A 72,089-nucleotide genomic window follows, 5' to 3' on the forward strand; every position below is an offset into this window, starting at 1 on the left:
TCACCTTCTGGAAATGATACTCTTTTTACCTTGTTCTACTTGTCACGACTCATGCACTTGTGGTAGAGTCTAGGGACTATCAAAATGCTAGTTTACTTGAACTCGATAGGAACAGAAAATAGGAATGCTAGGAATTCTTGTTCTAGCAACATCGCCATGTCAAATTTTATAATATCATTTATTGCAACAGTATATGTATGCTATACAAGTGCACACATGCATGTGTAAGAGGCACCTTGTGTCTGGCTTATAAACACCAAACATATGTTTGTCTACATGTGTGTGCATGCCTGTTTTTCAGATCTCCTACTGGTATCTGGGACGTGTTGTAGGCATGAAGATAATTTCTGAAATCAACTTTTCATAAAAAAGTGACACATTCAAGGTCAGAATAAGGTGAGAGGCAAATATTTCTGAGTTAAACACTACTTAACAAAATAAAAGACTTAGTTCTGAAGAAATACTACATGAAGATGTGCATAGTCTTATATCTTTGTTACATATTCCATGATTTATTATTGTAGAGGGACTCACTGAAGGTGATTTAGTAGTAAGAAAAGAGAGGTGGAGGTAGACTGAAATTCACATAGGAAAAGACCTAATACGCCGTACGTGCCGCCCTAAACTACCCAATTCAGAGCATACTAAACCATGTCAAGGGGGAACTGGGATGGTTCCCCCTTTTGGTTCGAAACAAGGCTCAAACAGCTCCGAACCGGGTAGTTCCAAGCACTACTAAGGCAAACAAGACAGTACGTCTTAGTTCGGCCTGGTTTTGCCCAAAAATGCCACTTGCCTCCTGGGTTTAATAATAGAGTAGGAGGCTAAGAAGGCCTCCCATGTCTTCTCACAGACTCACCCTTACCTTTCTTTCATAAATATAGTAAAAACTTCTGATGCTTCTAGGATTGTGAATACGAGGTCGTTAGACTCCATGGCCTCCCAAAATATATTGTGTCCGATAGGGATGTTAAATTCATGAATTACTTTTGGAAGACCCTTTGGCACATGATGGGCACCAAATTGAAATTTTCTTCTGCCTATCATCCGCAAACTGACAGCCCGACAGAAGTTAACCATAGTCTAGAAAATCTTTTAAAATGTCTGGTAGGTGAACATGCTAGGACTTGGAATTTAGTGTTACCGTCAGTTGAGTTTGCATATAATAGTTCGGTCAATAGGTCCTTAAGCATGAGTCCCTTCGAAGTGGTGAATGGTTATAAACCTAGGCAGTCCATAAACCTGATTCCCATGTCTCATCAATATAAAGTCTCTGAGTCTGCACAATCATTCGCATCACACCTGCATTCATTACATCAGAAAATCAGCAAACGCATTCACTCAAATAACTTAAAATATAAGTCTCTTGCTGATTTGCACAGATGTTATAAAGAGTTGAATGCAGGAGATTATGTCATAGTGAGGATTAGACCTAAGCGACTTCCTTCGAGAACATTCAAAAAGTTGCAAACTCGTAGTGCGGAACCGTTCAAAGTCCTAAAGAAAATCAGTTCGAATGCTTATGTTGGGGATCTTCCTGTGAACTATGAGATTAGTGCAACATTTAATATTGAAAAATTAATCCCATACAAAAAAACAGCAATTATTCCTTCTGACCCTTTTGTTGACGCACCTGTCCTTGTTGATCACTCTGACCCATTACCTGCTGTTGAGCCACCACCTTCCAAATTTCATGCACGTAGAGAACAAAGAGAACATATATTAGATGAGCAGGTTATGTCAACCAGGAATGGCAGTTACCAACACCTTGTTCGGTGGAAAGGATGACCAGAGTCTGACGTGACGTGGATATCTAGAGCCGAGTTACAGCGCCTTGACTCTGATCTCTTGGAGCAATATGATACCCGGCCAGACCTACACTCGACAGGATCGAGTTTTTTCCATCTGGAAGGAGTTGATGGAAACATCAGAGCCACTTATACGCGTTCGCACCAGAGATTGACATCGTTATGGCTCAGAGATGATCTTGAGCCGCCAATTTGAGTCAGGCCCAGATTGGGTCCATTTGAGTCTGCTTAATTTTTTTTATTTTCTGCATTTTGCTTTTGCTTAAATCAAGTCAATTTGGTCAATTATTTTGATTAGACAAGTCAATTGGGTTAGCTGTTGAGTAATGTAATTGGGTCAAGTGATTGGATCGATTTTGGTATGTAATCAATTAATTGACTTAGTCATTTAATTGAAAGGTCTAAGTTTGGTTAGTTGTTAATTGATTGATTTGGTCAACTCATGATGTAAGGCCTATATAAGACCACCGCGCTCATGAATTAGAGCATTGAATGATTGAATAAAAAAACTCTAGCCTCCTTTCTTCTTCTTCCCCCTCTCTTCTTCCTGCTCTCTTTCCCCTGCAGTGGTCCATCAGAAAATCAGCAAGAAAATGAAAAAAAAAATCATGTCAAAGTTTTGACATGATTTTATGATATATTGTAGATCCATAAATGATCTATTCAATGCCACCAAAATGATAACTTTTCATTAACTCTAAATTTTTAAATTAAATATATTTTTAATTAAAAATTAATTAAAAGATAATGATCATTAGATTACTACAAAATTAATAGCATATTTAGAGGTGCGCATGCTACTCTCTGTCAAAATTTGATACCAATTTATTTAAGTTTGGGTGTGATCATGTAGAGGCATTGGACCAAATCTAAAAAATTTTAAAAAATAAGTGGTCTTTGTACATACCCACATGCTGAGAAAAATATATATAGCATCTCTTGTAGAGTTCTATACCAATCTGAAGTTAAATAAATTTATGAATGTTTAATATTTATAAATTATTTTAAAATATTAAAAATATTTAAATAATATGAAAATATAAAAAATTAGTATTACGTATAGATAATTCAGACATATTTTGTGAAGTAGAAAACTAATTTTTGTATTATGGTGAAATTTCACTATTTTTAAATAATTAATTAAATGACGATAACCTAAGATAAAAATATATCTAGCATCCTTGGCAAGGTTCTACATTATTCTGAATTAAAATAAAATTTGTAGATATTTTCTAATGAAATACTAATTTAAGTCTAAAATTATGAAAAAGCTAGTTAGTAATCCATGCATAGCATGGGGGATTTAATTAAATAATAGAAAAAGTTATTAGAGACGTAGGGATAAGCAAAATTTATAGTTGTGTTGAACATTACATGATGCACAAAATCATGGTATGCCGAACCGGGCCGAACCGCTCGGTTCACCCAATGCCGAAGTAAACCAACGCAGAACTAGGATGGTTCGGCCCTATTTTTCGAGAAATCCCCCCAAACCTTTCCGAACCGCTTCAAATCGTGACAATTCAAAGCGAACCGATGCAAACTGCTCGGTTCGCACCAGTTTGAACTAGTTCATACCCCCCTATTTCAATGATAGAAAGACCTGAAAAGGCTTACTAAGCCTTCTCAAACCATTCTTCTATTTTTTTTTCAAATCGACCCATTTTGCCAAAAACTTCGTGAGTTCGACGATTAAAGGAGAATCCAACCGAAAACAAAATAAGATAGCTCTCCCTTGCCTAATTTCTTCCCTCTTTTTTTCAACATCAAAAAATGCCCAAAAAAATCCAAAATAAGGGGGTCATGCCAAAATTTTCGATTTTGGTATGATTTCATGAAATATTGTGGATCGATAGATGATCTACACAATGAGAAAATTCTTATTTTTCGTTAAATCTATAATTTTTAAATTAAAAAAATATATTTTTGAATTAAAAAATAAAAAAAATAAAATAAAATTTAAAAATAATTAAAATTAGAAGCTTGTTTAGGAGCATGCATGCTACTCTCAACCTAAATTTAGTATCCATTTATTCAAGTTTGGATGCAATAATGCGCATAGTGGCCTAGGTCTAAATTTGAATAAAATTGAAAAACAAGTATCCTTTGATGCGTGCACATGGGATTAAAAAATATATGTAGCATCCACGGTAGGATTCTACATGAACTTGAGCTCAAATTAATTTTCTAAAATATTTATGTTTAAAAATTATTTTTTATGTTTAAAAATTATAAAAAATAATACTATGTATTACATAATATAGAAGTATTTTCTGAAGTAGAAAATATATTTTTTCAAATTTATGATATTTAAAATTATTTTTAAATTTAAAAATTATTTAAAATAAATAAATAACATAAAAAATATAAAATATTAGAACTGTATATTAGATAAGTCAAAAGTATTTTCTAGAGTAGAAATATTTTTATTGCAACAAAATTTTAGTATTTTTAAATAATTAATAAACCGACGTACTTGATAAATTTGCAGAAATAGATCCATCGAAGAAAAAGAACCCAGCGCATCATTGCTTGGGATCATAGACAAATGCTCTCAGGTCAACAACACTGGTGGTGCAACTAGTGCAACACAAAGTTCAAGAGAGGGTAAGCAGGTTAAAGTAGCACCCGACTGTTGGTTATCCCGATGTATCCATATACCAAAAAATGCCAATAGGAGACCCAACAATTGATGAAGCACTTTGCTGATTACAGAGCAGCGAACGATAGAGCCACCTACTTATCTCTAGGGAGTCGGAGGAGACGTCCACTTCAAATGATGAAAAGGCACAGATTCAAGCTGCCACTCAAACAAGCCTGGATGATCAGTAACAACAAGATAAGATGGCCAGGCATAGAACTCGATTTGGGCCCTCACACTACAAATTAGGCTCTGATTTTGTGACCAGCGTGGCAAATCTAGAGTTTAGAAAGATATCCTTAATTACAGAGGTCGTCAGTAGAAGTCGTGGCCATATTACATCTATGCTGGAAACTTTTGGCAGCATAGAGAAATCCACCAGAGAGATTCCACCAGGAGCCACCATTTATGATTTAGATCCACGTCTTCCTCTGCAGAGTTCTGGAGCAATAGAGAATTGATACTATGCTAAAGAAAGATAAGAAGAAAAATGTGGTGAATGATTAGATCCTAGTTCCACTTCAACCACATCCCAGCAAATGCAGGAGACAACACATACTATTAGTCTATCATTTCCTCCCTAAAGGCTGTCGATCTAAATATAAATTCTCCAAGACTGACAGACATCTACGGTGAGCTTCTTACAATAACAAGGAGCTACAAAAGTGGATTGCCTCATACCAAAACAAGTGGTCCACATACAGATTGATGGTGATGTGTGATGGTTAGACCGGTCTAATTAGGCAGAGCATTATCAACTTTTTAACATATTATGATACAACTTTCCAGAAGTTTAACTGATGCTTCCGATCAAATGCATGATGCCATAGGGAGAGATTGATCAGGTAGGAAAGGAGAATGCCGTGCAGATCATCACTGATAAAGGACTACAATATAAGGCCATTAGGGAGATCTTGGAGTGGTAACCATATTTTTTGGGCCCTATGTGCTACATATTGTATCGACCTCATGCTTATAAAGATTGGAAAGATTTGTAGGATGCAGTAGACAATAGAGGCAACCCAGTCCATCATCAGATTTATTTATAACCACACATAGAGCCTATCACTGATGAGCAGGTTTATAGGAAGAGATTTTGAGGCTAGGTGTGACACGATTTGCTACTAACTACATTGCACTTGATAGCCTCCTTGAAAGGAAAGGAGGCCAGCATCAAATGTTTGTTAGTGTCGAGTGACAGGAGAGCATGTTTGTAAGGGCCAGTATTAAGGAGAGAAATGTGGAGAATTTGGTGATGAGATAGATGTTTTGGCAGTGGACGAAAACATAGTGAAGACTATCAAGCTATTATATGAAGTGCTTCAGGCTGGGGACAGTGAGAGATACCCCCAAATGGGCTTTCTGTATCATATGACGGGTAAGACAAAATCAGATCAAAAAGGCAGATTCGAAGAATGCCTAGGAGTATATCAACATCATCTAGTAGCGGTGGGACTACTAGATGAGTAAAAACTTGCATCTAGCAGATAAGCAACATTGAAAATTTGACTACTTCTATGCTTGTAAAATTTTACTAAAATAATTACAAACTCTATCTACAGCTTACTACCTGAACGTAAAGTTCTAGTACACCGTACCTGGAATCGATATGGACAATTCTATGTAATGTGATCTACAAGATGGGAGCTTGATTCAAAAGTTGTGGCCCTGTCTACAAGAGATAAATTAACATAAGTAGCATGTGTAAGTTAACACGCATCTTGAAATTTTAACAAATTACATGTACTTTTTTCATAAACATATTTAGAGAAGGCACTGACAGTTTTGAAGTCCCGACAGTTGTCATAAGAAGGTATGAATCCAGATATATTAGATATCAACAATAACTATTACTTGACGTTAGATAGTTACTAATATGATACTATATTATATATAATTTTCTTCAATATTTTTGCAGCGGAATAGTGGATTTATTTTTGGTTTGTCAGCAAAAAATCTTAAGCGGCTAGTCATCCGGATCTTCTCTTAGACGGTCTCCTTGAGCAGAGGAACCGTCTAACACAAAGGTGCCTCAATGACCTCGTATATGTTCGCTAGAATATAAGGTTAAGGATGAAGTGCATTTAGGAGAAAGTGGAGCTGAAATACACATATATGATCCACAATGGTTTTTTCAGAATGAGGATCCCATGATTGGATAGCTTGGGGGCCAACAACAAGAGCCGAAATTTGATGAACCAGGATCGCTTCCACGACCGATTAGTTTCATAGCTAGCAAGGCTAGGATAGACGCATAGCAATGGGCAAATCGAAATATTTAACGCATGTTTTTAGCTAATCACCCACAACCACAAAGATCATTAAGGAGCCGATCATCACATGACTCCTTATCTGGAACATTCTCCCAAAAATATGACTAGGAGTTGCTTAGACGAGGCCACTATGCTATCCGGTCAACTCAATCAGAAGGGCAACATCCATCCTTCTAGCATAGCCAAGCAAAAAAAAGCATGAAGAGAAAATAGGCAGCTACTTGGCGCAGCATGAAAGGAAAAGAAATAGCAGTTGCAAACCTAATGAAGACAGTGGAAGAATCAATTCACTCGAATTCAGAGACCAAGTATAGAAGTGATGACAATTCTGATTATCACAGATTTGGCAGCTAGGAATGGTGGACATGAGACAACCATTATGAGTTAGCCATATGATGATCTTTGATCACTAGTGAGTCCTAATTTACACATGCCACACAGGATAGGGGTCTAAGTGTAAAAACTGGTAGAGCCCGCGAGGATATGAATGCATATAGGAGATAAGAACCTCGAGATCATTTAAGACATGATGCAGCTGTAGATGACCTCGCACGTAGAGTAGGATCCATAGACATCAGATTTCGAGTCGTATGTTAGATTCTATTATCCGCAGCCATAGATAGTTTATGACTTATAAAGATATGGATATGGTGCGTTTGAGGCATCATCTTTCAGTGGCTGCTATTTACGCAATCTGAAGCATCTTATAGGTCGGATATTGCTGCCAACATATTCAAATGGACCCTTTCACAACCATATTATCAGCCAGAGAATACATCTCAGAGCCAAAGAATCAATGAGAGATTCAAGACAAGTTATAACCAGAGCGATTTTTCTATGGGATGAGCATACAGGACTGCAACATCGCTTGGTCAGAGGGGTGGGTTGATGTATCTTCCAATTATGCTGATGATCTAGATATCTACGAGAGATATCGCTACTCGACGAGATTTTAGATATCGGTAAGTATTTGTACTTTAAATATATGTAATTGATTGCATCATTTTATGTTTTGTATATCATTAATTGATTTTACGCTATTTTATGTTACTTCTCCTAATGTGCAAAGCCAGAACAACTAGCTTTTTCTTTTACATTTTGAATTTGGCCTAATGCTAATGCAAAAGCCTAAGGATAGCAAATCCAATGATAGATTTGCTAGATTTTTACCTCCCCAAGGTGGCATTATTTTAAAGCAATGCTACAATAGCGTAGAAAAATTACTCTAAAACATCAAAAAGCATTATTTAGGATGTACTAGATGATAGAAACATAAAAAAACATTGAGAAATATTAATTACACTTAAAAATATTTATAATACCAAAAAAATTAATTACTATTCATTGAAGCTTACAAAATAAATTAAATATACTGTCGATTCTAAACTGGCACACCACACTGTAACGTGTCAGTACGGTACTGGTTTGGTACAATCAATACAAGTTCGATATCGGTTCAATGAACCTTGCACAAAAAGATGATAAGTTTATTTGAAATGATCATTTCATGAAATACCTGCTATTATATCTGGGTAAAGATGATATTTAAATACAGAAGCTGGTCTTTTCAGAAAAATAGAACAACAATTGAAGCATTTTTTGGCACACCAAAATAAATTATTTGATTTGTCTTGCTTTGCTTGAGGAGAGTGCAAAGAATTTAATTCAAATAGTAAAAAAATAAATAATTAACGAATGAAACAAGTCATGCAATATCAAAGGTTCACAACACATGCTCAAAGAATTTAATATTAACAGGGCTATATTCGGTAAATTTTCAATATACTATACTTGATTAGCAAATTTAAGTAGTATTAGTTAAAATGAAGGTCAAAGAAAGTCATAAGTGATGATGTGACAACAAAACTTTAATAATACCAATTATTTTTATTCTTTGATGTAAATATAAGCGGATGTTAAAGTAAGAAAATATTAATAACTGAAATACTATTACTTGCTTGAAGATTTCTTTGCAAAACTTTGGTGAGAGCGACCATAAAATGCGTCTAGGATGATTATTTCACAGAAAACAGCTATTATATCAAGATTTAGCTGGTATTTAGATAGTTTTTTCTCACAGAAATACAAATACAATTGAAATTTTTTTATACCAAAAACTCTTTTTTCTACCTTAGTTGAGGGGAGTGGTCGAATATTCAATTCTATTTTCCAATTTGAGGCCATAGGGGAGATCTTGCCTAGCAACAAGAAAGGAAAAAAATCCAGAGAGATACTGGCAGAGGCTACCATTCATGATGTAGATCCAATTGCCTTTTCTAGCAAAAGTTTAAAGTAGCAGAGGATTTGACGTGCATTGAAAAGGAAATGGAGTTGAAATACAGTGATCCACTTCACAATGACTTTGTACATGACAAGGATTCGATGATTGGTTGGCTTGAAGGCTAGCAATCATTGTCTGTTGTGCCGGTACTGGGCACCGGGCTAGTTGCCAGGTGGGACAGGTCGGTACAGGCCCGTGTCGTGCCGTGTTGAGCCTGTACCGGCACAGTAAAGGCGGAGGAGAGAGAAAAAGAGAGAGGAAGGCGGAGAGTGGCAGAGGCCGGCAGAGGGCCGATAGAGAGCCGTCGATGGCCGACGACCCGGGCAGGAGGTGGAGAAAAGCTCCACGGCCGAAAAACAAGCTGGATTTCCAATTTTGTTTGAAACAGAGGTCTAGCCCCATTTTTTATTTTGCAATTTTTATGTGAAGTCGGCAAATGAAACGAGGTACCCAACATATTTTCCAGCCGCAGAGCCCAGAGCGGCCTCCGTGCGGCTCGTCAGCCTCCACCTTCCTCTCTCTTCCTTCCTCTCCCTCTCCCTTCCTCTCCGCTCACTCTCTTTTCCTTACTTTCCTTCTCCCCCTCCAGCAACGGATTTCGTTTTCATTGCCGAAACTGTCCCGATCCGCCGCTGGAGCAACTTGGTACGACCAAAACCGCCTGGTTCGGAACGGTTCCGCCTGTTAGATTTATGCCCTAGAAGCCAATCTGACTGACACATTATTAATTCTGGAACATAGTTTTGTACTTGACTTTATCATTATTGAATAATAAATGGGCATCTTTTTCATTCATATTGTTTATATGTCTATGAATCGTCCAAGAAATTAATAAGATGATGCATATTCTCAAAAGTTGAGAATTTGAGCCATGTATCATTGGAGATTAATTTATAAATGCTCTTGATCAATGGATCATCACGAGGACGGTGATCGATCCGATGAGATTAGTGCACATATCGCTTTCCTTATGGATGGACGAGTCTCGAGTACACAATATAGGGACACTGAAGTGCTAGTGCAGGTACTTGTTAGAAAACAAGGATACTGAGTGTGACCAATACAAGAAGTCACTTGGATGTCTATCCACTCGTCAGTGACTTGCTTTATGTTGCAGTAGTGTAACTACTAACTAGTCCTTTGACCTGCGGTGCTTCGGCTATTCACAGTGAGTTACTGTAGTTTGACTGCGCGTATACATGGTCTCTAGCCATATGAGTCCTTGTGGTGTAGACTGACTGCAGTAGACTCACTGTAGTAAGATATGCACCTACATGAAATCTATCGACCTTGGTAGATGAAGAGTGATCCTATGTAATTTATAAGACTAAGTTCGTAAGACCTCAGCCGGGGCAGTACATACAGTGGAGAAAGTTTTCCACTCACAAATTTAAGTCGAATAAATTTAGTCATATGACAGACGATGGAGTTTGACGAGTTATCCATGACCTCCATTCTGTAGAGATCCATGATAGAAGGACTGTATCACACGATAACTGCACCTAAAGGTTCATCATTCCATTCTGCTGGGTTGCCACTACATGCTGCTAGGTATCACTGGGAGATGGTGAGACTCACAGGGACTATCTGGATGGTCGATAATCCCTGATGAGTTGAGTTGAAATTGTTCCAACCCATTGAAAAAAAAATTTCAAAGATATTGTGATAGAGATCGCAATATATCTCACTACCAGACAGAATAGAACCTATGGGATCACGCACATTAGAGGTATTGACCAATCTGATAGTTGAATCGTAATTATGAATCACAAATAATTTGTAATTATCAATTTGATTGATAATTGGTGAAACCCACTAAGAGTTAGTGAGTTGAAGAAGGAATAATTGCAATTGAATTGTAATTTAATTGAATTAATTGGATTTAATGAATTGGGCTTGATTATAATACGAGTCCTACTTGGAGTAGGATTCCTAGAGTGCTAATTGGATTAGGACTTCAAATTGAATTAGAGCCCTACTTGGAGTAGAATTTCTAAAGTCCTAATTTGATTAGGACTGAAATTAAATAAATCCTAATTGGATTAGGATTTCTAAAAGTCCTAATTAATTTTGACCTAATAAATTAAGATGACTCCTAATTGAATTAGGATTGAACAGTTCAATTGAGTCATGATTTAATTGGGTCCTAATTAGATTAGGATTTATAGGGATAAGTCTTGTAGGCCACCTAATCCTCTTTAGAAGAGGATAAACCACCCAAGATAAAAGTGGACCCCACACCCCTCATGAGATGAGGACTTGTGCATGGGCATGAGAGGAAAAGAGGGTACGCCCCTCCCTTGGCCCATTACGTGAGAAAAAGGAGGGGCGTACGCCCCTCCTTTTGCCTTATAGATAAGTATGGAGCTCCTAATTTTTAGGAGCTCCACACGTCAAGATAGAGGAAAAACAGAGGCAGCTGAAAATAGGCCCTAATGACCCTCTTTTATGTGAGAAAGAGGGGCCTCCTCCTCTCTTAGAGAGCCGTACAAAACAAGAGAAAAAGTCTCTCTTACCGCCGACCTTACCAGCAATAGTAGCTATAGCTAGATGAACCAAGATCGCCTCCTCGACCAGCCAATTTTTAGCTAGGAAAGCTAGGATAGATGGAGAAGAATGGGCAAAATGACATATGCCATGCTCATCCAATCCACCAGCCACAAAGGTCAAGAGGGAGCCGATTGTCACAAGGTTCCATATCCAAGACATGTTCCCAGTTTTTTGATTTAGAGCTACTGAGAACAAGCCACCACAGTATCCAGTCTAGTCAGGGTGAAGGGCACAGTCGATCCACCCAACAAAGCCTGATAGAGAAGGGCATCCAAAAAAAGAAGGCAGTTGCTCAGGTCAGCAAGAAAGAAAAAGAAAAGGCAGTTGCACATCTATTAGAGAGTCGAGAAGTAACCTGTTCACTCGGATTTTGAGCCTAGATCATCCCATGATAGCAGCAATGTCAATAGCTCGAGCGTTGATGCGTCTAGAGGCCAAGAATGGCACGACAGTTTGACTCAGTCCTAGGATAGTTTATGATTCATTTGTAAGTCCCAATTCATTCATGCCATATAGGATAAGGATCATGGTGCATTACCTACTAGAGCCAGCGAGTATACTATTGCATACAGGAGATAGGCCCATCATGGTCATTCAAGACATGACAATGTTGCTGCAAATGACCTGGTACATTGAGTAGGATCCCTAAACGTATCTAGATTCGAGTCATACACTGGATTCTATTCCACGCTGGTAAGCTATGATCCATATAGATAGTGTCTGAGAAATCGTATTCAAGTATGTACCATCCTTTACAGCCTCAAGCATCTTATGGGTAGGATTTCACTGATGGGGTCTCTGGATAACCAATCCAGTATCGAACAAATGACTCCTCTCGATGTACCAATCCAGGGTGCATAGATTACTCCTCTTAGGATAACTATCCAACGGGCACAGATTATGGGAGGATACAAATGCCAGACTATGCCGCAATGTTGGAGTCCGTATGCCTACCCCAAACTACGAATGCGATTCCAACATCTATAAGGAACATCGACATTCCATGAGATTTTAGATGTAGGTAAATATTTTGTAGTTTAAATACAATAAAGTACTCCATTTGCTGTATTGTACACATTTATTTATAAATACATTAACGGCTCTACTTCATTTCCATTTCATGATAAAAAAAATCAAAACAATGATAAAATTACAAATTAGACAACAATAACTTTCAAAATTAAGTGAAAATAAAAAAATGGAAAACAAAAATTTGAAAAAACAAAAGAAAATAAGAAAATGGCATACTGGTCAGCAGATCAGCACACAGGATGTACGATGTGTCACTACGGTACTAAACAGACACAATACCGCATTGGTGGCCAATTGGTATGGGCTCCGTTACTAGTTCGGCAATCATTACCTGATATTGCTACATCTTTTAGAAAATGTGGTCCTAAATAGAGTAGAATGGAGGAAAAGTATTCATGTAGCCAACCCCAACTAGTTTAGGATTAAGCCTTAGTTGAGTTGAGTTGACTTATCACAGGTGATTTAAAGGATTATGTAACAATTGCTGTAAAGACCAAGCAATAGTTAGAAAAGCAAAAAGAATTTTGTTTCACATAATTATTAAATTGGGCAGAGCATACTATTTTATTCTTTAAAAGCACTATATACTTTTAAGAATGAGTGGAATCAGTTTGCTCACATCAATCTACAGCACTTTGAATGTTAAAGTTCAATTCTAACAAAATTTTGCAATTGCCCCATCCATTTGGGGTTAGCTTTATGGAACAAGGTTTGGCCAATGATGCTCCGGCAAGTTTGGTTTCCAGTTCTCAACTTCATATCAGCCAACTAAATTGGGGCCTAGTTCCTACAGCAACTCTAAGTGAGAGACTGGTTTGCCATGAAACCTGATAAACCAGTTGGCTGGTAGGAAGAATTGGCAATGATGTTTTTGTGACCCAAGCAGGGGCATCAAGGTGGCCTAAAAGCTAAGTCGCACTTTTGGCACTAGTCGCCACCAATAGCATAGGTCGATCTACTTTGGTAATGGAATACTGAGATGGAATTGAGCCATGTTTCTCTCATACCGGCAAGGAACAATACATGGAAAAAGTAATCAGACATGATAAATATAATTCGTATCCCAATTTTTTGACTAGTATTACCTGTCGACCAACATGAGCATCAAGTGCACTCAAAGGATCATCAAATATATATACATCTGAGTCGGAATATACTGCCCTTGCCATGGAAACTCTTTGCTTTTGCCCACCACTAATATTCACTCCCCTTTCTCCAATCTCTGTGAGATCACCTCCCTGATAACACAAGAGAAAGATGTGAAATTCAACAGTGAAAGATGTGAAATTCAACAGTCAACAAAAAACAGACATGGATTACCACTGAAGCATACATAGTAAGAGGATCACACTAGATAAATTTAAGAAGCAGATAGGTTGTTCAGGTTTTTGTATACATGGATTGCAACTTGTATACTCACTGGAAGCAAGTCAATGTCATGCTGTAATGCAGTCACTTCAATTGCCCTCTCATAGCGTAATGCTTGAAAAGGAGATCCAAACAATATGTTGTCACGTACCTATGTTGCACAGAAAAAAGTGTCAACAATAATTTTTTATCATTACTTCAATGAAGAAGACACTTAAAGACACCCGAACTCACAGTAGCATTGAAAATCCATGAAACTTGAGGTACATAGGCAATAGTTCCCCTAACATCAACAGATGTGTTTGTTTCTGGCAGTGGTGGTAATTCGCCAAGCATCGCCGATATTAGAGATGTTTTTCCTTCTCCAGTACTTCCAACAATTGCTACCAACCTACCAACAGGTATATCCAAATTGATATTTGATAATGTGGGCCTCTCTGCCTGCAATGGCTTGCTACATCACATATCGAGTAGTTTCTTGTAAAAGAAAAGATGTACATCTTAAAAGGCAGGTATTCAAGCACAGGAATGATGGATGAAAACCTGCTCATATAAAACTAGCAAGGAATTATTCTAACACACAGAATATGTATTTTTAACAACATAAAATGTTGAATCCAATCATTTTATTTTCATTTGGAATGCTTGTGAAGGATAGACTTTGCATACAAGCAGAAGAGACATACCTACAACAAATACAGAAGACTTGTATGGAGTTGAATCAATCTCATGTGTCAGCATCACAAAAGGTTCAACACTAATGCATATTAGGTGGGGAGGGAGAGGAATATTCTTTTATTATTTTATGTTTCTTCGTTTTCCTAGAAGAAATTTGTAGGAAAAAAAGGCATTGTAAGTGTTATGTGAGAAAGCTTTATCAGCCTGATAGAAATACTGAGGATTGAACCCACACCGACTAAGGGTGGGTTAGGTTCGTGCCGAAGCAAGGATCACACCGATAAAGGCTAGTCACGGATATGCATAAATACGCCCCAGATATCCTCGGAACAGCCTTTTTGTGGCCTCCCAAACTTATGTCTTTGTATTTCTTATCATATTTTCTCATCCAAATTCTATGTTTTTGCAAGGTGTTTGTATCACCTTAACCCTAGTAATGATTTTCTCTATGCTAAGGTTCGCCATTTCAATACCAGACCCCATACTAGTACCATCCTATTACAGTATCTGTGAGACCCTGGAACTGGGCCCGGTCCATTTGACCGGCCCAGTCCCAGAGTTCAGCCTCACGTGCGGCGCACGTGAGGCAGCGGGATGGAGAGATCCATCCCGAAGAAGGAGGAGCCCCTGTTTTAGGGCTTCTCCTCTTTCTCCTCTTGTGAGGCCAACCAAGAAGAGCCGCCAGACGCCCCCCTCCCGGTTTGGGTTCTTCTTCCTTGGGCTACCGGCTGAAAGAGAAGGAGAGAGCCGCTGAAGCCCCCTCCTCTTCGATTCGAGGGGTCTTCCTTTTACTCCATTGCCGCCGAAAAGAAGCCGCCGGATCTTCGCCGGGGCTGAGGTAAGGGTTTCTACCCTTCATTTCTTTGCTACACCATTTGAAAAAAAAAAAAGAAAAAGAAAGAAAGAAGAAGAGAGGGAAGAGGGGACTTACCCGTGTGCGGCCGCGAGCGTCGCCGACATCGCTGGTCCCCCGCCGCGGGCTCTTCCTCTCTTGAGCAGAGGGTCGGTTGCTGTCCTCCCGAGCCCTCTCTTCTCCACGGGACGGAGAGAGGGTCAGCCACCGCGAGTCGCAGGCACCGCCTACCGGCCTCAGGCCGCCGCCCCTTCCGAGCCTCGGCATGGGGTCACGCCTTCCCCTCCATGGTCACGAGAGAAGAGGGGAAGAGAAGAAGAAGAAAACGAAAAAAAAGGAAGGAGAGGAAGCTTCGGGAGAAAGAAAAAGGAAAGGAAAGAAAAGAGAAGAGAAGAAAAAAAAAGAAAAGAAAAAGAAAAGAAAAGAAAAGAAAGAAAGAAAAAAATAATAATAATAATAATAAAAGGAGGAGGGTGGTTTACGGGTATGAACCCGAATCCAAACCCGAACCCGGGGTGCTAGACACTTCGGCAGGGTCGGCCCTGGGAGAATGTTAAAATTTAAGTTTTATATATATTGTGATGAATTTTAAAAGAAAATATGATTTTTGGATATTAGGTTCTGCGAGGAATTTGTGAGATTAATTGGCTTTGTTGTGGATCGCGTTCAATGTAAGTAATGAACTGCCTTTTCTAGACTCTTCATTTATATAATATTATTTTTGCATCGAATAAATTGTTAATGAATTTATATGTGATTTATGAATTTTACGAGATGATGATTTGAATGAAAGATAGATGAATTGGAACAATATTTTTCGAATATATTTACTGTTCTTGCATCGTATATGCATATTTAGATCGGATTATGATATATTTATTATGTTACAAAAGAATTTTGATGTGCATCAGATTTGGAACTCTCAGCCTAACTATGTTCTGGACCCTGCCAATTGGGGGTTATGCATTGGCAATTCTGGCCACTCCGCAGGATATAAGTGCGGTATTCTGGCCCACTCCGCAGGGTATAAGTGCGGTATTCTGGCCCACTCCGCAGGGTATAAGTGCGGTTCTGTTTCTGGCCTAGCCACAGGGTATAAGTGTGGTCGTAGTTAAAAGCTGTTGAGATGAATGTGATTTGTTTTGAATCAGATTTACGATTATATATATAAATATTTGAAAGATACAGATTTCAATAAATTTGTGTTTGAAAAATGAATTGATTATGTTATTATATTGATTCATCGTAATTTGTATTTATATTTTATGTTATTATATGAATTGACTAGTTAAGGTGTTTATTACTTACTGGGCTGTCTAGCTCATTATATAATTTCTTATTGTTTTACAGATTCCGAGAACTAACCTATCGGGGTTTCAAAAATGGAAGAGCGACTAGAACTGTGGCACAAGTTATCTTAGATTAGGGTTTATTTAAATTGATGTTTTATCTTAGACTATTGTTAGAAGTGTGAGACATTGCAAAGTTTTGTTATTTAAAGAACCAAGTTTTACATGCTAGAAATTTATTGTTCCGCTGCGTATCTAAAACTGTGAGACTTTATAATTTGTGTCAGTCAACGGAATAAGATTGCATTTATTTCAGCTGAATTATTTTGGATTTATATAATTGAGATGTTTGGCTTAGATGCCTTGCATGCTGGTAGGGAGAGTTTCCTACGGGTGTGCGGCGGTTGGCGCGACCCCCAGCTCGCGATCTCGGGCCGGAGGCGTGACAGTATCGGTATGCGGTATAGTACGAGATGACGAGGCGTACCAAGTATTAGCACGGTACAAGATTGCGTACCGGTTTGATAATAATATGGTATAGTAGCATGGTACGGTACAGTACTAGCTAGTACGGCAAACCTTGCTCTATGCTAAAGTTGGGAACATGCATATTTATCACAAATAATATATCATGTGCTACTTGTATTACATAAAGAACATATATGTAATAAATTTACAATTCTAAGATTAGCATTCAACAAGCAATTAGATTACTATAGATCATAAATCTAGATAGAAGGGGCCTACAGACAATTACAACTAATGGATCGATATATGCTTAAAAAGTCTTGAAATTTTAAATATTTTATAAAAAAAGGTAAGAGTGCAAGCAAACCCATGCTCAAAATAATAAATTTTATCGAGTGCGGGTTTTTGTCGGTAAAGAGGAAGCAAATGATTCAAGTGGAGTTTCTTGTATGTATCAATAAGATAGTCCCATGCTACAGGTTGTTTCATGTCACAAACAATCATAGACACAATCTATTGGGCAGGCAGATTCACATCTAACTTCAAGTACATTTTTTGAAATTATAAAATTTCCAATATATTTATAAATAATAAAATCAAAAATTGCTATTAAAATTCCAAGAACTATAGAAAATTTTAATTGCAAACATGCTATCAAATTATTTTCTAAAGTTTTACATGTTTATTATCTCTAAAAAATATTTTTAATAAAATTAATATTTAAAATAAACAATAGCTCAAAAAACCAGTTTAGGCCTGTAGAATACACCATTACCTACATCACTTCAAAAAATCAATCTGAACAAACATCACTTGATTGGATTAACTCTGGAATATAGGTATTGGGACCACCCCAAAAACCCAAAAAAATCACGTTGGAGATCATATTCAAGCTTTAAAGCATGAATCCAAGCACTGCATCACATTTCCATGAAATTCTGATAGTTTCTTCTGTACATTCAGCAATTTTTTGTGATTTCACCCAGGATTTTTTTGAAAAATAAACAAAAAGGAGGGAATAAGCCACATACATTGGGCCTTTGATTGTTTGATCCAAAAAATCCTTGTTGCTTGATGAAAAAGACCTAGGTTTGAAGCCTCCCACCTTGCTTTCTCTCCCTCACTGTTTTTTCTAGCAAAAGAAGGGGAGAATGAAGGAGAAATAAGGCCCAAAAGGGGTCCCAAGTACTACCGCCCATCCCACCATTGAACCGACCTAGTTCGAGAGCAAACCACTCAATCCTAGAGCAGTTTGGTTGATTCGGGTATGATTTGGTTGGTTCCCCCCAACCGTAGGTTGTGAGAACCAAGATGCCCTAATTACACTTGAACCAAGCGGCTTCTGCCGAACCAAGCAGTTCTTGCATCCTTGCTTCAGAGACAGATTGTTAGATGTATTAGACAACTCGGCTAAACATAGATAATCGCGCCCTTGTTCAAATTTGATAGAGACTGCAGGGATCTCTTAAAGTTTTGAGGTATACCTACCAAATTCCATTGTAAGTTACAAAGTCTTTACTGGAGATGATTGGCTGCCCCAACATAAAGTCAAGGATGCTGCAAACAGCATGATTAATCACCCTTTCAAACATGTTGCAGAAAGAATGTCCATCATAACTACTGGATTTTTTAAAATCTTATGGCAGGATGCGCTTTGGTGCTACAAGCATAGACAAAAAGATTGTAGTTTAGTTTCTTCTAGTCATGGTTCTTAATAAATGTAAGGTGATTCTTCTAGTTCTCATTGTTCCTAAATTTGAATTAGAAGATCTCCAACTGATGTAGTAGGAAGAGAAGGAATTTCTCCGTTCAACCTGCTCAAATCAAATCTCACACCAAACAAAAAAGTGAACAAAATGAATTTTATATGAAAATTAAAAGTAGGAATTCTACTTTACTATCTTCAAATCAATATACAAATCTACAGTACATGGCCTCTATTTATACTAGTAAGATCTGAATTCCCTACCATGGTTCACGATTACTCTCCTTGGAGAAAAGATTGAATTTCCTAAAAATAAAAATATACAAAATTGGCGAAATTTTCTACAAAGGTAAATCTCGACTCCTATATCAAATTTGACTATGCATGGTCAAATTCTTCACAAAATCAGGAGATATGCCCCAATCAGCTTTGACTAAAAATAGTTTTGGTTAAACAGCCTTGAATCGAGGTCATTTCAAACCCAACGAGCTTCGAATGCTTGCCATGTTGTAGATCTTAAGAAGGTATCCAATTTTATTAAGAAAAAGAAAAGATTGCCAAAAATGGATACAATATGTGAAAGTCATTCTCTATAGAAATTATCCTATATGACGAAACCTTGATATGGCTCCCAAACCCTGTCCAAGCCTACCCCCCTACCCAAAGTGGCCAAGATGGCATAGAGTGAGTCTAGTGATCCTCCTGGATCACCTAGGAGGTAAGACCTCACATATGAACATATGGGTACATCAATGCACAAAATTCATTCTTGTAAAAGGTAGGGCCTAACAGGCTGTAACAATATAAATCTGGTAACCACAATGCAACATAACAAGTTCAACTGTCACCTTAAGAATAATTTGGATAGTTTACAATCCTATTGGCAGATTGCTCTGACAATGGAAAACATAATGCCCAAAAGAGGATCCAATCATTTTCAAATTCACCCTCACAACTAGTAGGGAAATATATGGTCTGCACTCTGCACATTTAAATGATCAAGCAATTTTCGATAACAAGAGTGACCTCTAATGTAGAAGTTAGGAGTTCAAGGTGTACTGTTCATTAAAGTCAGGTCATATGCAGTTCATAGGTCAGAGTAATTTGGGGAAAAGAAAAGCTTAAAGGTCAAATTTAGTGAAGAAATAAGCAAGAACCATGCATAAGTGGTATGTTCGATGAATACTAATTAGAAAATTTAGGAAATAAATAGATGATGTTATAGAGTTGTTAAACCTGAGATAACACTAAGAGTTTGTTTTGATGATTGAGCTGAAGATCCTACTAGATTCATAGACTGGCCAGTACAACTAGCAAAATCATAGAATTACAGGCTAGGCTAGGCCTATATTCATAAGTACCCAGGAGCAGCTTTAAAAGAGGGCCGGCCCAAATCCCATAGAGAGAGAAAAAGACCTCAATAAAAGCTATTCCCAGGTACTCATGAATCTAGGCCTGTAATCCTCTGATTTACTAATTGTACTGGCCCAATCCACAAGCCCACTAGGATTTTCAGCCTAATCATCCAAACAGGCCCTAAAGGGTAAATGCAATAAGGAAGATGAAAATAAGTAGGGAACTTTAGTAACTCTAAAGCAGAATGCAAAGATGAAAAAAACATACAGAATGGTGAAACATAGACAACTAACAGATTGGCATATTTCATAACAGGTTTATATACATACATGTGGCAGTATGACTTTGTTTATGCTGATTTATACAAGCACAATTAAATTTTCAGCCTACTAGTAAATATGAAAGATGAGTAAATATTTTGTGTTACACCAGATATATGAGCATGATTACGCATATAAAAAATACACCAAATAAGTTACCACAGAGGCACCATACAGAAAATTGAGTATAACTGCACACAAATGTATTAGGTATGATCATTTTAAATATTAGCAGGACCATGAATCGCCCATTACGCCTGTACTACTGTCGATGAACATGAAAATCATCAATTTGTTAACAAGGTCATGACATGCTTTTCAAGGACTAATACCAAGAAAAACCCATCACCAGAGAGAGAGAGAGAGAGAGAGAGAACTGGCTAAAAAGAATAAAAGTTAAAATATGGAAATAAACCTTTGACTCCCAAGAAAAATATCCGTTCCTAATTGAGATAGCTGGAAGCTCTGGGTTGATAGGTGGATTTGGCAACAGTATTCTCTCTTCAGATAGGAACAGCTCCTCCAGACGCTTCAATGATACATTAGCACTCACAACCTGCCAAAGATGAACAGACAAATAATGCACAGTTACAGTACTACATGATTGCTGGAATAACTGCTAGTGCATTATGAATCAAAAGTTAGATTTCCAACAATTCATAAACTACCAGTGAAGGTCAATAAGAATCAGGAAATAGGAGAAGAAATAGTTAGCCTCAAAAAGAGGTATCATTTTCTTAATTCACATGTATTATGATAAACTTCGTGCAGTAAAATTGTTTTTTCTTTTATTGAGGAAAAGAGATGTTTGACCACCCAAAAGTTACTGAAAATTTGAGAAATTTAGGAGTCAGAGATTGTCTCCAAGAATGTACATAGAATAAGCAAAGAAAAAAGTAGTTAAAAGGGAAATAGGAAAAAAAAGTGGGAGAACAGATCAAGGTTAACAGGTAAAGGGTGATAGATGAGAAGCCGTCATTTGGTAGGTAGAATTGCAGCACCATTTTATGTGGATAAGCAGCTAGTCCAGTTGATGAAGATGTTGTGCATCTTCTCCACAGCAGTCAGTGAATCAACTCTCTTATGGATAAAAAACCTTTGATTGATTCAAATCAGAGGTGCCAACAAATTGCGCATGCCTGGGAGTCTTTTTAATTTGTGGTCAATCTTGAAGAAAGAAAAAAATTATAATATTTATTATGCCTTATGAAGTAGTCGAAACTTGTTTTGCTTTCTTTTCGTCAGAAGAAAGTTCTAAAAAGATTGTCAAATGAGAGTGTGGATGCTTCAGTTTTTGGAAATTCTTTGATGATATGTCACATGGACACCCCAGTTCTTTGGAAATTTTGGAGTGTTAACACTTTTGGATACTTGGACACAAGACAAAAGACACTCCAAAATGTTGTCTTGCTTACATTAGTCAGAAGTGTCAGCTCTTGGCATCATTTTTGGAGCATCCCATCAAAAAATATCTTATTGCAATTGATGGCACTTGAATTTTTAATCATATTACTAGTAAACAGTATTAGTTTAAAGCAATATTCACTGTTTTGGTACCGGACCCCGTACTGGTGCCATACTAGCACTACGGTACAGTACAGCAACTTTAAAGTATCTAGACTATTTTAGTGACAGAAAATTTCTTAAACAAAAGTGTTATTAACTAGTAAGCTTATGCCAATGTTCAACATATTTAGGATATTTTCATATTAGTTGTATTGCATGAAAGTGTCCTCATGTTCAGACTTTTGGGGGTTAAGGTCATAGACACTCTAGACACCTGGCATCGGTGCCATGCTTCTATATAACACTGCCATTTTATCATGTTGTAGTTCCTCAAGTGGTGATGATAGATAATAAAAAGGCCACTCCACAGCATGTATTAACTGAGAACAAATTCACATTAAGGAAAGCATTGAAGATTCTAAAGACATGTTGTTGGGAAAAGGTAGAAATAGTACCATCCAAATGTTACTACTATTACAAAATAACCACATAATTATTCACTTTTTAACTAGAATAATTGTTGATTCTTTATATTACGGATAAAAAGAATTGCATTTACAGCATTTGAAGAAGCCAATTGCTTATTTGTGCATCCCATTAATATCATGATAAAAAGATTCAAATGGACTCATGCCTATGGACCTATTGACTGAATTATTATATGCAAACTGTGCGACAGGAAGAACTGAGTCCCAATTACGAGGATTTTCGCCCACAAGGCACCGTAAGAGATTACCAAGATTTATGTCACGCCCCCGGCCCGAGGTCGCGAGCCGGGGGTCCGCGCCAACCGCCGCACACCCGTAGGAAACTCTCCCCACGAGCATGCAAGGCATCTTAACCAAACATCTCAATTATATATATATATATATATATCTAAAATAATTCAACTGAAATAAATGCAATCTTACTTCATTGATTGACCCAAATTATATAGTCTCACAGTTCTAAATACGCAGCGGAACAATAAAGATAAAACATCAATTAAAATAAAGCCTAATCTAAGATAACTTGTGCTTCAGTTCTTCTAGTCGCTCTCCCATTTTAAATCCCCGATAGGTTAGTTCTTCTTCTCCGGCGGCAAAGGAAGTAGCGGAAGACCACCCGAACCGAAGAGGAGCGGGGCTTCAGCGGCTCTCTCTCTCTCCCTCTCTCTCGGCCGGCAGCGGCTCCTCTTCCAATCCCTTCAATGAGAGGAGAAGCCCTAAAAAAGAACAGGGGAGCCGACTTCTTCGGGATGGCTCCCCCCCTCTCACACGCCCTCACGTGCGCCGCACGTGAGGTCGAAATCCTTGGGCTGGGCCGGTCTATGGACCGGGCCCAGTTTCAGGGTCTCACATCCTTCCCCCCTTAAAAAAAAATTTCGTCCACGAAATTTTCATACATGCAGGTTCAAGAGTAGAGAATATTTCTTTCAAATCAAGTCATAACACTCTTCAAATCAAAGTCGTCTTGTCTGACCAATGTCATAACAATTCCATTCACCACACTTCCTCTGCACACTCTGATTTAAACCTCAACATAGCCGTGTCAAGTCTAGATTTTTTTTTTTTCTAGAATTACTTGCTTGTTGGTACATTCATTATTATGTCTTAATCCGTGTGAACACTTTTGAAATTTAAAAGTTTATATTCTTCTTTTGACAATAAATCAAAAAAAATGTTATGTAACTATTTAATCTTTTCTAGCAGCATAATGAGTTGTCTAACAAAGAGTAGTGGGCATGGCAAGACAATAAATAGAAATAAATATTGGGACTAGATTAATACCTGTCGTCAACACATCAGAAGCCTGTGCATCTTGTTGTGTAAGTGCAAATACTCTTCCTTGAGTCTTTGGCCCCTGGCTTCCTTTCATTACCTGAGTAGGTCTATTCTCGTTTCTTTGTGGGCAGTCTGAAATTTTATGACCTATCTTACCACATCTAAAACAGGCACCGGTGTTCCAATGGCAATCCTTGTCAGCATGAGCCTTACCGCATCTGGAACATTTATTGCTATTCATCTGCTTAGAGTTGTCACTCGTGGATTTCTTGTTCGAACTTTCGGCGTTTTCATTGCTCTGCCCCTGAAATTCATTTGACATGTTCCTCTTCTTTTGATTTCTTTCCCTTTCCAACCGTTCATCATTAACTTCCCTTTCAATTATCAAAGACTTATTTACCACAGCTGCATAGGTAGTCAATTCATAAGGTACCACTTGTTTTCTAATTTCAGTCTTTAGTCCCATCTCAAATTTATGCGCTCGATCTAGCTCATCCTCGACTAACTTTGGAACAAATTTAGCTAGCTCGGTAAATTTAGCTTCGTATTCTGCAACGGTCATACTCCTTTGCTTTAGATGAATAAACTCCTGCTCATGGTCTGCCGTACCGGTCGGTACGGGCCGGTACCGGCCGGTACATACCGGTACCGGACCCTACCGGTACGGTACAGCTACATATTTCGGTATCGAACCGTACCGGCCCGTAACGACGCGTACCGGCCCGTACCGACCGGTACCGACCCAAACCGACTCGGTACCGGCCCATACCGAACCGGTACCGGCCCGAACCGACCAGTCCATACCGGCTCCAATTTTTTTTGGTTTTTAGCCCCATCGGTACAGTACTGGTTCAGCTCGGTTTGGTTCGGCACCGTACCGGTACCGATGCCCACCGGTACGTCGGTACAGTCGGTACCGCATACCTTGCTCCTGCTCTTTCTGCGTCCTTACACTCCGAGGAAAATACTTATCATTAAATGCTCCTCGAAATCTTTCCCAAGTGAGTGGCTCCCTATCATGCTCATATTTATGTTCCAACATCCGCCACCAGTTGAATGCCTCACCTTGCATCATGTATGATGCAAACAAAATCTTTTCATCATCCTGGCATCTCAAGACAGCAAATGCTTTTTCCATCTCTGTAAGCCAATTGTCTGCTTCCAACAGTTCTATAGTCCCCTTGAAAGCTGGAGGAGCCAGCCTCTTAAATTCAGCTATACTGCTACGCTGTTCACACTGTTCCCCTCGTCCTTGCTGTGGTTATGTCTGGGGCAACTGCGCTTGTTGTTGGAACAACCGCTGTTGCACCCGCTGTTGCATCTGCATAAGGCCCACTATGGTCTGCATAACCTGGCCTAGGCCCGGTTCTTGTTCTATCACTAGCAGAATTGACGACTCTCTCCTGCTGAAGGGTGTTACCAACTTGTTGGGGTGTGCTGTCATTTTGCGGGTTGGGTGCCTTATTAGTAGCTCTGCGAGTAGTCTTTCTCGTCCGACGTGGAGGCATCCTAACCTATGTCTATCATATAGCAGCATGCCAATAATAAGCTTACCAGTTCATTACAAGTACATAGAATGGTTGTTACAATCATCATAAACTAACGTCCCAATGTCCCTAGTGTCTACCCACCTACACTCATGTCATGTCAGATTTTCTTATCTCATAATTTATCCAATTATGCTCTAATACCATAAAAGTTGTCACGCCCCCGGCCCGAGATCGCGAGCCGGGGGTCCGCGCCAACCACCGCACACCCGTAAGAAACTCTCCCCACGAGCATGCAAGGCATCTTAACCAAACATCTCAATTATATATATATATATCTAAAATAATTCAACTGAAATAAATGCAATCTTACTTCATTGACTGACCCAAATTATATAGTCTCACCATTCTAAATACGCAGCGGAACAATAAAGATAAAACATCAATTTAAATAAAGCCTAATCTAAGATAACTTGTGCTTCAGTTCTTCTAGTCGCTCTCCTATTTTAAATCCCCGATATGTTAGTTCTCAGAATCTGTAAAATAATAAGAAATTGTATAATGAGCTAGACAGCCCAGTAAGTAATAAACACCTTAACTAGTCAATTCATATAATAACAAAAAATATAAATACAAATTACGATGAATCAACATAATAACATAATCAATTTCTTTTCAAGCACAAATTCATTAAAATTCGTATTTTTCAAATATTTATATACATAATCATAAATCTGATTCGAAACAAATCATATTCATCTCATCAGCCTTTAGCTACGACCACACTTATACCCTGTGGCTAGGCCAGAAATAGAACCGCACTTATACCCTGCGGAGTGGGCCAGAATACCGCACTTATATCCTGCGGAGTGGGCCAGAATCAGAACCGCACTTATACCCTGCGGAGTGGGCCAGAATACCGCACTTATACCCTGCGGAGTGGGCCAGAATACCACACTTATACCCTGTGGTGGGACCAGAATTGCCAATGCATAACCCCCTATTGGCAGGGTCCAGAACATAGCCAGGCTGAGAGTTCTAAATCTAATGCACATCAAAATTCTTTTTGTAACATAATAGATATATCATAGTCCGATCTAAATATGCATACACGATGCAAGAATAGTAAATATATCCAAAAAATATTATTCCAGTTCACATATCCATTTTTCATTCAAATTATCATCTCGTAAAATTCATAAATCACATATAAATTCATTAACAATTTATTCGATGCAAAAATAATATTATATAAATGAAGAGTCTAGAAAAGGCAGTTCATTACTTATATTGAATGCGATCCACAACAATCCAATTAATCTCACAAATTCCCTGCAGAACCTAATATCCAAAAATCATATTTTCTTTTAAAATTAATCACAATATATATAAAACTTAAATTTTAACATTCTTCTAGGGCCGACCCTGCAGAAGTGTCTAGCGCCCCGGGTTCGGGTTCGGGTTCGGTTTCGGGTTCATACCCGTAAACCACCCTCTCCCTTTATTTATTTACTTATTTTTTTCTTTTCTTTTTCTTGCTTTTCTTTTCTTTCCTTCCCTTCCCTTTTCTTTTTCTTTTCTTTTCTTTCCTTCCCTTCCCTTTTCTTTTTCTTTTCTCCTTCTCCCGAAGCTTCCCCTGACTTCTTTTCTTCCTTCCCCCCTTTCTTTCTTCTTTCTCTTTCTTTCTCCTCCTCTTCTCCCGACTTCTTCTCCTTCCCCCCCTTTCTCTCTTCTTCTTTCTTCTCCCACGAAGGGAGGTCGGCGAGCTCGGGAGACGTCCGCCGGCTCTCTCCTTCTTCCCATGGAGGAGAAAGAGAGCTCAAGAGAGGAAGAGCCCGCGGCGGGGACCCGCAGCATCGGCGGTGCTCGCGGCCGCACACGGGTAAGTCCCCTCTTCCCTCTCTTCTTCTTTCTTTCTTTCTTTCTTTCTTTTTTAAATGGTTTAACAGAGAAATGAAATTAGGAACCTTACCTCAGCCTCGGCGAAGATCCGGCAGCTTTCTTCTTCTCCGGCGGCAAAGGAAGTAGCGGAAGACCACCCGAACCGAAGAGGAGCGGGGCTTCAGCGGCTCTCTCTCTCTCCCTCTCTCTCGGCCGGCAGCGCTCCTCTTCCAATCCCTTCAATGAGAGGAGAAGCCCTAAAAAAGAACAGGGGAGCCGGCTTCTTCGGGATGGCTCCCCCACTCTCACACGCCCTCACGTGCGCCACACGTGAGGTCGAAATCCTTGGGCTGGGCCGGTCTATGGACCGGGCCCAGTTTCAGGGTCTCACAATTTATGTTGACTACTTCTGTTTGACCGTCAGTATGTGGATGATAAGCAGTGAAAAATTTAAGTTTCGTACCAACTGAGTGCCACAAAGTTTTGCAGAAGTAACTCATGAAACGGACATCCCGGTCAAACACGATGGTTTTAGGAAGGCCATAGAGCTTGACAATCTCATCGAAGAAGAGTTTGGCCACTTTAGAGGCCTCCGAGGTTTTGAAACAAGGAATAAAGTGGGCCATTTTGGAAAAACGATCCACGACGACAAGAATGGAATCATGTTTTCTAACGGTACGGGGAAAACCAAGCACAGAGTCTAAACTAATTTCATGCCAAGGACGATCGGGTACCGGTAAAGGGGTATATAGGCTGGTGTTCTATTTTCGGTGTTTAGCCAATTAGCAAGTTCGACATTGGGCAATGATTTTAAGAACATCCTGTTTGAGGCTAGGCCAGAAGAATTGATGTTCCACCTCTTCGATGGTCTTATCCCGTGCTAAGTGCCCGAAAAGACCATCGACATGTACTTTCCACACCAAGAAATCTCTTACTAATGCCCGTGGGATACAGAGCTTAGCCACCTTAAACAAATAACCATCTTGAAGGTGAAATCCATCGAGCGAGGATCTTCGCCCATTAGCGAGGGCATTGTAGACTTCCCCAAAATCAGGGCAAGAAAAGAAGTCCTCGATGAGTTTGTCGAAGCCCGTAACATGCATAGACATGGTTGAGTGTATGGTTACTCGACGGCTCAGTGCATCAGCAGCAGTGTTAGAGGCACCTAATGTGTGTTTGAGGACAAAAGTGTATTCTTGGAGGAACGCAACCCATTTGGCATGCCTAGAGTTCAATTTCTTTTGGGAATAGCGAAGAGCTTCATGATCAAAGTAAAGGACGAATTCATTGGGCAACAGATAATGGTGCCAATACCGAAGAGCCTGGACGACGACATAGAATTTCTTGTCATAAGTAGAATATTTCTGCTTAGCCTTGTTTAACTTCTCATTAAAGTAAGCTACGGGATGGCGTTCTTGGCTGAGCACCCCACCTATACCCAGGCCAGATGCATCACACTCCACTTCAAAAGCCTTACTAAAGTCGGGCAGGCGCATAGCTGGCGCCTCCGTCATCATCTTCTTGACATCATGAAACGCTTTAGCAGCAGCGCTGGTCCAATGGAAATCGCCCCTTTTGAGGCAATCAGTAATAGGGGACATAAGCGTGTTAAACCCCACAATGAAGCGATAGTAGAAAATGGCCAGCCCATGAAAACTGCGAACCGCACTGAAGGTGTTGGGCTCGGGCCATTCGGCTATCGCAGTGACCTTATCAGGGTCGGCAGACAAGCCCTCCGATGAGACAATGTAATCCAAGAAGTTGACATGAGAAGTGAAGAATGAACACTTCTTAAGGTTAGCATACAGTTCCGCATCTCATAGGGCGGTGCATACTTGTCGCAAATGAACGAAGTGTTGCTCTCTTGATTGGTTGTACATGAGGATGTCATCAAAGTACATGCCATGAAAGGTCGCAGTACTTGTGTCATCACCCACTAAAAGTACTAGGAGCATTCGAGAGGCCAAAAAGCATAACCAACCATTCATACAGGCCATCTTTTGTTTTAAAAATCGTTTTCCACTCATCACCTGGGCGGATTCGAATTTGATGATAGCCACTCTTTAAATCAATTTTGGAGAAGATCGTGGCGCCTGCCATCATATCCAACATATCATCAAGGCGAGGGATAGAAAAACGGTATTTAAACATGATTCGGTTGATGGTTCGATTGTCGACACATCCTCCATGTGCCATCTTTCTTGGGAGTGAGGGCAGGTACGGCACAAGAACTTAAGCTTTCACGAATAAACCCTTTTTGTATTAGCTCGTCAATTTGCATTTGCAGTTCAGCATGCTTAGAAGGATTCATTCGATAGTGGGGTAGATTAGGCAGAGTAGCTCCCGGAACCAAATCAATAGCATGTTGTATGTCACGCAAGGGCGGTAGATGATCCAGGAGGTCCTCAGAAAAAACTTCCGGAAACTCCTGAAGGATAGAATGGCTTTCAGATAGGAACTCGCTCGGCGTACTCGGATGGTTTTCTAGGGCAAGTACAACAAACACCGTGGAATCACGCAAGACTTCCTTTTCAAATTCGGCAGGGCTCAGGATATGGAGTAACTTGCTCATTGGCTCAGTTTTCTTACCCTTGTCAAGTGTCTTGGGCCTTAAGGAATTAAGTTCAATCCCCATGCCCTCAAATATAAAAGAACAAGAATTAGAACGACCATAGATGGCGACATCAAGGTCGAACAACCAAGGTCTGCCCAGTATTAGGGATTACGTCACACCAGATAATGTCTGTATAAGAAAGAATTTGAATTGGTACGAGACACCTTTTTTTGATTTGGATAGAAGACGTATCTACCCAGGAGACCTTGTAAGGTCGGGTCTGAGGAGCAGGAGTCAAGCCCAAACGGAAAACAATGTTTGAAGATATTGCGTTAATACAACTTCCACTATCAAGGATAACCTTACAGTCCTTGTCCCCGCACGTGAGATAAGTGTGGAAGATCGAAGTGCGTCTCCAGTCATCAGGTACTGTAGGTTGGGCAAGAGCACACCGTCCTATATGCAAAGCGGACTAAGCAGAGTCAGTCACAACTGGTGGAGTCGTGCGGATACAACCTAAATTGTCAGGTCGTTCTTCCTGGTCATCATCGACGTTGTGGATGTCATCCAGATTTGGTTCATAGATTTGTTCTTCCACTTCGCCAGAGTTACCCTCTTGGTCTTGTGCCTTAATCACAAGAGATGTATTCGCACATTGTGATGCGACATGTCCAAAACCCTAGCATTTAAAACATTGAATTCGAAAACTCGACTTGAATGGCGTGTTGTATGTCACGCAAGGGCGGTAGATGATCCGGAAGGTCCTCAGAAAAAACTTCCGGAAACTCCTGAAGGATAGAATGGCCTTCAGATAGGAACTCGCTCGGCGTACTTGGATGGTTTTCTAGGGCAAGTACGACAAACACCGTGGAATCGCGCAAGACTTCCTTTTCAAATTCGGCAGGGCTCAGGATATGGAGTAACTTGCTCATTGGCTCAGTTTTCTTCTCACCCTTGTCAAGCGTCATGGGCCTCAAGGGATTAAGTTTAATCCTCGTGCCCTCAAATATAAAAGAACAAGAATTAGAACGACCATGGATGGTGATATCAAGGTCGAACAGCCAAGGTCTGCCCAGTATTAGGTGACCCACATCCATCAGGATTACATCACACCAGATAGTGTTTGTATAAGAAAGAATTTGAATTGGTACGAGACACCTTTCTTTGATTTGGATAGAAGACGTATCTACTTAGGAGACCTTGTAAGGTCGGGTCTGAGGAACGGGAATCAAGCCCAAACGGAAAACAATGTTTGAAGATATTGCGTTAATACAACTTCCGCTATCAATGATAACCTTACAATCCTTGTTCCCGCACTTGAGATAAGTGTGGAAGATCGAAGTGCGTCTCCAGTCATCAGGTATTGTAGGTTGGGCAAGAGCACACCGTACTATATGCATAGCGGACTAAGCAGAGTCAGTCACAACTGGCGGAGTCATGATGCGGATACAACCTGAATTGTCGGGTCATTCTTCCTGATCATCGACATCGTGGATGTCGTCCAGATTTGGTTCATAGATTTGTTCTTCCACTTCGCCGGAGTTACCATCTTGGTCTTGTGCCTCAATGACAAGAGATATATTCGCACATTGTGATGCGACATGTCCAAAACCCTGGCACTTAAAACATTGAATTCGAGAACTCGACTTGGGGGCTTCACCAAGAATGCCCTTGCCCTTAGTGTCCCGGCTAGGGGTAGGGGTGGAGAAAACAGGTTTAGAAGGCGTGGATCCCAGCGAAGGTCGGGATCCAGAAGGGAGAGCACTGAAGGGTGGCCCCCGAGGGTCAAAACGTCGAGCAAATGTAGACCTGGTTACCTGCTCATAATTCTGGACGAATGTGTAGGCCTAGTCGAGGGTGGATATTTCTCGAAAGACGAGTTCCTTCCTAAGCTCATCATTAAGACCTCGTCGAAACTGGCTCAGGACCATACGTTCACTTTCTGCCACATTACATCGCATCATAAATTCGTCAAACTGGGCGATGTAATCACTAGCGGACCGATTACCTTGTCGCAAAGTATTCCATCAGTCGAGAAGATTATCTTGGTAGCTTAAGGGTAGATATTTCTCCTTCAGTTTCTCTTTCATCTCTACCCAATCGGTTATTGCAGGCTAATGTCTTCTAGCTAGCGATTGTTCGGTGCTTTGCCAAAAAAGTTTAGCTCGATCAATGAGCTTCATCCTGGCAAACCAGACCTTCTTGTCTTCAGATAAATTATACCACTCAAAGAAGTCCATTTCATGCAATCAATCTGAAAAAACCTTTAGGTCTAAGTGACCATCAAAGGTGAGAGCCTCAACCCGAATGTCTTTCATCACATCATCATCATGGTCATGAGGGTGTCTAGGATCCACGATATAGCGATGACCTCAGTCAGCATTAGGAAAAGTGCCTGATCCTCTAGGGCAAGGGCAGGCATGGTGACGGCCGAATAAAGGTATATTGTCAAAATTGACCTGCCGAACAGAGCCGTGGGCAAGGTATGCTGAACCGGTACTCATCGATACATCGGTACAGTCGGTCTGGCGAACCTTGGCCATGGGGTTCTAGGGTTTCATCAAAGTCTAGACCTGAAAAGTGGGTTTCGCTATCATCTTTGGCTTCAATGAGTCGCTGTAGGGAGGACTCAACCGACTCGAGTCGGGCATCGGTTTGGGTAGACTTAGTGGTTAAGTCTTTGACTGCTTTCAGGAGGGCTTCGATGCGGACATCCATGGTAGACTAGGTGTCGGAATGTGGGATGACAACCACTCCGAAGGTGCATATGATGACTGAATGTAATTACTTGCTAGCCTAGCAAAGGAGGACAATAATGACGTAAGGTTGTCCTAATGCAAGCAAGGACGATCAAAATGCAATGTGTATGCTCAATATAACACAAGACTACGCCCTAGTAGATAAGTATGTCAAACTGGGAACCAGTAGGTGATGCAAGCCAACAAGCAGCTGTAGTCTAGTACAGATATCCAGTGGGTTGCCGGGTATCACGGAGCCTTGTAGGTCTCCCAGCAAAGGTTTAGCTCTACAATTAATAATAAAGAGGGCTACAAAGAGGCTTTCGGTGTGTATTGTGTGGTGGGTGAAAACATGTGTTTCAAATGTTCAGGGTGTAGCACCAAGCACAAAACAACTAGTATATGCCAAATTAAATTAAGCAAACTAAATTTTCAGGAGAGAACAAACCCGATCTAGCGGAGGGCGACGACCCAAGTGTAGCAAGTCGGCTCACGCAAATCTGGTTGCATCGCAAGAGAGAGGAAGGGGCTGCATAGGCCTGTAGGATCTGCCTGCCGGGCCATGGTCCAAAGAGAGAAGGAAGGCAGGTTGAAGTGGGCTCTGCAGGGGATTTGCAAGCCAGCGGGCTTGGGCCCATGAGGAGCAAATCAGGATGGGCCCAGTGCGTAGGGACTGAAAAGCGAGCAGGGTACGATGCGGGTTCGGCCTGGTGAGGTGAGCGGCCCGTGATAGAGAATGAAGGGTATGGTGAAGGGATTGGAGTTTTGTGAGAGGAGATCGGGGTGTGAGGTGGTGGGTGCAGATGGTGGGCGACGGTGGGAAGGCGACGGTGGGGAAAAAGAGAGAGGTTGGTGGTGAAGGCGGCAGTGGGGAGGGCGACGAGCAGCGGAGCTCGGAGGGAAGGCGGAGCGGAGGCGGTGGAGAAGCGGCGCGATACAGGCGGATGCGAAGGAGAACAGGAAGTGGCGAGCGGCTGGGCGGCGCGGTGGTGGTGCGGCAGAGCCGTCTGAGCGGCTGCGCGTCAGAGGCAGCGGAATAGCGGAAACCCTAGCTCTAGAGTTTCTTCTTCGTCGGGAACAGAGGTAAGCAATTTTTTTCTTTTTTTTCTTCTCTTTCTTTTTTTTGGGGACAGCACATGCAGGTCACATGCTTCCTCCTGTGTTTTTTCACGCTCAACACGTGCGGGAGTCACGTGCAGGTCACGTGACTCTGTGGAATTTTTTTTTTCCGGAACGAATCCGAGTTACCAACCCCCCCCCCCAAAAAAAAAAAAGTTAACGGGTCTGGTCCTTACCCGTTAACTGATTTCAAACTTCTAGATGGTTTTAGAGAGATCATGCTGAGATTTGCACCGGCGTTTGCAAGCGGATCTCCACGGACTGCAGAGGCAGCCAGCGGCCGGTCACCGAATCCAGCCAGTGGTGGGGACTTATCTTCCCCGCGACTGCTACAGCAGATCTGAGGCCGCAAGTTCCTCTTTCTGCTTTCAATGGGACTGAGGGACAGAGACGATAGAAGAGAGGTGAGGCTCCCTCTCTTATTGGCAACACGAGTAGCGCGCAGCCCTTCAACATGCTCCAGCGTTCGCGGCGCAATGGATACAGCAAAGACCTCGTGTGGCAGCCAGAAACGTGGAAGCGGAAGCTGCTCTGCCACACACCAGGGCCTGTTGCTTTGGCACAAAGTAGGGGTGGCAATCGGGTCGGGTCAGGCATAAACAGGTCGGGTCAGATACCAATCGGGTCAAAAAATTATAAACCTGAACCCGACCTGGTTATTAAACAGGTCAGGAATTACAACCTGAACCCGACCTGTTTAATAAACAGGTCACCTGATCCGACCCGTTTAAGACCCGTTTAAGAAAAAAAAAGAAAAAAAAGATGGGGGCCGGCGGGATGGGAGGGGAAGAGACTCGAGAGAGAGAGAGAGAGAGGAGAGACCGAGAGAGAGAGAGAGAGAGGAGAAACCGAGAGAGAGAGAGAGAGGAGAGACCGAGAGAGAGAGAGAGAGGAGAGACCGAGAGAGAGAGAGAGAGAGAGAGAGAGGAGAAACCGAGAGAGAGAGAGAGGAGAGACCGAGAGAGAGAGAGAGAGACCGAGAGAGAGAGAGAGGCAGTAGGGTAAAGGAGAAAAAAAAACTGCTCATCTTCTTCCCCGATCGGCCTCCCTCGCCACGGCTGCGCCCGAGCCGCCGCCCCGCACCGCCCGCGGCGTCGCCGCTGCGCCCGAGCCGCCGCCCCGCACCGCCCGCGGCGTCGCCGCTGCGCCCGAGCCGCCGCCCCGCACCGCCCGCGGCGTCGCCGCTGCGCCCGAGCCGCCGCCCCGCACCGCCCGCGGCGTCGCCGCTGCGCCCGAGCCGCCGCCCCGCACCGCCCGCGGCGTCCCTGCTGCGCCCGAGCCGCCACCCCGCACCACCCGCGGACTCCGCCTTGCCGCGTCTCCGACGACCTCGACGCCGTTGGATCTGGAATAAGGCTTCTTCGGAGCCGTCGATTTGGAGGAGGAAAAAGGGTGGAGGAGAGGGAGGAGGAGGAGGAGAAGGGCGAGAACCATCGATTTGGAGGAGGAGGAAGGGTGGAGGAGAAGGAGGAGGAGGAGAAGGGCGAGAACTGTCGATTTGGAAGAGGAGGAGAAAGGATGGAGGAGAAGGAAGAGGAGAGAATAGCCATGGGGAGGTGGACTTGAGGTTCGGAGGAGAGGAGACTCGGGGAGGGGCTGAGGGAATAGAGCTCGGCGGCGCCATTTCAATGTTTCACAAACCCTAAATCCTAATTCTAAAATCGGGCTGAATCGGGCTGAGTGAATCGGGCCTAGACAGTGAAATCGGGCTATGGAGTGAAATCGGGCCTAGGCGGAGAGTTGGGCCGGCTCTGGACTTTATCTTGTGGGTTATAACTCTCATCTATCAGCCCAATAGTTAAACGGGTTAAACGGATTAAACGGGTCAGACATCTAAAACCCGTATCCGACCCAATTAATAAACAGGTTAAACGGGTCAACCTGTTTACGACCCGAACCTGTTTAGGCCAAACCCAAACCTGTTTATGGCGGGTCGAACACGGGTCGGGTTGGCGGGTCGGGTCCTATTTTGCCACCCCTAGCACAAAGGCAAAGCACGGGCTCTGATAACAAGTTGATGCAGGACGACAGAGAAAAGAAAGGGGAAGGAAGAAGAGAAGAAAGGAGGCTGTTCATTTTTTCAATCATTCATTTATCCTAATCAAATGGATGAACCCCTATATATAGGGTTACAAAATAACAAAAGACCCCTACAAATAGAATAATCCTATAAAATCCTAAAATAACAATATGCAAATAAACCCAACCAACATAAAATAAAATAACATGAAATCAAATTAGTCCAGCCACAACGAAAGTGGCTGGACCATCCTCCTGCGACCGCAGTAGCCCCGCGTAACAGGCGGTCTGGTACTGGTGTCCGTACCAATAGTTTTCTGCAGAAAAGTCCAATTTAGTTGTAAGAATGGTTGAGGAGTTCTAGGGCCATTAGCTACTATGATGAAGTCGATCAAGGATCTTCAAATATGGGAATACATCAAGATATGAACATTGTAAGCTAACAGGAGTCATCTTTGGACTCAGATCAAATAGTCCAGACACACAATGCTTGGCAAAACTCAAAAATAAAGGTGAAGCCCTTTGTAAGAGTAATCCTACCTTCTGAAGGAATATAAAATGTTAGCAATCATCCTTTATTAGCTCTTCTTAATACCATCAACTTCTCATATTTGGTTCCTTTTCCTACCTAAATGCATCACATATTCATCCATATTTTCCAGCAAAATTTACCATTCTTACCAAATAAAAAAGGCTCCTGACTATCAAATGACTAAGTGCAGTCCATGGTTTTAACCAAAAATAAATCGAGTAATAAAAGCAATCACATCGCCTTCTCCAACATCAGTTCAAACAACTTTGCTTCTTTTTCTTTTTCTTTTTTTTTTTAATCTGGGACTGGAGAAAACCTGGCCCAAATCAGGTGAGAACAGGACAAATGAGATAAATGTGGGACTCAGTGATACACTAGTTATTGTGAAAGATTACTAATCTACAGTTCATTTGAAACTAGAAATTTTACAAAAAGATGCATTTCTGACATAATGTAAAGGAACCCTCCCAAAATTGGCTGGTAGAAAAGGTTCTTCATTTGCACTTTGTTATATGGTACTCTGCAATTATTAATCCAATATCTTTTTTACAAGACTAAGAGTTTTGCTTTCTTATAATGGAAATATTTAGGTATACAAAGCGAAAAGCCAAATCGGCCATTTCAGAGATAGGATGCCAGTCTAGCTAAGCCCAAGTACAAAGATAAAATTTATATATATTTGATATTAGGTCAGCTTGCAAAAATTCACTTAGAATCCCAAAATTGCAGAAAGTATAATTACTGAATTCAATTGCTCACCAACAGGAACCCACGTTATTTCTTCAAGCTACAACCAATGATAAATTGTTTGCTGTAGTTTTATAACCACACAAAAAACAAAATAAAACTTGCTTCACCATAATTTTTCCACGAAAACACAAAAGAATAATGAGGAAGAGTATTATACCTGAGTTATCACATTAGGGAGCATGAACAGAGGAAACCTTAATACCGAAAACAGTGACAGTGACGTAAATGCTTTTGCAGGTGTCAGATCCCCCCCAAGTAAAGAGTACATCCCAAATGATGAGACTGTAACAACAACTGGTATGCTATTCAGAATAAAACTATTGAACTGCAAAAAAAACAAAACATGCCAATTAGTCATAAACAGTTCTGTAAGTCGTAACTATGTTAATCAAAAAAAATAAAAAAAGAAATAAGGGATAAGACCAACATGGCCAATATTAGATTCTGTCATTCCATTACAAGCAATAAATAAAGAATGCCTTTGGACTTACTGCTGCTAATAGCTGAGCCCTACGGAACCATGAGAGCTCATCATTGCGAATGCTCTGCACTTCTGACTGGAAACTTTGCTCCCACGCATAACATCTGCCCGATAAAAGATTAAGAGCAATCACTCACTCAAGGATTAAATTTAAACAAGAGCAATATATCACAATCAAATGGCAGCATACTTCACGGTATCCATAGCAGCCAATATCTCATTCATAAGACCAATGCGCTTGTCAGTACGTTGCAAGCCCTCCTTTGACAGTTTCTTCATTTTGCTTATTACAAATGTCTGATGCCAGAAAGGAGCCAAAAATCAGAAACTGCAAGAATATGATGCAGGATGTATATAAATATGAAGGATTTTAGCAATATAGCGCAGGTTGTATATAAATCTGAAGGAAATTGTATTCAGGGACTTTGCAAAAAAAAATTGTCTAGCAAAAGAAAATGGCTGGTTACCAATCATTCTAGACATAGGACAAGGTGTAGCCTGGAGATACTTTAAGGTCTAAAGTTTAAACTCACTATTTTGGCTATCGACAGAATATATATACCGCTTAGCTTCCTTATTATGTTAATATAACACTACTGATTTTTGCTTACCTCTGTCTGTCAGGATTTGGTTCATGTGTTTAAGTGGAATCTGAAAAAAAGATGAAACAATCGGCAAACAAAAGCCAGAAAACGAAGGAACTTGACATTGAATCTCCGAAAAGAAAAAAAGTTCCTCTTCAGATCAAGGTTCAAAATATCAAGTATTAAACCAATAACTACCAAGGGTTGGCATGGTGTACACCGTACCAATGACCCGTATCGACAAAGCGCATCAACCAATACACTTTGACCATGATAACGTAGCCCAATTGAGCTAACAGAAAGCTGGGCTTGGTCCACTTGACCAGCCCAAATATAAGAAACAGCCCAGAACGAAAAAAAAAAAGAAGCACATGCTCAGCACGTGCTATGAGAGAAGACTCTCGATAGGAATCTCCTTCCTCCTGTCTTCACTGGAGGAAATTTGATGCCGAGGCAGATTCCTAGCGCCCACCTTTGAGCGCCTCCTCCAACTCTTTAATGACCCCTCAACTCCCTTCGAGCCTCACTACCATCTACCACCAAACCATCACCAAAGAAACCCATCTTTTCTTCTTCTTTCAGAAGTCCATCACCGTGCCCGCCAGAATCGCAGCCACAACTCGCCGAAAATAAGGTACAAACCCCTCAACCTTCCAGCAAATCCTCCTCCACATACTCCATAGTTCTTAAACTTGGGATTCCGACCAGATTGTCACCGAATTTTATTTGGAAAGGAGGGGCTTTGTTCCAATTTGGATTACCCTGTTATCAGCCATTTTCTCTAATTTTTTTCTTCTTTGGTGGCAATTGTCGCTATTGACCGTCAGCACGTACCATACTGGTACCGGCCCCAACCGGTACGGTTCGGCTGTGAAAAACGGTTCCAATTCTATAGAGACCGGAATCGGCCATTTTCCGCTGTGTATCGGTGTGAACCGGGCAAGTGTTTTAAGGTCTAGTTCTAGAAAGATAATAGCACTAAAGTCCTTAGTCTGATGAAGGGCAAGGATCAAGTTAGACTTTAGGAATTAAGTTCTACATCTGGGTCTAGACAACAAAAATTGTAACCAAACCCTGCCTAACAACAATCCAACCAGATTGACACCATATCCTTCCTCTGCATCAGCACAGTATTTATAGGCAAGAAGATTAATCTGAATAAACAAACTCAAAACAGCATAAATAAAATGAAATCACTAACTAGAGAATTACCTGTATTGGGAACATGAGAACCAGCATAAATGAGCCAACAAGTGATGCAGCACCTAGCTGTTTGTACAACAGTACAATAGCTATGGTAATACGAAAAGGAGCCGACCATACATTGTGAAGCTGTTGGCAGACTTGCTGCAAAAAGAGTGACAAAGTACATATCAAACATGCATTTATTTATATGCCTAAACATGAAGAAAAATAGTTTACTGTGTGTCTCATATATGTTTACTGTCTGTCTCATATATTTTACAACACTAATATCATTTGGAGGGTCCACAATCATCCCATACTAATCAAGTTTATTATTTAAATGAAAATACTAGAAAAATTAGAAGTGAATTATATACTAGTATTGAAGATGTCATGAAGCCAAGAGAAGCACACAGAAGTTTTGAAACTATATTACAGTAATCATGCTGAGCAGTTGTTTATTATTGTATGCTATAAATCTTCAACTGATTTGCATGTTACTCATGATACACCGAATAACAGAGCTAGAATGTGCCCTTTTAATTTACAAAAAAAGTGGCAAGTCATGCATTTATAGTCAAAAGTTACAAACTTAAGTCATGAATAGCTAATTTGGAAATAAGATAGAGCATTTTATTTATGCATAACTATTTGGGAATAAAGTGAGAGAAAATGCCTGGAGTGCTTCTGCATCAGTAGTCATCAAATTTGTTATCTTCCCTGTTGCAAATTTCCTACGACCCACATGTGATAGTTTTAGTGATTTGCGAAAAATAGCTGCAACCTACAAAGGAGATGAATTTACCATGGAAATCAATAATAGCAATCACAGATTGCAACCACATGATCAATAATAAGGGCTAAAGGGAAACATATGATATATTTATTACTCATAATAATTTATAATCTGCCTAAAGCAGCCAAGACTTAATCAACAGAGTATGAGTGATAAACCAAAGGATTTGAGAAGACAAATAGAGAAGGGGAAGGAGCATTATGTAAGCAGCAAGCTCCACATTAGCATATGACCACATTTTTAACTTACCACTTTCATCACTTGAGTGATGAGGTTAACATGATGTAATCGAGGAAAAAACACTGTCTTTATCTATAAATTGTCATACAAAGTTAAAAAGGGCATAAGAGTGGAACTATGAGGAACTATGACAATAAATTAAGAAGTCAGGCATATATTAGTCTGAGAGAAGGTTTGCTCCATATTTGATTTTTCTTTTTAAGATCAATTTCCGAGGCTATAGAAAGGGCTATCATCATACTATAAGGAGGTTCTTGCATAATTTTAAAGAGAATACAGATTTTTAACAGCATAATTCAAGGCCAAATTTAGTGGTGTTGAAAACATACAGAAAATTTGAGTCAATTTTTTTTGAAATTATGGTACGCCATACCATGCTGAACTGAACGGTACAAGGCATACCGCACCGGTATACGGTATGGAGAGTGTACCAATAGTCGGGACACCAAACTGGCCCCGTACCTGGCGTACCGACATAGCGACATGGAGCCACCAGTACGAGGCCAAGTTCCAAGACGCTGTACCTTGTTTGAAACACTTATTTCCATAAAATCGGGGTTACAATATCCCTTTTATACACCTTAGTTATCTCTTTGTAAGTTGTGGAATCCTGAGACAAATGGTTCATATGGAGGGGAAAAGAAATATATCTACATTTATTTTTTGTGAGTGCACAAAATTTTCTAACAAAAAATGAGGGTCAGGAAACATTAAGAAAACACTCGTGACTAGAACATGAGAGAAAAACAGAAATACATACACAAAATATGAGTTCTGGTAATACTCTAATCATTTTAAAAAGTAGAATATAAAGGAATCTCATATCTTCTATCAAGCTGTAATAAATTATCAAATAGTTGGATTCAATTGTTTTCCAACATAATCTAGGTATGGAAATGCAGTAGAACAAAAATAATATAATATCTTGGGTATACCTACTGCCAAACTGGATCTTTAGTGACATTGGGACCTTCTTCTACATGGATAACTTATTTCTGAACTCCCTGCAGATCTAATAAATCAGCTATTTCCAACTAATCATGTTGGTTTTAAACAATTACTCAAAGTCAGAGGAGTTATACAATATAGTCTTTCTTGGTGCACAAGAAGCAGGTTAACTGTGCTTCTATACTGGGAGGACAGTAAAAGGTAATGCACCAGATTCTGCTAATTCTCATACAAAAGGATTAAATGATATAAGCAATGAGAACCTAATTCTAGCATAATATAATCAAGACCTTCCTCTCCTACTGGTTCTTATCATAAGATCAAAGTAGGCATATGCCTTTGCTAGCATCAGTCATGTAATGCAGATAACAGATACTTGAAGCATAAAAATATAGTTTGCCATACCAATTGGTACTAGTGCTGTGAGGACCCGTGCGGGCGTGTGTTTAGTCCCACATCGGTTATTCGCTGGGTAGATCTTAGGTACTTATACAGGATCAAGGACCCAAACAATAATGGTATCAGAGCGAAACCGGCCCATAACCTATGTGGACTAGGGGACACTGCAACACGGATCCATTGGGGCTGACCACGGGCCAATCGTGGTGTTTATGATTAGATTTGAACCTTTAGCCTGACGAGGACGTCAGGGCTTAAACGGGGGGAGTATGTGAGGATCCGTGTGGGCGTGTGTTTAGTCCCACATCGGTTATTCGCTGGGTAGATCTTGGGTACTTATACAGGATCAAGGAACCCAAATAATAACTTCCGGCTAGCCATTTTGGGCGAGGTCCTGGGTTGTTACAAAATGGTATCAGAGCGGATCCGGCCCATAACTTATGTGGACTAGGGGACACTGCAGCACGGATCCATTGGGGTTGACTACGGACCGATCGTAGTGTTTGTGATTAGATTTGAATGGATTTGAACCCTTAGCCTGACGAGGACGTCAGGGCTTGAACGAGGGGAATATGTGAGGACCCGTGCGGGCGTGTGTTTAGTCCCACATCGGTTATTCGCTGGGTAGATCTTGGATACTTATACAGGATCAAGGAACCCAAACAATAACTTCTGGCTAGCCATTTTGGGCGAGGTTCTGGGTTGTTACAAGTGCAAACCGACCGTACCATACCATACCGGTGCCAAACCAGTACGCAGTTCGAGGGGCATACCGACACTCGGCATGCCGAACCGGATACTGTACTGGCATACCGACACTTTAATAGGATGGTACCAATACGTAATCCAGTACCAAAACGGTGAATCTTGCATAAAATTTTGAAAAAAATCCACCAGAATGTTTAATATCCTTTCATCTAGATTCATTTGTGACTATAAACTCTATTAAAGTTCATTACCTTGCATCTGTCTTCTATATAGATCAATAGGTGAATTACTGCTTGTATTTGTATCGTAATACTTGTCAAGTATAAGAACAAGTGTGAAGAAACCCTTCCTAGTTTCCATTTCCACAACCTTAATTTGCTGCCACAGCAGCAACCAAGTGAAGCCAGCGACCTGCTCTTCTTACTACTACCATGTAGACTCTTCTTGGTGACTTCAAAAAGCATGATGGTAAGGTAGTATGGACAAATATTGCATTAGATAGGTATAAATGAGAGCAAAGGATTCCTAGGATAATTACGATAAACTGAATGGGGCTTTGCTTTTATCATTACAAAATACTCAAGCAACAAGATTGGCTAATGTACTTAATACGTCTTAAAATATCATTATAGACAGAAAAACATTAAAAACTGAAATGTACCAAGGTAGACCTCAGTCTGAAGCCAACACGCATAACATTCTGAAAGTACTGTGCTTCAAATAGTGCACCCAATGCCTGATTAGTAAAATTTAGGTCAGAAAAAAGAGCTTAACTTCAAAGTATTCTACAATATACCTGCAAAACTGAAGACATTTGGAAGATTAAAATTTAAAAGTATAGCCAAGTAAAATTCATCCCAACTGCAATATCAGCATCCCACTATTTCAAAAATATTGGATAAGGATTCTGTTGGCCCTTGGCATGAGTGTTATGGTTTTATATTATCACAGGATCACTTACTGAAAGCTACTTCATAAAAGTGATGAAACAACTATAGGTTTTGAAATTTAGGTCCAAAAGCAGGACTAGCAATTTGAAATCGAAGATCTCTTCTCATATAATTTGATCTCTATAAACACAAATTTTTTGGATAGTGATATATTTTCAGATCAAAACCCCGCGAGTACCAGGACCACTCTCGCGATGCAGGAAGGAAGAAGGGAGAAGGGAGAGGATTATCAGATGAAGCACCTACATGTCTGTTCTCAACTTCCACTTCGGCTGGCAATTTTCTGTATCAAACATCACATTTTTATCTATTTCACATTTCTGTGGCATGAAAATGTCATATTGCTAATTCTTAACATGAGGCTGTTTAGCCGATGCCATTTTTTCCGATTTTTGACAGCCACTTTGAGGTTAGCGAATCAACTGGGGTAAAACAGAGTCTGACAATTGTCATCTTTTGACCTTAACCATTTTGAAATTTGAGAACCTTCTTCCTTCACTTTGATTGGGAGTTATTTCTAATTTTCTTAGTTTATTAACAAAATCTAGTCTTCACCATGGTCCACGTTATGTGTCATAGGCCTGAATTGAATCTATCAGGACATTCAAGCCATGGGAATGAGTACCTATAGGAAGTTTATGATTAGTATTTTCTTGTACCCTCGTTTTTACGGTTATCTCCTAACAAAATGAAGTATCACCATTGCTGGCTCAAGATCACCACATATTAATAATGTTTGCTCCTATTCCTTGTGGTCAAAGAGAGACATACTTCAACTTGGGTGGTCAATTATGCTGCCTCTGATTCTAGCTAAGTACATGCACTATGAGGGGTATAATTATTTTAGTTTGTACGAACACCATTGCTCATGTTTTTGATTTATTCTTCTTATTAACAAACCTCTCTGATCCTTGTGTACAGATCTGAGTTTTTATAATCTCTCTATATGGCATCTTAGTAGGGGTCATTTTGGATCCCTTCTCTTACTCTCTTATCCTTGGGTACAGATATCAATTTGGATCCTTTCTCTTACTCTCTATGTACACCTCATGAATCCTCTTGGTCCATAATGGTGCCTATTTTTGAGAGTTCTCAATTTATTGTCCTAAGCATTTCTACACTTAGAAATTCTCCTAATATTATCTTCTGTTTATGCTCCACTAGACACATTCCCTGAGCTAGACATTGTATGTCACATAAACAAAGGTCCTCCTGTTGCACAATTAGCCATGCCCCTGAATTTCTAGCCAGCCCCTAACTCTTATACACTCTAGTTTGGTCATTTATCAAAATCATTTATGTTCATCATGAGTGCACTCCAATTATAAGGTAATTCACCACCCTTTTCTGGTATGCATGAATGAGAAGATTCAAGCTCTTCAATAACACATACATGAATTTCATTCCCCTTCTATAATGAAGGACAACAATTGTTGCATATGGTCTACATGATCATGAGTTATTTCAAAGGTTCCTGGAGATTCAAAAGCAAACTAGTTATTAAGACATATGAAATTAACTAGATAATAAAAGTATCCTTGCCCCATGGTGAAGATGATCATCACCGGTTGTCCCATTCCTCGATAGTCCCTGGTGCATCTATTAAAAAGGCATAAAGAGTGCCTTTCCTCATAGTGATTGTTCAAAGGAGAAGTAGAATCGCCTACTCTATCATGCAAGTTTAAGTGTTTTTCATGGCTTTATTGAAATGCCAACTACTTGGTAGCATTGCATTTCTGCTACTTTTACTGATAAAATGATTATTTTTCAAGTCTGAAAGCTTTCATCGTTTGCAATTGTAAAGCAGCAACTCTATTGTCAGTTTGAGCATGATTTTCTGTTTGATGCACTAATATAGCATCGTCTGAAAATTCTAGATATGGTGAGCCACTTCCAAATCCTACAAATTAATTTCAGCTTCTAGATGGTTTCCTCTACCTGACACTAGCTAAAATTGCTCATAACTCATCTGGTAAGCCATTTATTGGTACTCGGCATTCATGCACTCGAAGAAATCCTATGCAATTTCTTGTAGCTTTAAGTAACCTTAAATAACTGTTCCACTCATCTACTCATCTACTTCTATAGTGAAGCTTCAAGCATTGATTGGGCTAGAGTTTATTCTATTCTATGGTCCACTATTCCCTTTTCTGCCTGTTTGGATGCTTTGCATCTACTGCAGATAGCTTACCATCAGAGTGGATGATGAGGACATCAGAGCCCCTCATTCAGATGATGGAGTCAATTAGTTGCTGGTCGAGTCAATTTGGTTTGTTTTTATTTTAGTCAAGTCAGTAGGTTAGCTGTTGAGTCAAGTAAATAGATCAATTGATCAATGTAAGTTTTTGGGTGTGATCAATTGGTTTAATGGTCTAATGCTAGTAAGGTTTAATTTGGTATGTAATCAATTAATTGACTTAGTCAATTAATTGAAGGGTCCAAGTTTGGTTAGTTGTTAATTGTTTGACTTGGTCAATTCATGATGTAAGGCCTATATAAGGGAAAAGCACATTTTATTTAGCCTTGGCTCTTCCTTCTGATAGCCTGGATCAGTGTTGTTTGTAAATTTTTTGGAAAGAGAACCGATACCTGGCCGTTGGGAAGGCCTTCTTCAACCTTCCCCTTCAGTGGCATTCAGCTTTTAAAGCTGACGCCACCCCACAGCGCCCACGCAGTGGCAAACAACGCCCGCTGTGGCATTATTGCCACAGTGGGCCACTAGCCCCCAACTCAAGGCGAACCGGCCGATTCACACCGAGTCCGAGTCAAACCGGACGGGATGGTTCCGTCCGGTTCTGGCTGGTATTATTGAGGTTCCTTCTCCTACGAGGCCAGAGCTGTTTTTCTATAGCAAACCAACCTAGTCTGGGACCGGATCGGCTCGATTCAGCCTGAACTAGGAAGTACGGCCCGGTTCGTCGATCCTTGATCCTAGCCCACCAATTTGCATCTTCCCAAAGAAAGGATGAATGGAGCATGTGAGGAGTGGGTTTCTACATTGACAACATTACCCCCCATTAATTTTTTTTGACAAAACCCTAACACTTCTTCTATTTTTCTATTTATATACACTATTTTTAGTTAACTATTCACATAAAATTTATTAACTATTTAAATTAAATTATAAATTAATTAGTTATTTACATGATTAATATATATAAATAAATAAATTCATATAATTAATTTATAAAATATTCATTAAATAAAATTAAACTTAAGTATTTATATAATTTTTTATATAATTATAAATTATAAAGATCATAAGTTTATATATTGCCCTACTTTAATATAAATAAGTGTTATAAATTGATCATAATAATACTTTTTATCAAAGGGTAGTTTAGTAAAAATGTCATAAAAATATCATCCATCCTTTCCTTTATTCCTCCCTCCTATACCAAACAAAGAAGGAAATCATACCCGTCGATCCTTCCATGTTTCACCAAACAAACGGGAGGATGGATGTCTCACCCATCCTTTCCTATCCATCCTTCCTTCAATCCATCCTTTATACCAAGAGGGTTAGAGACACTAATTTGCATATACCTTTCTCATGTACTCACACATTATACGCACATTTATCACACTCATACACTAAATTAATGGGATATAGCCCATTGTAATTGTATTCTCGGAATTCATCCTAACTTGGAAAGGTATAACCTGCCATTTCTTGTGTTCATATAGGATAGTATGGAAATATTAATAGACACTAGATGCGATCGTATTTCTGTAACATTTCAGAACAACTCAAGCAGCCAATTGCGCAGAAGAGAAGTTAGGTTTAGGTAATAGAATAAAGGAGTCAAAATCAAACGCATGAAATATGGTTTGCACGTCTCTTAGTCCAAATGAAAATCGGCACCATTTCATAAAATAAGCATTTACATAAAATAATGGCTCATAGACACTTGAAATATAACAGAAGTGCCCATGCATTCTCTTAAGACTTTATTTTCTGTTAAATAGGTTTCTGACATATAGAGTAATTTTGACAAAATCCAAAGAATAGTAAGGGTCAAAAAGTTATAAAACTTCTTAGAAATATTTTAACAAGCACTAGCACAAGTATGGAAGCAACTGATATATCAAAAATATGCTGTAAAAACCTTCTAAATATATGTCTTTTCCATTTATTCATAAAATCAATAAGATAGTAAATGAAGATGTTGAGAGTCTAGAAGATGAAAAGGCATACCAAAGGAGAGATTAAAAATGACACAAATTTTGAATATGGTTCCATACCACTCCAGCAAAAATTCCAAAGGCATAAATGTAGCCATTCCAAGATGGATCTTCTTCTTGCATAGACTGCATATTATAACAAAAACAAAAAGATTCATCACACCATATGGATAGATCTAGTAAATTTATATATAATAAAACTGCATAATTGCATAGGTCTACTACCAGATAAACTTATGACAAATACAAGAATCACAAATGCAATGCATGTCAGGATTCTCAAACAAGAAAATTATCATCAAATCAAAAGTGAGTGTAAAATTTAATAAGATATAGAAAAAATAGCAATTAATATACTGCCAGATTATGTAAGCAGCTAAGGTCCTGGGCACATTTTGATATAATGGATATTAAATTGTTCAAATACCAAAATAAAATTAGAAAATATAATGAAAAACTAATTAAATTTCTGTGCTGATCAACTCTCATTAGCCAAACTTTTATATTAGTTAACAATTTATCCATTATAATTATTTAGTAAAGATAGAAACGAGAGAAAGATTTTGAAGGGAAAAAACAAAGAGACATGATATTTTACCTATTGATTACATGATAACACCAAAGAAGATTTGCTACCATATTTATGTCTGCATACTGTTAAAACCAAATATATCTAACAAAAAGCTAAATAACTTTTATCTCATGCTTTATGGAGGTTGCACAGATCTAGAATATTAGAATATACTGCAACATAGTAAATATGTGATCAACTGACTTCTCGTCTCCATCCATTATATTATGCTGAATGAGATTTTGGGGCTTAAGCTGTTGGCAAAGAGACAGGAAAAAAAAAATATTGCAGAAAAGAGATAGAGGCAGACAGATCTAGGTAAGGTCAGATAAATAAATAAGCAGATAAAGAAGTATCTCATATATTTATTTGTCAGCAGAAAGAGAACTTACCTCCAAGAGGTGATTCAATATTAGTGGGCCCACAAATTGAGAAGCATCATTACCAATCTGCAAGGTGAGTTAAAGGATAAAGTAACAAAATTATTCATGAGAAAACATGAAAACATGAAAAAACGGAAGTAATATTATTCACTAAATGGATAACTACAATTTCTAAAGATTGATTTTAAGGGTTAAAATGTCTAAGTAGAAAAGAATCCAGAAATGCAACCCCTCCAAAATCAACAACAGATTTTCCCTACAGAGAATTAGTAACCTGGAGTGAGGTTTCCATCAAACAAACATTATTCACAACAATTGTAATGTGCATGACCATTTTAGTACATGAGTCCCGATAAGACAATCTTCAAGGTTCCATACCATGACAGATCCTGGATGGGTAATAATAATGCAAGAAGTGAAGCGTCCAGAGAAGAACACATTATATACAACTATCGTTCTTTATGCCCTTTCACGTAGCTTATTAAAACAGTACATAACTATTCAATGTAAATCAGTGTCTCTAAAATACAAATAAATCCAGACACTATTATATTATCCCTATTAAAAATTTTGAAACTGATATTCTTAAGTAATGCTATCTTGCGATTTATCCAAATTCCATTAAAACCATATATCTAACATGTTAAGTCTTATGAAAATGCAACCATTTAATTGGCACTAATAACAGGCAAAGCTAGGAGACATTGGCGGCCCTGAGTGAGAGAACTCCACGAGGTGGAAATATGAATTTGCAAGAACCAAACTCCTTTCTTCGAGACTCACCTACCAAGTCTGTAAGCATGAGGTAGTATAAGAAAGTGTCAAAGATTTAGATATCTGTAAAGAACTTAGAGCCACAAGATTGGACAGATCTTCTTGGGTTCCAATAGACAGATCTGGACCGTAAACATCTAGGAGATATTTCAGAAGAACTATGAGCCCCTCCTGGGTGTTTTGTCAATTTGATCCACCACGTGCACATATCAATGGGATCTAAGAATGTCAGCATCGTTCGCTCTATAATTTGTACTTGAGGGGCCCTAGAAATACATCTATTTAGACAATCTCAGACTAACTTGTTACATAAAACTAACAGCAGTAAATTTGTAGATACCTAATGATAATACTATCATCCACAAGCTTTTGCACATGCATTAAACAACTAAATTTAACTGATCTCAGCAAATGGATACTACCAAATTTGTTGTACCCATGTTGGTTTCCAGTAAATTCACAATATTAATTTCATAAACCATAAAATAATTAAAAAATGATCTACTAAGACAGTGAATTTATTACTTACCTTGAAAAATCCTCCCAGCCAAAATCTGTAGACAAATTAAAAGTGCAACCGAATGTTTCAGATAGTTGATTTAACATGAAAGTATTTTATAAAATGAAATGAAATGGAACACTTTATCTCCAGGAAATATGGAAGGAAAAATGCAATTATCAGTTCATACCTTCCCCCAAGACTACGATGCAGTGCTCTCAAAAGCCATGGTTTGGGTCTCTGGGATTCTTCAGCCCAGCATTTCCAGAACCTGAAACAAAATTATGTTATAAAGATGACACAATATAGAGATTGGATTTCCAAGAGGAAACTGATGCAGGAGATGACACAAAAAATACCTGCTATTCAATGTCTCCGTCTGATCCCATGTATCTAATTTCCAAATATCCTTCTCAGTAATAGGCCTTTTATACCCTTGTTGCATGAGGGGAGTCATCCATGAAAACAATATCCCTAACAAAAAATATTGCAGCAAATATCCAAGACAGACACACCAGTTAGTGAAATGAAAATTTATCTTACCTGTTTATCGTAATGGTTAATATTATAAAGCACTTAATCATATCTGTCATTGAACTCACTGGACAATATATTGCCATGCCTCTCGGGACAAATCTGCTCTCCCCCAGGAAGTGCTTCATAACCTGTGTTGTCAACAAACACCTCATTTCTAATTGAAGTATATCCTGGGTAAGGATTCAAACTGGGAATATAGACCAGCATTAGGATTCCAAACAAAATCTGCATTAAGAAAATTATATCCTTAGCGCAATTTTACATGCTTTGAAATAAATATCGAAGAAGTTTGACCAAGATGCTAAACCAATCAAAGGAAATAACATTGTGAACAAAGACATCCAGATTGCAGAGATTAAATTTTTGAATGAATATTGACTCAGCCCCACATAGGCTGTTATCACTAATTATTGTATCAGTAAGATATATCAAAATAAATAGACAAACCTGGCTTGCTATCTCACTAACATACAAATAGAAGATTGACCTGCAAAGACAAACATAGATATCAACAATGTTTCTATTCCACTTAAATGCATAAAAATTGCTATTGGATAGGAGAAGACATGCAGGTCAAAGTCTGCCCTGCTAGTAGAAGAAACTTTGAACAAATGAAATTGGAGTATGGTGCTATGATTCATTTTATAACATGCTTGTGAACTGTGACAGAGACACCGAATACAGTTTCTCTATTACATATGGACTTGTTTTCACCTGATGTTAAAATGGTATTGTATGCTGTTGCATGTCAACACATGAATGGATAAATACATAGTAACTACCCAAGAACTTTCTAAATTTTCACTTTCAACAAGCCGAACAGAAATTTTAATTTTGGATGCCATCGTGGCCTATTGCATGATTAAATGGGAAGATAATAGCTGTTATGAAGCAGATATGCTAATGCAGTTGCAAGTAACTAAATATAACCAACTAACGTACCTATCATAATACTCTCTCACTGAGAGAACAAGATTGAACATAGAAATTTGCCCAATCAGAACGTAGATAACTGCAAACCGGACGTACCACCGGAACTCACAGATGTAGATTATAGCCTCTACTCCAATCATAATAAGCACACAACACCAAGAGGAAGCCTCAATGAGCAGTGAAACTATCTGCAAAGTAGGAAGGTGATGACAGATAAAAACAACAAATTATCTAGAAAAATAATCCATGTCAAACTGCAAAACAAAACCAATATAATAAAAGCTCTTTTCACAGATACAAGAATTTTTGAAAGCAAGGGAAGGAATAAGCCAAATGTACTATTCACTTCAGGGCTGTCTCTCAAATAGGTTGGAAAATTTAGGGAGCGGGGAGGGCACGAGTGCAATGCAGGCATGTCAATTTAAAGTATGACTTGATGTTAGATCATTGCATACTAATTCAGCAGCCACAGCATGTTTAAATTTTAGAAATCCTTTTCAAATCTCATCTATGGTTTCAATTAGGGCCTATTGCAGCCTTCAACAAATACGACTTCTATACTCATCTAATCTATTGAATGGTCCCTTCAGAAACACGTTTCTATCATTTGAATTAGTGGCAAAAGATAGGCCAAATTCATAAACTCTTGTTCGCAAATTTATGATAAAAATGTAGAATACTAACTATTTGGTGAACCACGCACATGGGTTGAAATTTGAACACATACCAACCAAACAAGAGCAGCTTTATGAATCCAAGAGCTAAATTAAATTTTAGTAACCTACCTCAAAGGGAGCAAGACTAGTCTGTCCATCCAGATTCGCAATTGACATGCCCATAATCAGCCTAAGCAAAGGCTCTGCAGTGCAGTACGTGGCCAGCAGCCCCAACATGTAATTGTAAGCCCGGGACCTCAGACAGAATCTCCGAATAGTGAAATCTTTATTGGTCCTCCATATCCGGTAGACACAAGCAGCGAAAAGAACCAGATGGGAGATGCAAACGACCAGGGTCTCGATGCCGCAGGGCGTGTATGCTCCAAAAGCATTCTCCACCGCCGTCGTCCAGACCCCGTCCTCGACCGGCCGGCAGTACCAGACCAGCGGCTCAAAACCCATAGCTGAAGACACCAACCTCTAATCACTTCAGTACTAACTACTAACACCTAATTCCGTCTCTGCCTCACACTCTCCTCTCACACTCAAGCAGCCTTATACTGCTCTCTCTCTCTCTCTCGCTCTCTCTCTCTCTCTCTCTCTCTCTCTGCAAATAAAATAATTAGGAAAGATAGTTAAAAAAACGTTATTCCTCCAATTACATAACTGTAATAAATTCAGCATATAATAAGCACGTATTAATTTACTTCATTTTCCTTTCCAAAAAAAGGACTATGAAAAAGTAAGTGTACAGAAAAAAAAAAGTAAGTGTACAGAAACGACTCAAACTCAAACTGTTATCCATAAAAATACAATCTTTAACCACAAAAAAGGGGGAAAAAATCAAAAGATAGGGTAAAAAAGTCTCTAATCGGAACATCAAATAAGAAACACAAATTCCAATTGGAATAACAAGACTCCTTTATGGATCTCCAATTGCTTCATCTACCTTCGGATCAGAGAATGAGTTGGGTTCCATTTCCGGTCCCCCTTCCGAACAGAAAACGGAGCAGCTCTACCAAGAACCGAATCCAGACACCAAATCGAACCATCTCGATCCGCGAGAGAGGAGCAGTGCTACCTCCGTTGGTAGAGAAGAGAGAGCCTTTGAGGAGATTCTCCAAAAAGATCTCCACCCCAACCCCAAACTTTTCTCCTCCCTCTCTCTCTCCCTCTAGCTCTCGCTTGCAATATCCCGGGGCTCTCGTCGAGAAAAGATGGTTGGAAACGGATTTATAATAACAAAAAATGACTTGGCGAAAATAAATACTTGTTGGCTCTTGTGGGCCCACCCTTCTCCGGAAAGCTAATGTACAGACTATTAGCGCATTGTAATCTCCCTGCTATCGTACAATCTACAGCGCAGATGTACTCATATTGGTATTATGAACGGTGGATCTCTTATACGCATATAGATTTTTATGCGAAATTTAAGAAATAGAATGATGGAGGACCCCTTGCACCTAGGTATTGGCGCGAAAATTTCGTCCTATTTAATGCCTTCTTTCATCAGCTGGCTACCATTAATTATTCAACTACTACCATGCCGACATCCAATCGCGGCACTGGAAATATGGCGCATAAGTGGGGAAATGGGTCCCGTGGATCGGTTAGTGGGTGCGGCGGGGGTGCAGAGGAATATGGTTTTAATATAATTTGTGCTTTGGCGATCTGCTGGCTGACTCGGCCTCCTCAGGAAAAACCTAAATGGTGGGGTTTGTGTTTGGGTCCGCAAGGGGGTGGGGACCAGAGATTTTGGAGTTACTTAGGTTTTGTTGGTTTTGTTCGTATTTAATTGTGTCACATCCAATCATGTAAGAACAAGCCCACTGCTGCACGATTTAAAATTGGTTTGATTGGAGATCATAGTAATCTTAAAATAGTGCCATAGTAAAATATTGGACATCTCGATTTCGAATTGAACTGACCTCTTTAACTCCGGTATAAACCGAGGTGGATAACTTCAGCCCCAAGTAAAAGAAAGAATATTGGACACTTCGACCTCAGATCGGACCGACCTCTCTGACCCCAGTATAAACCGAGGTGAGCAATTTCGGCCCCATCCGAGGATCTGGCCAGCCGAAGAGCGGATCGACTGAGGAGGGGATTGATACGTGCCAGCAAGGACCGTCAATTCTGGCAATCGGGAGTTGTGGGAGCTCTGCATTCGGCGCGTGGTAAGTACCACACACCGCCCACATGAAATTATATCCACGCCATAAACGTATGACTGACCACTAGCACGTATCGTATCAACTCGGGTAACGACAAAATAGACCACTCTATATAAAGAGGTGGTTTGGGAGCCTTCAGGTAAGCTGATATTGTGTTACACAATTCTCATTTAGAGAGCTCTACTCTACTGAATTTTTTTTCTTTCATTGTTGCCTCTTTATCCTAACTTAGACATCGGAAGATCTCCAACCGAAAACTCTCTGACAAGCAAACTTCTTGCAGGCCATCCCTGAAGGAGTCAACCCCCGACACCTCGGCCACTTCATCTAGCTTGGCTTCTGCAGACCTCAAGGTCATCCGAACTATGCTCCAACCTAGGTTCGGAATTTAGCAGCAACAGATTGGCGCTAGAATGAGGGCCTCCTAGCTATACCAAATATCGAGTAAAGGGAGAAATCGCTAATATGAGGTCGCAAGGAGCTCGCGGTGCATCTCATACCTTGCAACATTGCGCTCCGGCCTCACAAGGCTCATTGTAGAGCTTAGAACATGTTTTGCTAGAACACCTAGCCACACCCGTGAATAATGAGCTATTCAACTTGCTCATTAAACTGGTGCAGGCATTGACTACGGTGGTTCAAAGCTTGCAGCATGGCCGGAACCGATCCAACAGTAATCTAGTCAACCCAGCCACCACTCTCAGCATCCAACGTGCCACATGCGCCTAATCAACCTCCATGGTCAAGGCCAGGACTCGGAGCTGTCTCACTAGAGCCGGCACACCCAACGAGGAAGTCTTGGTCAGGATGGAAAACGGCATACTCTAAGCCCCCATTCCAACAAGAACTCCGCTCCAAGCCTCTCGCCTCCTTGCTATGTGAAGCCCCCCGCCTCAGCGGGATGCCGACCTCAATAGAAGAATTGAGAAGATGGGCCGGCAAATTCAAGCCGTTAGGGGACAAGCTCTGAGGGCGAACAATAACCTCAATTTCTCCTCCAAACCCCTCTTCACCTAGCAGATCATAAAGGAACCGATTCTAACTCAGTTCAAGATGCCCTAGGTAGAATCGTACGATGACACTTCGAATCCTTTGGATCATCTAAAGAATTTCAAAGCTCTCATAATGCTGCACAGAGCCATCGACGCCGTACTTTGCAACGCCTTTCCTGCAACCCTTTCCAAAGCAGCTCGATTTTGGTTCTCATGGCTTTGGCCCGAATCCATCCATTCCTTCATGCAGCTTGGCTGCCTCTTTGTGACACACTTCGTCTCCAGCCAAAGACAACGTTGTGGTTTAGATGCATAACTCGACATCCGATAGAGGAAGAAAGAGTCCCTCAGGGACTATATCAGCTGCTTTAATGCGGTGACGCTAGAGGTCCGCAACCTGAATCAGTCGGTCGCAATGTCAACAATGAAGAGCGGCTTATGGCTATCACGCTTTCTCTTCTCCTTGGAGAAGCGCTTCCCACCGACTTCACCAAAATGTTGGCACAAGTAGAAAAGTATGCCAATGCAAAGAAAGCCATGGTCTCCCATCACGAATCTGCTGGCGAGAGGTATCTCCCAGGAGGCAAAAAGAGTGTGCGAGGAGCAAGGGAAGTCCAGGAGTGTTTCGCCTTGGCAGGAAAGGGGCTCATGATGGCCCAAAAGCTCTCCTCGGATGTTTGAAATATATACTTCTCTAATTGCCCTAAGGACTCAAATTCTCATGAAAATTGAAGGCCTAGGCTACTTATTCCCTCCACATCGGATGAAGGTCCTAGTAACCAAGAGGGACAAGAAGAAGTACTGCCACTTCCACCAAGACCACGATCATGACACTGAGGAATGCATCCAGCCCAAGGATGAGATCGAGGCACTTATCTGACATGGGCGGCTACACCAGTACATGCATGCTCGGTGTGACCGAGGAGAGCCTACTTCGGCCTCTAATCCACCACTCCTAGAGCCAATCGATAATAGTTCGATAGCCGGCATATCCACACCATTGTCGGCAGGTCTGCCAAGAGGCTGAGGCTGTCCTGACAAGATAGTGTACAAAGGACATCATTTTCCTCTCCAACACCGACCTAGGAGGAGTACCGACTCCTCATGATGATGCTATTGTCATTTTTCTTACGATTGCAAATTATGATGTAAAGAGAATCCTTATTGATAATGGAAGTTTGGCCGACATGTTGTTCTACGATGCTTTCCAATAAATGAAGCTACTTGTTGAACAACTTCGAAAAGTCAAGTCACCCCTGGTCAGCTTCTCAAGAGATTTTGTCCTCGTGGAAGGCGTGATCAATCTACCACTCACCACGGGACAAGAGCCTTAAAGCAACACATTGAGGCTGGACTTCCTGGTGGTCCATGTCCCCTCAGTCTATAATAAGATCTTGGGTCGACCTAGCCTCAATACCTTCCGAGCTATGGTTTCTACTTATCATCTGCTCGTCTGGTTCCCCACAAGAAGTGGAGTCGGAGAAATTCGAGATGACCAGATAATGGCTTGCCAATGCTACATGGACACCCTCAAAGAGAAGAAGGTGGTGGAGACTCTACCAATTGAAAGTTAGACACGAGACAAGCTTAAGGAGCAGCGAGGAGAACGGGCCAAAGAATTGGTATAGGTCCCCCCGAGGGAAGGTGAGCTTGATCAAGCTACGCAGATCAGCTTGAGCCTAGATGGAGAAAAATAGGCCAAGATGATTGGCTTTCTTTGCGCCAATGCCGATATCTTTGCCTAGTCGACCACTGACATGCCTGGTATAAGCACTGAGGTGATGGTTCACGAGCTTAATATTGACCCTGCTCCCCGACTTGTGTGGGAAAAAAAGAGGAACTTCACCATAGAAAGGCATCAAGTCATAAATTAAGAAGTTGACAAACCCTTGAAGGTTGGCTTTGTCTGCGAGGTACACTATCCTGACTAGCTGACCAATGTTGTACTTGTTAAAAAGGATAACGGAAAGTGGGGCATCTGCATCGACTACACTGACATGAATAAAGCTTGCCTAAAAGATAGCTTCTCACTTCCGAGGATTGACCAGCTCGTAGATGCGACCTTAGGATAACAGCTGCTGACCTTCACGGACGCAATCTCAAGATACAACCAAATCCAAATGGCACCTGAAGATGAGGAGAAAATAGCTTTTCTTACTGACAAGTGTCTCTACTGCTACAAAATAATGCCCCTTGACTTAAAAAATGTTAGGACAACTTATAAGCACCTCATCAACAAGATCTTGAAGGAATAAATTGGTCGAAACATGGAGGTGTATATGGATGATATGTTCATAAAATGCCAAGCAGTGAAGCGACACATAGCTGACCTTGGAAAAAAGTACTATACGAAGCTCAATCCAACGAAGTACGCCTTTAGAGTCACCTCAGAAGAATTTCTATAAGATTCGAGCAGTATAAGAGATGCAGCCACTAAGGACTGTCAAAGAAGTTCAATGTCTGACTGGTCAGATCGCTGCACTTGCGAGTAAGGCTACAAAACCCGTGACCCGACCCGCTTATATCTGACCTAGCCCGAAAATAGACTCGCAGGGCTGGGATGAGTCCTAAAATTGGACACGTTCTATTTTTTGGGTCGGATTTGAGTATACTGAATCTCGGCTTAACCCAGATCCAACCCGATCCATTTTTTTTAGGTCAATTTTGGATCATTTATCCAACGAGCCAATTCGACCTGATCCAAAATTGAATTATCCATTTAGGCCCGCAGCCCGCAAGCCCACAATTTACCAGTAAAAATCAAGCTAAAAACGTTTTGTATTAAAAAAAAGGACAAAAAAATGGCAAAAGGAGGTGGAGGAGTGGTACAGCAATACTTGTGTTGCCCAAGGTGACAATCCAAGAGGGGGGGTGAATTGGTTTCTTTTAAACTTTTGGTGCTTTTAAAAACTTTCTTAGTTAAGTGCGGTGGATGCTTTCTTAGGCTATTTGAGTGAGTTATGCTAATGCAATAATAGAAGATAAAGCAAAAGAAAATAGAGGCACAAGCACAATGCAAACACCACAATATATAGTGGTTCGGTGCTCTCCTTAGCACCTACGTCCACTCCCCAAGCGTACCCTTGGGATTTCACTATAATCACGCGGATTACAGTTGGATTGTTTTCCGGGCTCACAATCCAAAAACCTAGTTGGTTTTACGGGCTCACCAACGAACCTATACACTTGGTTTTGCGGGCTCACCAAGAACCTTGTTGGTTTTGCGGGCTCACCAACGAACCTATACAACTTTGGTTTTACGGGTTCACCAAAAACCTTTGTTGGTTTTGCGGGCTTACCAACGAACCTTTATAAAGAGTTTAAGCAAATGAAAATAAAAGATTTAACTCCTAAATGAGCATATAAGACAATATGAACAACAAAGAAGAGTTTAGAAGGAAATTATCGCTTTGAAGTTGCTTTGCTCTTCTTTGTCAAGGAAGCTTCACTCTTCAATGGGGGAAGGAGCTCTTGATGCCTCTTTGAATGTGCTCAATCCCTTTCTTTGATTCTTGAATGAAGCTCTTGATGAAGAAGATTAGGGCTCTTTTGTATTCTTGTGTATTCTTTGATAAACCTCTCAAAAGATATTCTCTCTGATGAATAGTGCCCCTTTAAATAGCCTCCCACCTTCTTTGGTCAAGCTCCAATGGTTAGAATTCAAAAACTAGCCGTTACTGACCTTGGGAAGGACAAAAAGTACATCTGCAGAACTATCCGTTACTGTTCAGCCCGTGTTTGGGTCGGCTCAACCTGTCCTTGGGTCGACCCAACTTGGCCTTGGGTCGACTCAAACATTCCTTGGGTCGACCCTCTCAGAGAACACAGAAACATGAATTTCAAACTTCCTTCACTTGGGTCGACCCAACCATTCTTTGGGTCGACTCAAAGTTCACTTGGGTCGACTCAACTTCTTCTTGGGTCGACCCTCTCAGTAATCCCAGAAGACCATTTTCTGTCTATCTTTCTGTCTTCCATTTGGGTCGACCCTCTCAGGGTTTGGGTCGACTCAAAGTTCACTTGGGTCGACTCAACTTCTTCTTGGGTCGACCCTCTCAGTAATTCCAGAGAACCAATTTCTGTCTGTCTTTCTGTCTTGCCTTTGGGTCGACCCTCTCAGGGTTTGGGTCGACTCAAGCTTGGGTCGACTCAACCACTGTGTGGGTCGACCCTCTCAGTGAATCCAGAGAACATTTTTCCTTTGCGTTTTGAGGTTCTTTGGAGGTTGGGTCGACTCATGCTTACCTTGGGTCGACCCAACTCACTGTTCATTTGTGCTGTTTTTGCAGGAGTGTGCCAGATGATTCCTTGAAGTGCCGGGGTCGACCCAATCAACCTATGGGTCGACTCAATTCACACTTTGCTGCATTCTCAAGGTTAGATCCATCCAAATGAACAAGACCATATATATACTTTCAATTAAGCATATGTACTGAGAGTAATGAACTTATAAATGAAGTATCAATTTAACTTATAGCATGCTTTAAATAATTGCTTGTTAATCATCAAAATAACACTATCATCCTCAATCTCCCCCTTTTTGATGATTACAAAATAAAGAGTATAAGCCTATTGATACTTGTCTTTAAAATCAGTTTAAAAAAGGGATTAGATTTCAGAATTTCAGCTTTTATATATATAAGTGAAACCTCCCCCTATATCATTAAAAATTTGCCAATTTGACTTTTTGAATGGCTCCCCCTTTCATTTATAATTCATTAGCAATGAAACTTCAAAAATTTGAGATAATAAATGAGTTTCAGCTTACGTATCGGGGTGCGAGAGGTGCGTGCCAAATTCTGAATTTATATGTGCCAAATTCTGAATCTTGATAGAAATTTTTGATTTTGTGATTTTCATTGTTGCAAATTGCTCCCCCTTAGATATGTAATCTTTCTTATATGATTTTCAATTTGTTTGCCCATTTATTTCTCTTTTATTTTCATAAACTTCTTTACTCACTCTTTCTCACAAAATTAATACTCTTTCCTTCTCTTCTCCTTTATATACACTCTTTCCTTCTCTTTCCTTCTCTTCTCCTTTATATACACTCTTTCCTTCTCTTCTCCCTTATATACACTCTTTCCTAAATTAATACTCTTCCCTTCTCTTCTCCCCCTTTTTGTTATCATCAAAAACATATATGGGAAAAGATGCAATAAAGAACAAGCTTTAGACTTCATTGATTAAAATAGGAACATTTTTCATACATTAATTTCCAAAATAAGTACAATGTTCCTCAATCAAGATTTAAAGATATGAAGGAAAAACAAGATACATATAGAAAAAGAAGCAAGATACATATAAGAAAAGGCAAGATACATATGAGAACTAGATTTCTAGCCTAGGCTCTAAACATAGATGCTAAAATCAGCCTAGGGGGAATCTAATGGCTGGGATCTAGTCCTCATCCGCCTAGCATACGTGGCGAGGGGAGGTCGAGTCTGGTGTGACTGGGTCTGGCGTGGAGCACGTCGAGCTGGATGACTCTGTGCCGATATCTCTGACTCAGCAGCCTGTGGCACAGATGGTCCATGTGTCTCTCTCTCTCCGGAGTGCTCCAATCTGCTGCCTCAGATCACTGATATCAGCAGACATGACATCCAAGCGGGCGTCCAATCGGCTCGTGAGCCCGTCAGTAATAGTCCTCGCCTGAGCTGTCATGAGCTCTGTCATCCTGCTCCAGAAGTCATCCGTATCTGTCGGAGGAGCAGATGACGATGGTCCAGCCTCTGAGGGTGCAGTAGGAAGATCCATAGGCTCCTCATCCTCACCCTCTGGTGCCTCTCCCTCTGGTGCCTTACCCTGAATGCCTGCACCAGTATGTATCCACTGCCCGTTCACTTTCTCATAACCCATGCGTATGAGTGACCGTGCAGTGTACGTGTCTGTGGGTTGCAGATTCTTGAATGCTTCCTCCTCGAGAGGTAACCCATGCTGACGGAAGATTAAAGTAAGTATCATACCATAAGGTAATGATACCCTGTTGCTGCTTATTACCTTTCTCATTTGCCTCAATATCATGGCCGGAAGATTTAGGGGAATTCCCCGAATCATACACTCCATAACTGCAAGATCTCGTTCTGAGATGAGATCGAATCTCCCGGTCTTCGGAAATAAAATCCTATTTACCATATTAAGCAACAACCTCATTTCGGCGGAAAGAGAGCTAGCTATTACCTTCTGAGAGAAGTCGAAGTTCTCATTTTCCATGATCAACTGAAGAGCTCTCATTTTGTTATCTGATTTTTCCGGAATAGCTCCCGTGCAAGGTAGGTGTAGAAGCTCACTCAAGCTCTCCTCGGATACACGGATCCGAATCCCTCTAACATCTGAAACAAGCCCTCCCATACCAGTCTTGAGGAAGGCATAGAATTCTTGGACTAGTCCGGGGTATATCACTACATCAAGGGAGCAAAGATACTCCCATCCTTGTTTTTGGATCCATTCCCAAATTCGAAATCCTTCTTGGTTGAAAAACTCCGAATGGATCCTTCTTCCGGTAGTAACCGGCCCTCCCCGCAAATCTTGCAAGAAGCACTGAGGGGGAAGGAGGAGGAGGGACCTCCGCACGTGCCTCACGTCGTGGAGACACGGGAGAAGGCTCGGTAGGGCGCCTTTCCTCTTGTTGGACTCGGCTCACTCTTCCGGATCTCTTGGCTACGGCTCGTTTGGGACCCATTTCTCCAAGATCTTAAAGAAATCTACTGTTTGGAGGAGTCTAGTGGAGATTGGAGAGTGGGGACCAAGCTTTTCGGAAGGAGACAAAGGGCAAACAGTGCCCTAGATAAGCTCTCGGGCCCCTTTTAACAGTGGGGTCCCGACGTTGGGTCGACTCAAGAATTTTCTTGGGTCGACTCAACGTTGGGTCGACCCTTGTTCTGGGTTGGGTCGACCCAAGTGCAGAACTTGGTTTTCTCTCCCTTTTTGCTTCTAAAAAGTTTTCCTCGCTTTTAATCCTTATAAGCTCCTTATGGGACATTGATACATGAGTAAGAAATTTATAGACAACAGATTTGACTCATGTTTCATGGGATTTTTGAAGTTAGAAGAATGTATCATGAGACTACTAACTTCCTTTCATATTCATTCAATAAAAGGATCACATATACCTAATTCTCTTCTGAGCATACAGAATCTATCTTCACTCAGTGGTTTTGTAAATATATCGGCCAATTGTTTTTTCTGTGCATATATGCTCAATGCGTACATTTCCATTTTGCACATGATCCCTAATGAAATGGTACCTTATTTCTATGTGTTTGGCCTTAGAGTGCTGAACTGGATTTTTAGTGAGATTGATAGCACTCGTATTGTCACACTTAATAGGAATATTTTCTAGTTTAACTCCATAGTCCTCTAGTTGTTGCTTGAGCCATAATACTTGAGCACAACAACTACCAGCAGCTATGTATTCAGCTTCGGCTGTGGATAGTGCTACTGAATTCTGCTTCTTACTAAACCATGATACTAAATTGTTTCCTAGGAATTGACATGTGCCACTTGTGCTCTTTCTATCTAATTTGCATCCGGCAAAATCTGCATCTGAGTATGCAAGCAAATCTAGACATGAGTCTCTCGAATACCATAATCCAATGGTGGTGGTTCCTCTTAAATATCTAAGGATCCTCTTAACTGCACTTAAATGTGACTCCTTAGGATCCGATTGATATCTAGCACATATCCCTACACTAAATACAATGTCGGGTCTACTAGCCGTAAGATAGAGCAAGGACCCAATAAGTCCTCTATAGAGCTTAATATCAACACTTTTTCCTTTTTCATCCTTGTCTAGCTTACTAGTGGGATTCATTGGAGTGCCAATTCCCTTATGTTTTTCATTACCAAACTTCTTCAGTATTTCCCTTGTATACTTAGTTTGATGAATGAAAATGCCTTCTTTGGTTTGTTTGATTTGTAATCCTAAAAAGAAGCTTAATTCTCCCATCAAACTCATCTCAAATTCTCCATGCATTAACACAGCAAATTCTTTGCATAGAGTATCGTTAGTGGCACCAAAGATTATGTCATCTACATATATTTGTACCACTAGTAGATTTTTGTCCTTTCTTTTGAGAAATAGAGTCTTATCTACATTTCCTCTACAAAAATCATTTTCAAGCAGAAATTTACTTAGTCTATCATACCAAGCCCTAGGTGCTTGCTTTAAACCATATAATGCCTTATGTAATTTAAACACATGATTTGGCAATTCATGATTTTCAAATCCTGGAGGTTGTTCTACATATACTTCCTCCTCAATAAAACCATTTAAAAATGCACTCTTCACATCCATTTGATATAATTTAAAATCCATAAAACATGCAAATGCTAGAAGTAATCTTATAGCTTCTAATCTAGCTACTGGAGCAAATGTCTCATCATAATCTATTCCTTCTTCCTGATTGTATCCTTTAGCTACAAGTCTAGCCTTATTTCTTATAACTACTCCATTTTCATCTAATTTATTTCTAAATACCCATTTTGTTCCAATTATTGAATTATGCTTTGGTCTTTCAGTTAATGTCCATACATTACTTCTTTTAAATTGATTTAATTCCTCTTGCATGGCATTTATCCAGTTAGTATCTTTTTCAGCTTCTTCATAAGTTTTAGGTTCTAATTGTGAGACAAAAGCAAGATAATCATTTAAATTTCTAAGAGAAGAACGAGTTCTTACCCTTGAGATGGATCACCAATAATTAAGTCTTTGGGATGTCCATGTGCATACCTCCATTCTTTTGGCACATCTTGGGGTTGTGGTGGCACGCAATCTTCTCCCTTATCTTGATTTGGCACATCATCAATTTTTAACTTCTCAAAGTCGATAATTCCTGTATCATCATCAATAGAGTTTCTTTCCTAGCAGACTCACTATCAGACTCATCAAATATGATATTTACCGACTCTTCCACTACTAAGGTTCTTTTGTTGAATACTCTGTATGCCTTGCTAGATGTGGAGTATCCTAAGAAGATACCTTCATCTGACTTGGCATCAAATTTACTTAAGTCCTTCTTGCCATTATTTAAGATAAAACATCTACAACCAAACACTTTAAAATATTTTGCAGTTGGTTTCTTATTCTTCCAAAGTTCATAAGGAGTTTTCTTAGTTATTGGTCGTATTAAAACTCGATTTAGAATATGGCAAGAGGTGTTTATGGCTTCAGCCCAAAAGTACTTTGGAAGATTTGACTCGCACAACATTGTGCGTGCCATTTCTGCCAATGTCCTATTTTTCCTTTCAACAACCCCATTTTGTTGAGGTGTTCTAAGGTGCTGAAAATTGATGTGATATTCCATTATTGGTGCAAATTCCTCGAAGTGTTGATTTTCAAATTCCGTGCCATGATCACTTCGAATTGCTACCAATGTGAGTTTCTTTTCATTTATTATTTTATTATATAGTTTCAAGAATTCAGAAAATGCTTCATTCTTATGTGCCAAAAATGAAACCCATGTATACCTTGAAAAATCATCAACAATAACTAGTCCATATTTCTTTCCTCCTAGACTTGTAGTTCTAGTAGGTCCAAATAAATCCATATGTATGAGTTCAAATGGTCTAGTTGTTGATACTACATTTTTAGATTTGAAAGATGATCTAGTTTGTTTTCCTAGAGAGCATGGTCCACATATTTTGTCCTTTTCAAAACTCAATTTTGGCACATCCTTTATTAATTCCTTGTTAACTAGTTTTGATATTAATTCCATACTAGCATTGTCCTAGTCTTCTATGCCAAAGCCAACTAGTTTCATTCTTCTTTTCTTCATTAGTCATTAAGCATACACCATTTTTCTTACCTAATTCATGAAGATCTACTAAATAAATGTTTCTTTGTCTTCGTCCTACAAGTACAATGCCTATTATCTTTAGGATTTGTGATAATGCATACAGATGCTTCAAATGTAACTTTAAATCCTTTATCACAAAATTGACTTATGCTAGAAGATTATGTTTTCAAACCTTTAACTAATAAGACATTTTCTATAAAGATGGATGGAGCAATCAAAATTTTACCCTTTCCAATGATATGACCTTTACCATTGTCTCCATAGGTAACTACTCCACCTTTCTTTGGTTCCAAGGTGACAAACTGATTTTTGTCACCGGTCATTGTGTCTTGAACAGCCACTATCTAGATACCATCGTTTTTTCCATTTTATCAGCTGTAAGACACACCTGCAATCAAAATCAAGGAGAAGCTTTAGGTACCCAAACTAAGTTGGGTCCTTTAGGGTTAGTACTCCATGTTCCTTTTGGAACCCAAACTTTCTTAAATCTTTTGTTTTATTACTTGATTTGCTTTGACTTAGATTTTCTAAAGTTACACTCATATGCTCTATGTCCTATCTTATTGCAACAATAACAAGTAACATTTTCATTTTTAGCTTTCACAAAAATATTCTTTAAGAATTTTTGTTTTGTTTTTGTTTTATAACCTAAACCAGCCTTATTATATACAGCTCTTTGACTATCAAGTATCATATTCAATTAGTAGAGCTAAGAGTAAATTTATCTACCAAGAATTTATACTTTTCAGCATCTTTCTTTTAACTTAATATTTTCAGCAATTAGATTTTTGGTTTCATTTTCAAAATTTCCTACTTAACGTTTCATAGTTATTAGACAATTTTATTTTATCTTTAATAAGAGATTGATTTTCTTCTTTTAGAGCTTTATTTTTATTAATTACTTTCTTATGTTCTTCCATGAGTTCTAAGAAAGCATCATGTAATTCATCAACAGTAAAATCACAGTCAAGTTCAGAATCTACCTCATCGTCATTGGCCATATGACATATTTGGGCCGTGTCTTGATGATCTTCATCCTCTGAACTTGATTCCTCACTCTCACTCCAATCAGCCATAAAATTTTTCTTTTTCAATTTTCTTGCTATCCACTTCATATCTGGGCAATCTATCTTGTAATGCCCGGGTTTATTACACTCATAGCAAATAGGGGTTTCTTTCTCTTTTTTTTTATCCTTACCCTTTTCTTTATCCTTACCCTTCTCTTTGCTTGAATTTCCTTTAGAGAAGGGCTTCTTTTCTATGGAATCTATTTTTACCTCTCATGAATTTTCTGGAAATTTCCTCCCAAGCACTGCCATCCCTTCCTCATCAATATCTTCATCATCATCTGAATCTTCTGATTCAGATTGTTGTCTAGGGGTGGTAGTCTTTAGGGCTATGGGCTTTCTTCTCTTGACCTCATCTTCTGAGTTTTGCCTCGATGGTCAGCTCATGGGTCATGAGTGACCCTAGAAGCTCCTCTAGCTGCAGTGCATTGAGGTCCTTTGCTTCTTGTATGGCGGTTACCTTGGCCTCCCATTCCTTGGTAGAGACCTGAGAATTTTTCGCACCAAATCAGAGTTTAGAATAAGATTTTCCTAAACTTTTAAGCCCATTTATAATATCAGTAAAACGAGTAAACATATCAGTTATGGACTCGGTAGAATCCATCTTAAACAATTCATATTTATGTACTAATATGTTTATCTTTGACTCCTTGACTTGATTGGTCCCTTCATGTGTGACCTCAAGTCTATCCCAAATTTCTTTGGCAGTGGAGCAAGTGGATATTCTATTGAATTCGTTTACATCTAAAGAGCAATAAAGTATGTTTATTGCTTTTGCATTTAACTGTGCAAGTCTTCTATCATTTTCATTCCAATCCATTTCTGGTTTAGGAATGATAGTGCCTTCTACATTGTGTGTGGGTGTGTGAGGTCCTCTAGTGATTATTTGCCATACCTCATAATCTGAAGCTTGAATGAATATCCTCATTCTAGCTTTCCAATATGCATAGTTTGTGCATTAAATAGAGGTGGTCTATTTGTGGATTGCCCCTCACTCATTGCACCTCCCACTTGGGTTGCCATGATCTTTAACTCTTGATGGTTAGATCAATGAGCACTATTAGAGCACCTTGCTCTGATACCACTTGTTGCCCAAGGTGACAATCCAAGAGGGGGGGGTGAATTGGTTTCTTTTAAACTTTTGGTGCTTTTAAAAACTTTCTTAGTTAAGTGCGGTGGATTGCTTTCTTAGGCTATTTGAGGAGTTTATGCTAATGCAATAATAGAAGATTAAAGGCAAAAGAAAATAGAGCACAAGCACAATGCAAACACCACAATATATAGTGGTTCGGTGCTCTCCTTAGCACCTACGTCCACTCCCCAAGCGTACCCTTGGGATTTCACTATATCACGCGGATTACAGTTGGATTGTTTTCTGGGCTCACAATCCAAAAACCTAGTTGGTTTTACGGGCTCACCAACGAACCTATACACTTGGTTTTGCGGGCTCACCAAGAACCTTGTTGGTTTTTGCGGGCTCACCAAACGAACCTATACAACTTTGGTTTTACGGGTTCACCAAAAATCTTTGTTGGTTTTGCGGGCTTACCGAACGAACTTTTACAAAGAGTTTAAGCAAATGAAAATAAAAGATTTAACTCCTAAATGAGCATATAAGACAATATGAACAAACAGAAGAAGAGTTTAGAAGGAAATTATCGCTTTGAAGTTGCTTTGCTCTTCTTTGTCAAGGAAGCTTCACTCTTCAATGGGGGAAGGAGCTCTTGATGCCTCTTTGAATGTGCTCAATCCCTTTCTTTTGATTCTTGAATGAAGCTCTTGATGAAGAAGATTAGGGCTCTTTTTGTATTCTGGTGTATTCTTTTGATAAACCTCTCAAAAGATATTCTCTCTGATGAATAGTGCCCCTTTAAATAGCCTCCCACCTTCTTTGGTCAAGCTCCAATGGTTTAGAATTCAAAAACTAGCCGTTACTGACCTTGGGAAGGACAAAAAGTACATCTGCCGAACTATCCGTTACTGTTCAGCCCGTGTTTGGGTCGGCTCAACCTGTCCTTGGGGTCGACCCAACTTGGCCTTGGGTCGACTCAAACATTCCTTGGGTCGACCCTCTCAGAGAACACAGAAACATGAATTTCAAACTTCCTTCACTTGGGTCGACCCAACCATTCTTTGGGTCGACTCAAAGTTCACTTGGGTCGACTCAACTTCTTCTTGGGTCGACCCTCTCAGTAATCCCAGAAGACCATTTTCTGTCTGTCTTTCTGTCTTCCATTTGGGTCGACCCTCTCAGGGTTTGGGTCGACTCAAAGTTCACTTGGGTCGACTCAACTTCTTCTTGGGTCGACCCTCTCAGTAATTCCAGAGAACCAATTTCTGTCTGTCTTTCTGTCTTGCCTTTGGGTCGACCCTCTCAGGGTTTGGGTCGACTCAAGCTTGGGTCGACTCAACCACTGTGTGGGTCGACCCTCTCAGTGAATCCAGAGAACATTTTTCCTTTGCGTTTTGAGGTTCTTTGGAGGTTGGGTCGACTCATGCTTACCTTGGGTCGACCCAACTCACTGTTCATTTGTGCTGTTTTTGCAGGAGTGTGCCAGATGATTCCTTGAAGTGCCGGGGTCGACCCAATCAACCTATGGGTCGACTCAATTCACACTTTGCTGCATTCTCAAGGTTAGATCCATCCAAATGAACAAGACCATATATATACTTTCAATTAAGCATATGTACTGAGAGTAATGAACTTATAAATGAAGTATCAATTTAACTTATAGCATGCTTTAAATAATTGCTTGTTAATCATCAAAATAACACTATCATCCTCAAGCTTGATGGAGGCATTCCAGAGGAGATCTGGAGTGGAAAGAAGATGGAGCTTGGCCACCTAAAAGTATTCGGTTCCTGGCCTATGCATTAGTGGAGGCAACCAAAAGAAGCAACTTGATCCGAAATCGTAGAAGATGGTCTTCATCGAATATCCAAAAGGGATCAAGAGTTATTTGCTGTGGGATCCTCATTCACAGAAGTCCACCATCAGTAGAATGCTATCTTTGATGAAGAGAGCATCCTGAAGAGGCCAGGAGTAGCAGATGACGCAAAGGCTGGACAGGGCAGCAGTGGACAGCACTCACTAGCAGGTGATATTTTTTCAAATTCTACCTCGAAACGTGTTTCTTTTGAGATGGAATTTGGTAGGCATGTTCCCACAGTGTGGAGGACCAGCTAGGAGGGCCATCAGTCCAGAAAGAGGTGCAGGTAGAGCCACAGAGTTCCGGTTTGAGGGACCTTGTTAGAGGAGTTGCACCGCATAGGCAAAAGCGCATCATCTTTTAAGCCTGTCAGGTATCGCATTGATGAGACCATCTCCTATGCTCTCATCACTGACAATGGAGATCCAGAGATATTTGAAGATGCCATGGAGAGCTCAGAAAGGGAGTCAAGGATTCAAGCCATGATGGAAAAGATGCAGTCTTTTGAGAAGAATAGGACATGTCAGCTTGTGGATCTACCGGAAAGTGCTCGGGCCATTGGTTCTAAATGGGTTTTCACAAAGAAAGAGCTGCCTTCAGAGCAAGGTGGAGTTAGGTACAAGGCAAGGCTAGTAGCCAAGGGGTATTCACAGAGAGTGGGAGTGACTACAAAGAGGTATTCTCTCCGGTAGTACGGCATACTTCAATTCGGGTGTTGCTGTCTTTGGTAGCACAGTATGATATGAAATTGGAGCAGATGGATGTGAAGACGGCGTTCTTACATGGAAGCCTAGAGGAGACGATATACATGCAGCAACTAGCTGGTTTCAGACAGCCGGGGTTGGAAGAAAAGGTGTGTCTACTGAAGAGATCTCTCTACAGTTTGAAGCAGTCACCCCGACAGTGGTACAAGAAGTTTGATACCTTTGTTCTTAGTCTTGGATTTTCAGATATGAGCATGATAATTGTGTCTATGTGAAGGATGTGGATGAGGAGAATGCTCTATATTTGCTTCTATATGTGGATGCTTCATTGTCAGCAGGAGTATCAATGCAGTGAATGAGCTGAAATCAGCATTGTCTGCTGAATTTAAGATGAAGGATTTGGGTCCTTCCAAGAAAATTCTTGGAATGGAGATTTGCAGAGATAGAAGTAAGGGTATCCTCCACTTGTCATTGGGAGGATACATTCAGAAGGTCTTGATTAGGTTTGGGATGGATAAATCCAAACCGGTTGGAACACCGCTTGCAAGCCACATGTCTCTTTCGAAGTTGCAGTGCCCCCAGACAGATGAAGAGAAAGAGTACATGGATAGAGTTCCATATGCTAGTGCCGTGGGCAGCGTGATGTATGCTATGGTGTGTTGTAGGCCAGACATAGCACATGCAATGAGCCAGGTGAGTAGGTACATGGCAAATCCAGGGAAGGAGCACTGGCAGGCACTCAAGTGATTTTCGATATCTACAAGAAACTCGGAAGCTTGGTCTGACTTTTGAGCAGCAAGATGGACATGGGAGGAACTCCAATGCCTCAAGAGAGTTTTTAGGTCCATTGGAAGGGTTTGTGGATGCAAATTTTGCAGGTGATTTGGATACAAGGAGATCTACTACAGGTTATGTGTTCAGCATGTTTAGTGGACCGATTTCGTGGAGATTAACTCTTCAACCTATCACGACCTTGTCCGCCACAGAGGCCGAGTACATAGGGATCACAGAAGCTGCCAAGGAGGCTCTTTGGTTGAAGAGACTCATTCAGGAGATGGAGGTGAAGCAGAGTACAGTGGTGCTGCACAGTGACAGTCAGAGTGCTCTGCAATTGGTTCAGAATCCAGTCTATCATGTTCGCACAAAGCATATAGACGTGAGGTACCACAGGATCAGAGAGTTAGTGGAGGATGGTGAAGTGATGCTGGTGAAAGTTCATACGAAGAAGAACCAGTCGAATGCACTTACGAAGATTCTTCCACGGGATAGTTTTCTCCTTGTGTGGGGTTGATGGGGTTGACGAACCAGGTGGAGCTTGCATAGGCTTTTAAGCACCAAGGTAGAGATTGTGGGTACAAGTGTGGCGCATCCAAAGTAAGGAATGCATGAAACTGCAGTGGAAACAGTAGAAGGGTCGACTCATGCTGTTAAAGGATCGACCCCTGAAGAGCAAAGGCCGACTCATGATGTTAAAGGGTCGACCCCTGAAGAGCAAGGACTGACTCATGCTGTTAAAGGGTCGACCCCTAAAGAGCAAGGGCCGACTCATGCTGTTAAAGGGTCGACCCCAGGCCTATTTCAGATTTAGGCAGAGACGGGATTTGGTCTTCTACCTGCTTGAGACTCAAGTATTTGGGTCTTGAGGGGCTAACTATTATTGGGCTAGATTTAGGCTCAAGGGAGAGAGAGCATTCAAGTTATGGGTGTACATGTGCTTGGGTGAGTGCTTTCTCATGTGGTTTAGCCTAGGAGAGTTTTTGGATTTGGGTCATGATTAACCATGTATATATACACTCACGTATTTTGTGTATGGATGGAATGAAATTAGATGATACTCCTTTCTCCCTGAAACCCTATTCTCTTCTCTTCTCTTCCTCTCATGCACGTAAGCTGCCGTCCCAAGAACCCTAGGCCATAAGAAAGAAGAGCCTATTTTGCTTGACTCTTGTTCTCCTCCACCATCAAAGAACCAGTGATCCACGCCTCTAGCAGCCAAGGAAAGTCTCCAGGTGCTGTGGTTTGAGGCGGTTCATCTTCTCATAATTGAGATCAGATCCATTCAGTCTCCTACAAGCATGTCACCAAGGTTCGTAGTGGAGCGCGCCCGAGCGCAGGCGGAGGAGATCAATTATGTTATTTCTTCAGATAGACTTTGATAGCTCAAGATATCTGGGGTTACTATTTTGCTTCGGTAGCACCTCGTATGGTGTTTTTCACCTGGGAGCCCACATCCCGAGTTTCCTCAAAGTCAACTTTAATGGATCCATCTTAGACGGAGGTACGACGGAAGGTGCAGGTTTTGTTATCAAGGACCGAACTCTAGGGTCGTGGTAGCGGGCGGCTGTCAGTTATTCGACATCTCGGTCCCCAGTGCGGAGCTAAGGGCTGCCTGGGCGGATCTTCGAAATGCGCAGCGAGTGCTACGGGCCAGCTCAATATCCTAAAGGGTGACTCAGTCACGGGGGCCCGAGGGGTGCTGGTGTGGACTACCCTTGCTCCGAAACATCTGGGTAATGGTTAGGGATGGAGGAATTTTTTAAGCTAAGCATGTATTTAGAGAGGCTAATGGGGCTGCGGATTGGGCGGTTGCCTACATGGCCAAACCATTTCGAGAGTACCATGTGG

General features: G+C 40.3%; 1 protein-coding gene across 5 annotated transcripts; it reads right to left on the reverse strand.

Moving 5' to 3' along the window:
* Window positions 1-13,571: 13,571 nt before the first annotated feature.
* LOC103723484 (ABC transporter C family member 2) lies at window positions 13,572-53,015 on the reverse strand. Of its 5 annotated transcripts, none has more exons than XM_039122260.1 (20): window positions 52,750-53,015; window positions 51,930-52,393; window positions 51,154-51,332; window positions 50,659-50,698; window positions 50,277-50,436; window positions 50,034-50,148; window positions 49,865-49,945; window positions 49,705-49,729; window positions 48,411-48,467; window positions 47,508-47,573; window positions 42,974-43,048; window positions 39,898-40,005; window positions 39,249-39,383; window positions 37,643-37,749; window positions 37,463-37,556; window positions 37,129-37,296; window positions 21,038-21,178; window positions 14,188-14,394; window positions 14,006-14,104; window positions 13,572-13,823 (listed from the first exon to the last, which is right to left on the reverse strand). In XM_039122260.1, the coding sequence occupies exons 2-20, from the start codon at window positions 52,260-52,262 to the stop codon at window positions 13,587-13,589; spliced, it is 2,427 nt and encodes an 808-aa protein (XP_038978188.1). In that variant the 5' UTR covers window positions 52,263-52,393; window positions 52,750-53,015; the 3' UTR covers window positions 13,572-13,586. The 5 variants fall into 5 exon arrangements, with proteins under 5 accessions (XP_038978188.1, XP_038978190.1, XP_038978189.1 ...); XM_039122262.1 differs by having other exon boundaries at window positions 51,930-52,401; XM_039122261.1 differs by having other exon boundaries at window positions 51,930-52,407.
* Between the last annotated feature and the right edge of the window lie 19,074 nt (window positions 53,016-72,089).

This window comes from Phoenix dactylifera, unplaced genomic scaffold (genome assembly GCF_009389715.1).
Source record: "Phoenix dactylifera cultivar Barhee BC4 unplaced genomic scaffold, palm_55x_up_171113_PBpolish2nd_filt_p 001423F, whole genome shotgun sequence".
Lineage (NCBI taxonomy): Eukaryota > Viridiplantae > Streptophyta > Magnoliopsida > Arecales > Arecaceae > Phoenix > Phoenix dactylifera.

Bases quoted from the DNA above. Each gene is read 5' to 3' on its own strand.
- LOC103723484 (XM_039122260.1), bottom strand. From the start codon at position 52,262: ATGGGTTTTGAGCCGCTGGTCTGGTACTGCCGGCCGGTCGAGGACGGG. The intron at 50,149-50,276 runs GTGAGTTCAATG...ATTTTTTGTTAG, and splicing joins GCATGGCAATATATTGTCCA to GGATATTGTTTTCATGGATG. The intron at 49,946-50,033 runs GTATTTTTTGTG...ATTTTGTTTCAG, and splicing joins ACGGAGACATTGAATAGCAG to GTTCTGGAAATGCTGGGCTG.